Source organism: Takifugu rubripes, chromosome 12, assembly GCF_901000725.2.
Source record: "Takifugu rubripes chromosome 12, fTakRub1.2, whole genome shotgun sequence".
Classification (NCBI taxonomy): Eukaryota; Metazoa; Chordata; class Actinopteri; order Tetraodontiformes; family Tetraodontidae; genus Takifugu; species Takifugu rubripes.
In genome coordinates, this window is record NC_042296.1 from 13,512,736 (window position 1) to 13,571,579 (window position 58,844).

The following is a 58,844-nucleotide window of genomic DNA, read 5'->3' on the forward strand; positions in this document are numbered from 1 at the left end:
TGGGCGTTGTGTTCTGTCCTGTGGTGTCATGGAGAGGGATGTATTGTGTGTGTACCTGTATGTGAAGGTGGAGCCATTCTCAGGTCCATCCCTGTGTGTAGATGCTGTCCTGTGTGAATAAAACATGTGGTGGAGGGCTCTTACCTGCTGATGCTGGTGTTTGTAGCTTTCTTCCCAGGTTCGATCTTTTCGTTTTCGACGTGGGTGGGTGTCCTTGGTTTGCTTTGAGTTCCTAGGATCTTGGTTCAGTCCTAGTTGCCGTCGTAATTCTGTTTATAGTCCGCTGGAATAAAACTTCCAAAACAGTTAGTGGCGCCACTTGGAGTTTAAAAATGTTTCCAGGGGAGTCATTTAATCGATCCTGGGCTGGCAGAGCCCCCCACCATTGGATTAAAAGTATCTTTATTTCAATTTCAAAGTTTTAAAAGCCAATAAGGGTTGAAAGCTTCCGTAAAACAATCTAGAAAATTTCTGTTAAAAGCAAGTTAAAAGCTGGTCCAATTAACGTAAAAAGGACAGCAGAGCTAACACACAGAGGTGGAAAATCCCGACGTTTCGCAAATGTGTTGCTTCATCAGGGGAGAAGCCTGAGAATGGCTCCCGTGTCTGTATATAAGGTGTTGAGGGAGGGTGAGTCCCTCCCCCCGGCTGGGATAGGGTAGTAAGGGGGGTCTGTGGAGACTTTCGGAGGGAAAAAGTGTCGTGGGTTCTGGTTGGGCGTTATGATTTGAATTCTGGAGGGAGAGTGACTGATTGGATAAATGGGTGGGAGGTGTGTTGGGGAGAGTTCCTGTGTGGTAATAGGTGTTTTACAGTACAAAGCCAAGATGATTAGCTCAGCCGGATAACCGTCGGCTGCCAAGCGGGCGAAGCCGGTTCAAGACCAGACGAGCCCGCCAGGGGCCCCTCCACCCAAACAGTTTCCTCGGACGGTCTGTCTTTTAGGTCTCACCACAAGTCCCCAGTGAGTTTTAAAGTCCAAATTTGGACTGTGAACTACCGATCAGTGGCACGGGCATGGTTAGGGTTGGGTTAGGGTTAGGATTCAGGGTTTGGGATAAAACTTTTTTTGCACTGGCCTACTGATCGGGAAAGCAGGGGAGTGCGGAGGGTGAGGGCCCCCCCGGGGGGGGAGCTATTAGCCAGGGCTCGAGAAGTTCCGGACAGGATAGGGGAGAGAGTTGGATCGCCCAGTTAGAGAAGACTTTGGTGGAATGGCAAGTAGATATGTGGTAGGATTGACCTAGGGGTTGGGGCAAGAATTAGGGTTGGGGTTAGGGTTAGGGTTGGGGGGAAGGTAGGGTTAGGGTTAGGGAGAGGGTTAGGGTTAGGGTTGGGGTTAGGGTTAGGGTTAGGGTTGGGGTTAGGGGTTGGGGTTAGGGGTTGGGGTTAGGGTTAGGGTTGGGGTTAGGGTTAGGGTTAGGGTTAGGGTTGGGGGGAAGGTAGGGTTAGGGTTAGGGAGAGGGTTAGGGTTGGGGTTGGGGTTAGGGTTGGGGTTAGGGGTTGGGGTTAGGGGTTGGGGTTAGGGTTAGGGTTAGGGTTAGGGGTTGGGGTTAGGGGTTGGGGTTGGGGGTTGGGTTAGGGGTTAGGGTTGGGGTTAGGGTTAGGGTTAGGGTTGGGGTTGGGGTTGGGGTTGGGGGGAAGGTAGGGTTAGGGTTAGGGGTTGGGGTTAGGGGTTGGGGTTAGGGGTTGGGGTTGGGGTTGGGGGTTGGGGTTAGGGGTTGGGGTTAGGGGTTGGGGTTAGGGGTTAGGGTTAGGGTTGGAGATGGAGATGGAGATGGAGATGGAGATTGGGTTGGGGTTGGGTTTGAGATTAGAATCTGTGCTCAGTGCAAAATTAAATTACGGGGGTTTCAGGAAGAAGTTGTCCGCGCCAGCTAGCAAATATGAGTCTTGCTGTATAGGGGGTCCAAGTGATGTTGTCTTTTTCTGTAATGAAGAGGTGGTTTGGGATTTCCGGCAGTGTTTTGTAATGTGTTGTCATGGTTTCGTTGATAAGTTCCAAATTGTCCTGTTGTGTCTGTGTTAACTGGGATGAGTAGTTGAGGATGGGAAAGTAGGCTGCTGCATTGGGAAAAGTCCGCTTAGCAGCACGGAATAATCTCCTTAGTTGCTTGATTGTGGTTTTGCTTGGGTCCTGGTCTCTGTTGTTAATGCCTATGGCAAAGATTACGATCTCGGTATTCGGGTTGGGGGGGGAATTTTCACAGACTTTGAGGAAATGGTAAGCATTTGCTCCGGGGTAGCTGTCTATTTGTATGTCTGGGTTGGTGTGTACGGGGAAGTGGTCAACGTTGGAGTCGCCCAGGATGAGGAAACTTGAATTGCTTTTGAAGACCCAGTCCTGGATTTTGTGGTTGGGTCTAGCTAAATGGTAATTTGGCCTAAAGGTGGGAAGTGTTGAGGGTTGAGACGGGCTAGGAAATACAGATGGCCAACTGTCACTTGGCTCTGGAGAAGTAACTGGAGGGGATGAGGGGAACAGAGGGGAAGAAGGGTAAGTTAGGTTTGGGTCAATGGGTGTGCTGGTGCTCTGGGGCTGATGAGCCAACAATGCAGACTCCCCCGATGTTTGTGGGGAGGTAGGAGGCTCAGATAGGGTGGTCTGGCAGTCAGCATCGACTTTTGGCACCCTGGTCATCATTTTGGCCTGCTTCGGCCTGCATTGTGATGGGATCCCTAGCTCAGTCAGATCCACCTGGGCACCAGCGGAAGGTAGCTGTGGGGAAGAGGGGAGGATCTTGTCTGGGAGAGAGACAGAGACATTGGAGTGAAAACTATGTGTGATTAAATTGTGATCCTGTATGGTCGGCTGGGTGATGGGGTGGTGGGTATCTGCAGCTATTGTGGATATCTTGGGTGTGGTGGAAATAATTTTACCAGGTTGTTCAGTAGTGAGGGAACTTGTAGGGGGGACGGGTACAATGGCAGGAACTGGGTCTTCCTTGGGTGGAGGAGGCCCCCCGGTGACCCGCCTGGCCGTAAGGTTTAGGGTGGATGGGTCCGGAGAATCGTTCTGGGAGAGTTCTGAAGGTGATGTCAGTGTGTCGGGAGGGATCTTAGGACGTGATGTAAGTTGCGGGGTGAATAGTGGAAAGAAGGCCGGTGTTTTCCTGGGGCCTTTAATGACTGTGTGGGTGGATGACGTTGCTATTTCAACAGTGTGTGGAGGGTGATGTGAAGGAGTTGGTCGTGGTGAGAGGTTTTCTTCAACCACTTCCGGGATGGTGGCTAAGGCATGGGTTGATGAGTTGTTGGTTGTAGCTTGGGGTTGTAGAGAAGTGGTGATGATGGTTGCTTCTTGGCTGTCCTGGCAAAGTGTATGGAATGTTTCTAATGAGGTGGCCGTGAGTCTTGGGCCATAGCGTTTATGGGCCCAACCGGTGGCTATTTGGGCTGCTATTGTGTTAAAAGGTGATAGAGATATGGACCTGATTGTGTTTGCGTAATGTTGATGGAGTATAGAAATGGTGTTTTTCATCCACTGGTTAGTGTTTTCCTGGATCTTGTTGCGTGTGTCTATTGTTGGAGTGGAAGGTTTGATGAAGTCTGTGAGTCTATGTACTTGTCTATTCATACCTAACGGGAGTGTGTCAGTAGTGAGTGCAATGTCCATGATTTCTTTGTGATGTATTGCTTGTATCAGTTTGAAATATTGTTTGCTAGTGTGTCTAGTGTCTGGGTCTGGTGGGTGATTGAGTGGGATGGGGTGTGTTGGGCGTTGTGTTCTGTCCTGTGGTGTCATGGAGAGGGATGTATTGTGTGTGTACCTGTATGTGAAGGTGGAGCCATTCTCAGGTCCATCCCTGTGTGTAGATGCTGTCCTGTGTGAATAAAACATGTGGTGGAGGGCTCTTACCTGCTGATGCTGGTGTTTGTAGCTTTCTTCCCAGGTTCGATCTTTTCGTTTTCGACGTGGGTGGGTGTCCTTGGTTTGCTTTGAGTTCCTAGGATCTTGGTTCAGTCCTAGTTGCCGTCGTTAATCTGTTTATAGTCCGCTGGAATAAAACTTCCAAAACAATTAGTGGCGCCACTTGGAGTTTAAAAATGTTTCCAGGGGAGTCATTTAATCGATCCTGGGCTGGCAGAGCCCCCCACCATTGGATTAAAAGTATCTTTATTTCAATTTCAAGGTTTTAAAAGCCAATAAGGGTTAAAAGCTTCCGTAAAACAGTCTAGAAAATTTCTGTTAAAAGCAAGTTAAAAGCTGGTCCAATTAACGTAAAAAGGACAGCAGAGCTAACACACAGAGGTGGAAAATCCCGACGTTTCGCAAATGTGTTGCTTCATCAGGGGAGAAGCCTGAGAATGGCTCCCGTGTCTGTATATAAGGTGTTGAGGGAGGGTGAGTCCCTCCCCCCGGCTGGGATAGGGTAGTAAGGGGGGTCTGTGGAGACTTTCGGAGGGAAAAAGTGTCGTGGGTTCTGGTTGGGCGTTATGATTTGAATTCTGGAGGGAGAGTGACTGATTGGATAAATGGGTGGGAGGTGTGTTGGGGAGAGTTCCTGTGTGGTAATAGGTGTTTTACAGCACAAAGCCAAGATGATTAGCTCAGCCGGATAACCGTCGGCTGCCAAGCGGGCGAAGCCGGTTCAAGACCAGACGAGCCCGCCAGGGGCCCCTCCACCCAAACAGTTTCCTCGGACGGTCTGTCTTTTAGGTCTCACCACAAGTCCCCAGTGAGTTTTAAAGTCCAAATTTGGACTGTGAACTACCGATCAGTGGCACGGGCATGGTTAGGGTTGGGTTAGGGTTAGGATTCAGGGTTTGGGATAAAACTTTTTTTGCACTGGCCTACTGATCGGGAAAGTTAGAGGTCTAATGTGCATGTGTGTGTGTCTGTGTGTGAGTGAGTGTGAGAATGAGTGAGAGAGTGTGAGATTGAGTGAGTGTGTAAGTGAATGAGTTCCTAAAGTACACACGCGCACACACGCGCACTTACGCGCACACACGCGCACATTCGCGCACACTCGAACGTAATGTTTTTTAACGTAGTGTGAGTGTCTGTGTGTGAGTGAGTGTGAGATTGAGTGAGTGTGTAAGTGACTGAGTTCCTTAAACACACACGCGCACTTACGCGCACACGTGCGCACATAAGCGGACATGTGCGCACACTCGAACGTAATGTTTTTTTTAACGTAATATTTGGAAAGGTATATTGTGCATGTGTGTGTGTCTGTGTGTGAGATTGAGTGAGTGTGTAAGTGAATGATTTCCTAAAGCACACGTGCGCACTTACGCGCACATTCGCGCACACTCGAACGTAATGTTTTTTAACGTAATATTTAGAAAGGTCTAATGTGCATGTGTGTGTGTCTGTGTGTGAGTGAGTGTGAGATTGAGTGAATGTGTAAGTAACTAAGTTCTGCAAGCACACACATGCGCACTTATGCGCACATAGTTGCACGTAATGTTTTTTAACGTAATATTAAGAAAGGTCTAATGTGCATGTGTGAGTGTCTGTGTGTGAGTGAGTGTGAGAATGAGTGAGAGAGGGTTGGGTTAGGGTTAGCATTAGCATTAGGGTTAGCATTAGGGTTAGGGTTAGCATTAGGGTTTGGGTTAGGGTTAGGGTTGGAGTTAGGGTTAGGGTTAGCATTAGGGTTAGGGTTAGCATTAGGGTTGGAGTTTAGGTTAGGGTTAGGGTTAGCATTAGGGTTAGGGTTAGCATTAGGGTTACGGTTAGTGTTAGAGTTAGGGTTAGCATTAGGGTTAGGGTTAGGGTTGGAGTTATGGTTAGCATTAGGGTTAGGGTTAGGGTTGGAGTTAGGGTTAGCATTAGGGTTAGGGTTAGCATTAGGGTTAGGGTTAGAGTTAGAGTTAGGGTTAGCATTAGGGTTAGGGTTGGAGTTAGGGTTAGCATTAGGGTTAGGGTTAGCATTAGAGTTAGGGTTAGGGTTAGAGTTAGGGTTAGCATTAGGGTTAGGGTTGGAGTTAGGGTTAGCATTAGCATTCGGGTTAGCATTAGCATTCGGGTTAGCATTAGGGTTAGGGTTGGAGTTAGGGTTAGAGGTCTAATGTGCATGTGTGTGTGTCTTTGTGTGAGTGAGTGTGAGCATGAGTGAGAGAGGGTTGGGTTAGGGTTAGCATTAGGGTTAGGGTTAGCATTAGGGTTAGGGTTAGGGTTGGAGTTAGGGTTAGGGTTAGCATTAGGGTTAGCATTAGGGTTGGAGTTATGGTTAGGGTTAGGGTTAGCATTAGGGTTAGGGTTGGAGTTATGGTTAGCATTAGGGTTAGGGTTGGAGTTAGGGTTAGCATTAGGGTTAGGGTTAGCATTAGGGTTAGGGTTAGAGTTAGAGTTAGGGTTAGCATTAGGGTTAGGGTTGGAGTTAGGGTTAGCATTAGGGTTAGGGTTAGGGTTGGAGTTAGGGTTAGCATTAGGGTTAAGGTTAGCATTAGAGTTAGGGTTAGCATTAGGGTTAGGGTTGGAGTTAGGGTTAGGGTTAGGGTTAGGGTCAATTAGGGTTAGGGTCAATTAGGGTTAGGGTTAGGGTTAGAGGGTTAGGGTTAGAGCAGGGGTCGGCAACCCATGGCTCTAGAGCCGCATGCGGCTCTTTAGTGCCGCCCTAGTGGCTCCCTGGAGCTTTTTCAAAAATGTGAAAATGGAAAAACATGGTGTGAATATATTTTTTGTTTTAATAAAATTTCTGTAGGAGGAAAAACATGACAAACATTCTTAAAGATTTACAATGCTGTAAAAATATGTAAAATAAATATTTAATTTCAACATCTCATTATAATGGAAGTTAAACTTAAAGCACCATCGTACAGCAGACTAGTCACGTGGTGCGTCATTCTCTCCAGGATGCATTGCAGGGAACATAAACATTTAATCATGAATGCTCTTTATGTATTTGTAGCCTACTTATCATTTGGAAAGTAGATTAATACAGCTAATATAGACACTTACAGCATGTGTTGCCTTTATTATAAGCCATATATAAGGCTTTTAATTTTTTGCGGCTCCAGACAGATTTGTTTTTTGTTTTTTTTGGTCCAATACGGCTCTTTCAACATTTTGAGTTGCCGACCTCTGGGTTAGAGGGTTAGGGTTAGGGTTAGAGGGTTAGGGTTAGGGGTTGGGGTTAGGGTTAGGGGTTGAGGTTAGGGTTGGAGATCAATGGTTAGGGTTAGGGTTAGGGTTAGGGTTAGGATGGGTGGGGGGTTAGCCATCGGGCTCCACAAATTAGATAGGGGTGACTCCACCTGGTTCCCCCCGAGGCACTGGCTGGATAGGTTAAAGAGTTAGGCTTTCCCCTGGGGCGAAGCCCCGGGGAAAGCAATGCACTGTCCATCAAGGGGGTCCCAGGCAGAGACTCCCACCATCAAAGTTATTCACCACCCTAAGGTGGTGGGGTTTCAAAAGATTAGGCTCTCTGGCCTTAGCTGTGATCAGCTGCGCAACGTTTCGGCCTTTGTTGGCCTTCCTCAGGCTAGCTGATCAAAAAATTGTTATTATGTTGGCCTTTTTGGGCCTCAACATAAGATAGTCCCTTGCTTTATCCCTTCTTCCACCTCCTTTTCTTTCCATGTTGTTGTCTCTTCTGTAACCACTTTCCATTTGACTTGCTCCACCTCTCCTTCCCCTTTTATACTCCCCTCGCTTTTTTGCGTTAATTTTTTTACTTTCGATTTAAGTGTCCCCTCCCTTCCTTCTTATCTTGCCTTTTGTATTTCCCCTCCATTTCTTTTTGAATTTTTGCTTTCCTCTTCTTTTAGGGTTAAGCTTAGGGTTAGGCGTTAGGGTTAGGGTTAGGGGTTGGGGTTAGGGTTAGGGGTTGAGGTTAGGGTTGGAGATCAATGGTTAGCGTTAGGGTTAGGGTTAGGGTTGGAGTTAAGGTTAGAGTTTGGGTTAGGGTTAGGGTTGGGGTTAGGGTTAGCATTAGGGTTAGGGTTAGTATTAGGGTTAGGGTTAGGGTTGGAGTTAAGGTTAGAGTTTGGGTTAGGGTTAGGGTTGGAGTTAGGGTTAGGGTTAGCATTAGGTTTAGGGTTAGTATTAGGGTTAGGGTTAGGGTTGGAGTTAGGGTTAGGGTTAGGGTTAGTATTAGGGTTAGGGTTGGGGTTAGGGTTAGCATTAGGGTTAGGGTTAGTATTAGGGTTAGGGTTAGGGTTGGAGTTAAGGTTAGAGTTTGGGTTAGGGTTAGGGTTGGGGTTAGGGTTAGGGTTGGGGTTAGGGTTAGCATTAGGGTTAGGGTTAGGGTTGGAGTTAAGGTTAGAGTTTGGGTTAGGGTTAGGGTTGGAGTTAGGGTTAGGGTTAGCATTAGGGTTAGTATTAGGGTTAGGGTTAGGGTTGGAGTTAGTGTTAGGGTTAGCATCAAGGTTAGCATTAGCATTAGGGGTAGCATTAGCATTAGGGTTGGGATTCAAGTTGGAGTTAGGGTTAGGGTTGGAGTTAGGGTTAGGGTTAAGGTTAGCATTAAGTTTAGGGTTAGGGTTATCATTAGGGTTAGCATTAGCATTAGGGTTAGTATTAGCATTAGGATTAGCATTAGGGTTAGGGTTAGGGTTGGAGTTAGGGTTAGCATTAGCATTAGGGTTAAGGTTAGCATTAGGGTTATGGCTAGCATTACGATTAGGGTTAGGGTTAAGGTTAGCATTAGGGTTAGGGTTAGTATTAGGGTTAGGGTTAGGGTTGGAGTTAGGGTTAAGGTTTGGGTTACGGTAAATAAATGGACAGTGTGGAGGGACTCGCCTCCTGAAGGACTCAGTAAAGGCCACCTCAGGAGCCTTTTCTGGGCCCCCCAGTCAGGCTGGAGAACCTTCAAACAGCCCAAAATGAGCTGGATCTTTGCTGCCATCTCACCCTGCTGCACCTCAGTGCTCCACCTGAGCTGAGCGCCAGCTGGGAGAAGGTTCCCTGAGCCTCCCTGCTGAAGTAACCAGGAGGGTTAGGGTTAGGGTTAGGGTTAGAGTTAGAGTTAGAGTTAGGGTTAGGGTTAGGGTTAGAGTTAGGGTTAGGGTTAGGGTTAGGGTTAGGGTTAGAGTTAGGGTTAGGGTTAGGGTTGGAGTTAGGGTTAGGGTTAGCATTAGGGTTAGGGTTAGGGTTGGAGTTAGGGTTAGGGTTAGCATTAGGGTTAGGGTTAGGGTTGGAGTTAGGGTTAGAGTTAGGGTTAGGGTTAGGGTTGGAGTTAGGGTTAGGGTTAGGGTTGGAGTTAGGGTTAGCATTAGGGTTAGGGTTAGCATTAGGGTTAGTGTTAGGGTTGGAGTTAAGGTTAGAGTTAGGGTTAGAGTTTGAGTTAGGGTTGGAGTTAGGGTTAGCATTAGGGTTAGGGTTAGTATTAGGGTTAGGGTTAGGGTTAGGGTTAGGGTTGGAGTTAAGGTTAGAGTTTGGGTTAGGGTTAGGGTTGGAGTTAGGGTTAGGGTTGGAGTTAGGGTTAGGGTTAGCATTAGGGTTAGGGTTGGTGTTAGGGTTAGCATTAGCATTATGGTTAGGGTTAGCATTAGCATTAGGGTTAGGGTTAAGGTTAGCATTAGGGTTAGCATTAGCATTAGGGTTAGCATTAGGGTTGGAGTTATTATCAGGGTTAGCATTAGGGTTGGGGTTCGGGTTGGAGTTAGGGTTAGGGTTAGCATTAGGGTTAGGGTTGGTGTTAGGGTTAGCATTAGGGTTAGCATTAGGGTTGGAGTTATTATCAGGGTTAGCATTAGGGTTGGGGTTCGGGTTGGAGTTGGGTTAGGGTTGGGGTTCAGGGTTTGGGTTACAACTTTCTGTGCACTGGCCTACTGATCGGACTGATGGCAAGGTGTGCAGGTCATAGTTGTCTCTCAATAGGAGTCAGGGTTCGAGGCCGGGTGTGGGTGGGGAGGGGGAGAGGGGGAGGAGGAGAGCAGGTTAATCCAGTCAGATTATAAATAAAATTTAAATTAATATAAATAAAAATAAATTAGAAATAAAATAGAGAAAACGAAGTTGTGTAATAAAAGCAGGGTAGAAGATAAATAAGTCGATCAATAGGTAGATAAGAGACTGGTTCGGCTTGTAAGAATATTAAGTTGTTTAAATTGGCTGACTGGGAAAGATAAAAAAAAAAAATAAAAATCAAAATCAATCTTTATTTATATAGCGTCTTATACAATCAAAATTGTTTCAAGGCGCTTTCCAGAATCCCAGGGCCTGACCCCAGACAAGCAACAGTGGCAAGGAAAAAACTCCCCTTTAACAGGAAGAAACCTTGAGCAGGACCAGGCTCATGTAGGGGGACCCTCCTGCTGATGGCCGGCTGGGTAAAGAGAGAGGAGAGGAGGGAGGACAGGTAGAGGATAGAATAGGTAGGAGAGGAGAGGGGTAGAGGAGAGGAGAGGTAGAGTGAAGGGGAGGTAGAGGAGAGGAGAAGGAGGAGGAGGGGAGAGAGGAGAGGAAAGAAGAGGAGAGGGAGAGGAGAGGAGAGGAGAGGAGAGGAGAGGAGAGGAGAGGAGAGGAGAGGCACAGAGCACAGAAACACACACAAAAAATATACACAATCGCTTCAACGGGGCCGGCGGTCATTATGCAGCTCCGATGGCAGTGATACCTGCAAATAGATAGGGGGGGGGGGGGGGGGGGAGAAGCAGAAAAAACTACACAAGAATCAGCATAACTAGTCTGCTTGATGAGGAGAGGAAAGGAGAGGAAACCATGACCCAGTGGAGTGACAGAGGCCTGTCAGGTGATCATGTTTCCGGACCCCGGCAGCCTTGGCCTATAACAGCATAGCTAGAATGTGACCTAATGATTAGACAACCCCCTAAGTATGATAATTTGTCTGTCTATGATAGTAACTGGAACTACTGAATTAGTAACAGTAAGCTTTTTCAAAGAGGTAGGTTTTGAGTCTGATCTTAAAAGTAGCGATGGAGTCAGCCTCCCGTACCTGGACAGGGAGCTGGTTCCAAAGCAGGGGGGCCTGGTAGCTAAATGCTCGGCCCCCCATTCTACTCCTAGAAACTCTGGGAACCACAAGTAGACCAGCATTCTGAGAGCGGAGCGGTCTATTGGGCTGATAGGGTATCACTAGCTCCTCCAGGTAGGATGGAGCTAGGCCTCTGAGGACCTTGTAGGTCAGAAGAAGGGTTTTAAAAGTTATTCTAAATTTAACGGGCAGCCAATGAAGCGACGCCAGTACGGGAGTCATGTGACCTCTGTGGTCAATACCTGTCAGAACTCTGGCTGCAGCATTTTGGATCAACTGGAGGCTTCTTAAAGAGTTGTTTGGACACCCTGATAATAAAGAATTACAGTAGTCCAGCCTGGAAGTAACAAATGCATGGACTAACTTTTCAGCATCAGGCTGCATCAGTAGCTTCCTGATCTTTGAGATGTTCCTCAAATGAAAAAAAGGCACTTCTAGAGACTAATTTAATGTGTGAGTTGAAGGAGAGATTTTGATCAAAAGTTACTCCTAGATTCCTCACAGAGAGACTAGATGTTAATGAGATACCATCTAGAGTGATCATGTGATCTAATCTATCCCTGAGAGGTTCAGGACCAAACACCATGACCTCAGTTTTTCCTGGGTTAAGGAGGAGGAAATTTGAAGACATCCAGGACTTTATGTCTTTAAGACAGGTCTGGAGCTTCACTAACTTCTCTGTCTCCTCGGGTTTCATGGATAAATAGAGCTGAGTGTCATCAGCATAACAATGAAAATTTATCCCATGCTGCCGAATAATGTTCCCTAAGGGAAGCATGTACAATGTGAAGAGGATTGTTCTATGGGTGTTCATTGAGGCCATGTGGTGTCTTTGTGCCTAATTTGTTGATCCATATGCGTTCCGCTCTCCTCCTCTGTCCCACTGTCCAGCAGTTATTGGTTTCCAGCCCCGAGATAATAAGGTGGCTGACTGGATGCTCTTGGAAGTGCCGGACAAGGGTGGTGCCAAGTCGACTTCCTGCTATATTGTACAGGTGCTGTGTTAAACGGGTATGTATGGAATTTTGTGTTTCACCTATATAATGTTTGTTGCAGAGGGTGCATGTGATGATGTAGACTACGTTGGTGGAATGGATGGAAGTGAGGCCTAGCGTGGGGAACCCTGTACCAGTGTATGTGTTTTGAATGAATTTTCTGTTTCGGTAGTGTTGGCTATGTCTGGGTCGGGGTGTGATGAATTGGTCCGGGAATTTGGATGTGGTGAGTATGGAATGGAGGTTTCTGTTTTTTCTGTGTGCTAGGATGATCTTGTGGTTATGGAAGGCCGGATGTTGGTGTAGTATGGTTGAAAAGTTTTGTTTATTGGTGTACTGTAGGGTTGTGGTTCTATGTGAAAAAGTAGAAATGAATGGTATGATTTGTGATTTCTGTGGGAAGGCTGAGGTCTGTGGGTCCGGGACTCTCCCTGAATTGCCCTCTATGTTTGTGGGTGTGTTAGGGTTAGGGTTAGGGGTAGGAGGGGGGTTGGGGTGAGGGTTGGGGTTAGGGTTAGGGTTAGGGGGGTTGGGGTTAGGGTTAGGGCTGGGGGTAGGGTTAGGGTTGGGGTTAGGGTTGGGAAGAAGGTGGGGGTTGGGGTTAGGGTTAGGGTTGGGGGTAGGGTTAGGGAGAAGGTTAGGTTTAGGGTTCAGGTTAGGGTTAGGGTTAGGGAGAAGGTTGGGGTTAGGGTAAGGAGGGGTGTTGGGGTTAGGGTTAGGGAGAAGGTTGGGGTTAGGGTAAGAAGGGGTGTTGGGGTTAGGGTTAGGGAGAAGGTTGGGGTTAGGGTAAGGAGGGGTGTTGGGGTTAGGGTTAGGGAGAAGGTTGGGGTTAGGGTAAAGAGGGGTATTGGGGTAGGGGTTTGGGTTGGGGTTTGGAGGAAGGTGAAGGTTGGGGTTAGGAGTGGTTTTGGGGTTGGGCTTGGGGGTAGGGTTAGGGTTAGGGAGAGAGTTGGGGTTAGGGTTAGGAGGGGGGTTGGGGTTAGGGTTAGGGTTGTGAAGAGGGTGGGGGTTAGGGTTAGGATTGGGATTGGGGTTGGGGTCAGGAGGAGAGGTGAGGTTAGGTTTATGGGAAGTGATTGTGATGAGGTCAGTGACTGAGTGTAGTGGTAGGGAAATAGGTGTTGTAGTGAGGTGTCCAGAATGAGTGGGAGCGAGAGAGGCCAGTGTGTCGTACTTAGGGTTAGGGTTAGGGTTAGGGTTGGAGTTAGGGTTGGAGTTAGGGTTAGGGTTGGAGTTAGGGTTAGGGTTAGCATTAGGGTTAGGGTTAGGGTTGGAGTTAGGGTTAAGGTTTGGGTTAGGGTTAGGGTTGGAGTTAGGGTTAAGGTTTGGGTTAGGGTAAATCACTGGACAGTGTGGAGGGACTCGCCTCCTGAAGGACTCAGTAAAGGCCACCTCAGGAGCCTTTTCTGGGCCCCCCAGTCAGGCTGGAGAACCTTCAAACAGCCCAAAATGAGCTGGATCTTTGCTGCCATCTCACCCTGCTGCACCTCAGTGCTCCACCTGAGCTGAGCGCCAGCTGGGAGAAGGTTCCCTGAGCCTCCCTGCTGAAGTAACCAGGAGGGTTAGGGTTAGGGTTAGGGTTAGGGTTAGGGTTAGAGTTGGAGTTGGAGTTGGAGTTGGAGTTGGAGTTGGAGTTGGAGTTGGAGTTGGAGTTAGGGTTAGGGTTGGAGTTAAGGTTAGGGTTAGGCTTGGAGTTAGGGTTAGGGTTAGGGTTGGAGTTATGGTTAGGGTTAGGGATGGAGTTAAGGTTAGGGTTAGGCTTGGAGTTAGGATTAGGGTTGGAGTTATGGTTAGGGTTAAGGTTAGCATTAAGTTTAGGGTTAGGGTTAGTATTAGGGTTAGGGTTTGGGTTAGGGTTAGGGTTGGGGTTAGGGTTGGGGTTGGAGTTAGGGTTAGCATTAGGGTTAGGGTTGGAGTTAGGGTTAGGGTTAGGGTTAGGGTTAGGGATGGAGTTACGGTTATGGTTAAGGTTAGCATTAAGTTCAGCATTAGGTTTAGCATTAGGGTTAGGGTTAGCATTAGGGTTAGGGTTAGGGTTGGAGTTGGGTTAGGGTTGGGGTTCAGGGTTTGGGTTACAACTTTCTGTGCACTGGCCTACTGATCGGACTGATGGCAAGGTGTGCAGGTCAGAGTTGTCTCTCAATAGGAGTCAGGGTTCGAGGCCGGGTGTGGGGGGGGGGAAGAGGGGGAGGAGGAGAGCAGGTTAATCCAGTCAGATTAAAAATAAAATTAAAAATAAATTAGAATTAAAGTAGAGAAAACGAAGTTGTGTAATAAAAGCAGGGTAGAAGATAAATAAGTCGATCAATAGGTAGATAAGAGACTGGTTCGGCTTGTAAGAATATTAAGTTGTTTAAATTGGCTGACTGGGAAAGATGAGTTCTATGGGTGTTCATTGAGGCCATGTGGTGTCTTTGTGCCTAATTTGTTGATCCATATGCGTTCCGCTCTCCTCCTCTGTCCCACTGTCCAGCAGTTATTGGTTTCCAGCCCCGAGATAATAAGGTGGCTGACTGGATGCTCTTGGAAGTGCCGGACAAGGGTGGTGCCAAGTCGACTTCCTGCTATATTGTACAGGTGCTGTGTTAGACGGGTATGTATGGAATTTTGTGTTTCACCTATATAATGTTTATTGCAGAGGGTGCATGTGATGATGTAGACTACGTTGGTGGAATGGATGGAAGTGAGGCCTAGCGTGGGGAACCCTGTACCAGTGTATGTGTTTTGAATGAATTTTCTGTTTCGGTAGTGTTGGCTATGTCTGGGTCGGGGTGTGATGAATTGGTCCGGGAATTTGGATGTGGTGAGTATGGAATGGAGGTTTCTGTTTTTTCTGTGTGCTAGGATGATCTTGTGGTTATAGAAGGCCGGATGTTGGTGTAGTATGGTTGAAAAGTTTTGTTTATTGGTGTACTGTAGGGTTGTGGTTCTATGTGAAAAAGTAGAAATGAATGGTATGATTTGTGATTTCTGTGGGAAGGCTGAGGTCTGTGGGTCCGGGACTCTCCCTGAATTGCCCTCTATGTTTGTGGGTGTGTTAGGGTTAGGGGTAGGAGGGGGGTTGGGGTGAGGGTTGGGGTTAGGAAGGAGGTTGGGGGTGGGGTTAGGGAGGAGGTGGGGGTTAGGTTTAGGGGGGTTGGGGTTAGGGTTAGGGCTGGGGGTAGGGTTAGGGTTAGGGTTAGGGTTTGGAAAAGTGCTGGGTTTGGGGTTAGGGTTGGGCTTGGGGGTAGGGTTAGGGAAAAGGTTGGGGTTAGGGTTAGGAGGGGTATTGGGGTTAGGGTTGGGCTTGGGGGTAGGGTTAGGGAAAAGGTTGGGGTTAGGGTTAGGAGGGGTATTGGGGTTAGTGTTGGGAAGAAGGTGGGGGTTGGGGTTAGGGTTAGGGTTGGGGGTAGGGTTAGGGAGAAGGTTAGGTTTAGGGTTCAGGTTAGGGTTAGGGAGAAGGTTGGGGTTAGGGTAAAGATGGGTGTTGGGGTTGGGGTTAGGGTTAGGGAGAAGGTTGGGGTTAGGGTAAAGAGGGGTATTGGGGTAGGGGTTTGGGTTGGGGTTTGGAGGAAGGTGAAGGTTGGGGTTAGGAGTGGTGTTGGGGTTGGGCTTGGGGGTAGGGTTAGGGAGAGGGTTGGGGTTAGGGTTAGGAGGGGGGTTGGGGTTAGGGTTAGGGTTGTGAAGAGGGTGGGGGTTAGGGTTAGGATTGGGATTGGGGTTGGGGTCAGGAAGAGAGGTGAGGTTAGGTTTATGGGAAGGGATTGTGATGAGGTCAGTGACTGAGTGTAGTGGTAGGGAGATAGCTGTTGTAGTGAGGTGTCCAGAATGAGTGGGAGCGAGAGAGGCCAGTGTGTCGTACTTGATGCTACGAAGGAGGCGTTTTGAGTAACCTCTTGTGCGAAGGCTTTGAAAGAGTGTGCTGGTGGCATTATGGAAATCAGTTATGTTTGAGCAGATGCGATGAAATCGGATTATCTGAGATTTAACTATAGCTTTAAAAGTGTTTTGGGTGATAGCTAGATTTATGGAGAAGGGCGTGAGTGTCTGTTGGTTTAAAATAAACTTTTGTCTGTAATGTTTTGTGTGTTGCCTGGGTGATGTTGAAGAAAACAGTGGTGTCCAAAAAGTTAATTTCTTGCGTGTCTATTGTGTGTTTGAGTTTGATGGATGGATGATGGTTTTTGAGGGTGTTAATGAATTCCATGAATTGTGGGATGGTATATGTCCAGATGCCGAAAACATCGTCCAGGTATCGGAGGTAAAGAATTGGTCGGAGGGGGCATTTGCTGAGGGCTTCTCGCTCCCACTCACTCATGTAGAGGTTCGCGTATGAAGGGGCAAATCTTTGGCCCATGGCTGTTCCATGTGTTTGTAAATAGTATTGTTGGTTGAATAGGAAGTCATTATTCTTGAGGCAGAGTTCTATTAACTGTAGTAATTCTTTGCCCGGTCTAGTGGGGTCTGGATGTTGGTTGAATATTCTATGTAGTGCCTGTAAGCCAAGTGTAGTGTCTATGTTAGTGTATAAACTGTCTATGTCTAATGTAAAAAGGATGGAATGTGTCGGAACAGCCATGGGTTGAATGGTGCTGATGAAATGGTAGGTGTCTTTGATGTAACTGGGGTGAAGGGTGGAGAGGGGGGCCTAGAAAATGATCGATGTATTGGGAGAGATGATATGTGGCGCTATTGCAGTCTGAGACGATTGGTCGGCCGGGAGGAACCTCAAAGGGGATGGTCCAGGTATCCGGTGGCTTGTGAATTTTCGGGAGCAGGTAGAAATATCGTGGACGTGGATTGTCTGGTCCAAAGAGGTATTGTTTCTGTTTGGCAGTGATGTATCTTTTATTGTAGAGTGTCTGAATTATAGTTCTGAGTTTATGCTGTATTTGGGGTTGGATTGTATCTGGCAGAGGTGTATAATGGTTTCTATTGGCTAGTTGTCGGTTCGCTTCCGTGAGGTATTGTTGTCGGTCCATGATGACCACCTTGCTTCCTTTATCGGCTGGTTTTATGATGATGTTGGGGTTGTGAGAAAGTTGTGTCAGGGCTGTGCGTTCTAAGTTTGATATGTTATCCTTAATGTCTGTAACTAGTGTAGTGTGTTTGAGGGCTTGTGTGTTTGTATGGATGAGTTTCTTGGTGAGGTGGTGTATTGTATTTGATTCCGGCCCCCAGTGTGACGGGTAAGTGAATTTAATGGGGTTGTTTTTGGGGTGGAGGTGGAAGTAGTCAATTAATTTGATTTTTCTGTGAAAGTTGTATAGGTCCCTTTGAAGCTCCTCCCGGTCGAACTTGGTGGGGTGGGGAATGAAAGAGAGGCCTCGTTCTAAAAGTTTTCGTTGGTGGATGGATGGGGTGAAGAGGGTGGATAAGTTTAAGATGTTGGAGGAGGAGTCCCAGCCCAGGCCTATTCTGTTCACTGGTTTTGTTTTGTTTTGAGGGTTGGGATTAGGGTTGGAGTTAGGGTTAGGTTTAGCATTAGCATCAAGGTTAGCATTAGCATTAGGGTTAGCATTAGCATTAGGGTTGGGGTTAGGGTTAGGGTTGGAGTTAGGGTTGGGGTTAGGGTTAGGGTTGGAGTTAGGGTTAGGGTTAGGGTTAGCATTAGGGTTAGGGTTAGGGTTAGGGTTGGAGTTAGGGTTGGAGTTAGGGTTGGAGTTAGGGTTAGGGTTAGGGTTAGCATTAGGGTTAGGGTTAGGGTTAGGGTTAGCATTAGGGTTAGGGTTAGGGTTAGGGTTGGAGTTAGGGTTAGGGTTAGGGTTAGTAATATTAAGAAAGGTCTAATGTGCATGTGTGTGTGTCTGTGTGTGAGAGAGTGTGAGATTGGGTTAGGGTGCACTTACGCACATACACGCGCACTTACGCGCATACACGCGCACATAAGCGCACATTCGCGCACACTCGAACGTAATGTTTTTTAACGTAATATTTAGAAAGGTCTAATGTGCATGTGTGTGTGTGTGTCTGTGTGTGAGTGAGTGAGTGTGAGATTGAGTGAGTGTGTAAGTGAATGAGTTCCTAAAGCACACACGCGCACTTACGCGCATAAACGCGCACTTAAGCGCACACGCGCGCACATAAGCGCACATTCGCGCACACGCGCGCACATGAGCGCACATTCGCGCACGCGCGCGCACACTCGAACGTAATGTTTTTAACGTAATATTTAGAAAGGTCTAATGTGCATGTGTGTGTGTGTGTCTGTGTGTGAGTGAGTGAGTGTGAGAATGAGTGAGAGAGTGTGAGATTGAGGGAGTGTGTAAGTGAATGAGTTCCTAAAGCACACACGCGCGTCACTGACTCCCCCACTCGGTTGATAAATGTTAATGGGGCTGTTCTTGCTGCAGTTGGCTGCCGCCTGGCGTCAGTGGGTCGCGTTGCCCCAGCGGGAACCCTTCACGGAGTGGTGGCGCCACCAAACACAGTCGGCACGGACTATCTCGCTTACTGGACCCACGGCTGCTTTGGCTCCGCCCTTTAGTTCGGGACTCTCTCCTGTTCGCTCTCGCTCTCGCTCTCTCTCTCTCGCTTTCTCCCCTCGCTCGGAGAAACGGCGCTGACACGTCGTGGTGCCGCCGAAGCGACCACGGAGTTATTGCCTTCATTTTAGACTCTTAACAGCGTGTAAATTGTATCATCAACCTATATTTACTCTTTTTAGGTTTTGTTTCTTTTCGTTTCTTAGTTGACGTTGTGTTCTTTTAGACGATCTGGTCACAATTTATTTGCTTGTCTGTGTGAGGTGTGTGTGTGTGCGTGTGTGCTCGTCGCGTCTAATTGTTCCTTTTCTTTGTGGACAGGTGCTGTGGGCCACGGCGGGGACCCAACCCCTGGTGGAGGGCGTTTTCATCACACCCCCCGTTTGTGGTTTTGTTTGCAGTAGCACGGGTGTTTTTAGTTTGTTTATCTCCCCTAATTGAGTTTTACCTGCTGGTGGGGCCCCAGCCCTGTCCACCCCTTTTGTTAATTTAACTTTTATACAGCCGAGTTATATTTTGTTGAGTATTGGATTAAATAAAATTGTAGTGCATAACCCTCGATCCCGTCTCTGCCTCTGGAATAGAACTTATCTGCGCGTGCCTGTTCTCCGGTTAATTCCTGGGGTGAAATTCCCCAGGTGGCGTTGTCGTCACCCGTTCCACCTCTCCCCACCCCGCCACACATGGTTGCACGTAATGTTTTTTAACGTAATATTTGGAAAGGTCTAATGTGCATGTGTGTGTGTCTGTGTGTGAGTGAGTGTGAGATTGAGTGAGTGTGTAAGTGATTAAGTTCCGCAAGCGCACACATGCGCACTTACGCGCACATAAGCGCACACGCTCGCACACTCGAACATAATGTTTTTTTTAACGTAATATTTGGAAAGGTATATTGTGCATGTGTGTGTTTCTGCGTGTGAGTGAGTGTGAGAATGAGTGAGAGAGTGTGAGATTGAGTGAGTGTGTAAGTGAATGAGTTCCTAAAGCACACGCGCGCACATAAGCGCACATTCGCGCACACTCGAACGTAATGTTTTTTAACGTAATATTTTGAAAGCTCTAATGCGCATGTGTGAGTGTCTGTGTGTGAGTGAGTGTGAGATTGAGTGTGTAAGTAACTGAGTTCCTAAAGCACACACGCGCACACGTGCGCACTTACGCGCACATTCGCGCAGACTCGAACGTAATGTTTTTTAACGTAATATTTAGAAAGGTCTAATGTGCATGTGTGTGTGTCTGTGTGTGAGTGAGTGTGAGAATGAGTGAGAGAGTGTGAGATTGAGTGAGTGTGTAAGTGAATGAGTTCCTAAAGCACACACGCGCACTTACGCGCATACACGCGCACTTACGCGCACACGCGCGCACATAAGCGCACATTCGCGCGCACATAAGCGCACATTCGCGCACGCGCGCGCACACTCGAACGTAATGTTTTTAACGTAATATTTAGAAAGGTCTAATGTGCATGTGCATGTGTGTGTCTGTGTGTGAGTGAGTGTGAGAATGAGTGAGAGAGTGTGAGATTGAGCGAGTGTGTAAGTGAATGAGTTCCTAAAGCACACACGCGCGTCACTGACTCCCCCACTCGGTTGATAAATGTTAATGGGGCTGTTCTTGCTGCAGTTTGCTGCCGCCTGGCGTCAGTGGGTCGCGTTGCCCCAGCGGGAACCCTTCACGGAGTGGTGGCGCCACCAAACACAGTCGGCACGGACTATCTCGCTTACTGGACCCACGGCTGCTTTGGCTCCGCCCTTTAGTTCGGGACTCTCTCCTGTTCGCTCTCGCTCTCTCTCTCTCTCTCTCGCTTTCTCCCCTCGCTCGGAGAAACGGCGCTGACACGTCGTGGTGCCGCCGAAGCGACCACGGAGTTATTGCCTTCATTTTAGACTCTTAACAGCGTGTAAATTGTATCATCAACCTATATTTACTCTTTTTAGGTTTTGTTTCTTTTCGTTTCTTAGTTGACGTTGTGTTCTTTTAGACGATCTGGTCACAATTTATTTGCCTGTCTGTGTGAGGTGTGTGTGTGTGCGTGTGTGCTCGTCGCGTCTAATTGTTCCTTTTCTTTGTGGACAGGTGCTGTGGGCCACGGCGGGGACCCAACCCCTGGTGGAGGGCGTTTTCATCACACCCCCCGTTTGTGGTTTTGTTTGCAGTAGCACGGGTGTTTTTAGTTTGTTTATCTCCCCTAATTGAGTTTTACCTGCTGGTGGGGCCCCAGCCCTGTCCACCCCTTTTGTTAATTTAACTTTTATACAGCCGAGTTATATTTTGTTGAGTATTGGATTAAATAAAATTGTAGTGCATAACCCTCGATCCCGTCTCTGCCTCTGGAATAGAACTTATCTGCGCGTGCCTGTTCTCCGGTTAATTCCTGGGGTGAAATTCCCCAGGTGGCGTTGTCGTCACCCGTTCCACCTCTCCCCACCCCGCCACACATGGTTGCACGTAATGATTTTTAACGTAATATTAAGAAAGGTCTAATGTGCATGTGTGTGTGTCTGTGTGTGAGTGAGTGTGAGATTGAGTGAGTGTGTAAGTGATTAAGTTCCGCAAGCGCACACATGCGCACTTACGCGCACATAAGCGCACATGCTCGCACACTCGAACATAATGTTTTTTTTAACGTAATATTTGGAAAGGTCTAATGTGCATGTGTGTGTGTCTGTGTGTGAGATTGAGTGTGAGATTGAGTGAGTGTGTAAGTGATTATGTTCCGCAAGCGCACACATGCGCACTTACGCGCACACGTGCGCACTTACGCGCACATTCGCGCAGACTCGAACGTAATGTTTTTTAACGTAATATTTTGAAAGCTCTAATGCGCATGTGTGAGTGTCTGTGTGTGAGTGAGTGTGAGATTGAGTGTGTAAGTAACTGAGTTCCTAAAGCACACACGCGCACACGTGCGCACTTACGCGCACATTCGCGCAGACTCGAACGTAATGTTTTTTAACGTAATATTTAGAAAGGTCTAATGTGCATGTGTGTGTGTCTGTGTGTGAGTGAGTGTGAGAATGAGTGAGTGAGTGTGAGATTGAGTGAGCGTGTAAGTGAATGAGTTCCTAAAGTACACACGCGCACTTACGCGCATACACGCGCACTTACGCGCACGCGCGCGCACATAAGCGCACATTCACGCACACGCGCGCAAATAAGCGCACATTCGCGCACACTCGCGCACACTCGAACGTAATGTTTTTAACGTAATATTTGGAAAGGTATATTGTGCATGTGTGTGTCTGTGTGTGAGTGAGTGTGAGAATGAGTGAGAGAGTGTGAGATTGAGCGAGTGTGTAAGTGAATGAGTTCCTAAAGCACACACGCGCGTCACTGACTCCCCCACTCGGTTGATAAATGTTAATGGGGCTGTTCTTGCTGCAGTTGGCTGCCGCCTGGCGTCAGTGGGTCGCGTTGCCCCAGCGGGAACCCTTCACGGAGTGGTGGCGCCACCAAACACAGTCGGCACGGACTATCTCGCTTACTGGACCCACGGCTGCTTTGGCTCCGCCCTTTAGTTCGGGACTCTCTCCTGTTCGCTCTCGCTCTCTCTCTCTCTCTCTCGCTTTCTCCCCTCGCTCGGAGAAACGGCGCTGACACGTCGTGGTGCCGCCGAAGCGACCACGGAGTTATTGCCTTCATTTTAGACTCTTAACAGCGTGTAAATTGTATCATCAACCTATATTTACTCTTTTTAGGTTTTGTTTCTTTTCGTTTCTTAGTTGACGTTGTGTTCTTTTAGACGATCTGGTCACAATTTATTTGCCTGTCTGTGTGAGGTGTGTGTGTGTGCGTGTGTGCTCGTCGCGTCTAATTGTTCCTTTTCTTTGTGGACAGGTGCTGTGGGCCACGGCGGGGACCCAACCCCTGGTGGAGGGCGTTTTCATCACACCCCCCGTTTGTGGTTTTGTTTGCAGTAGCACGGGTGTTTTTAGTTTGTTTATCTCCCCTAATTGAGTTTTACCTGCTGGTGGGGCCCCAGCCCTGTCCACCCCTTTTGTTAATTTAACTTTTATACAGCCGAGTTATATTTTGTTGAGTATTGGATTAAATAAAATTGTAGTGCATAACCCTCGATCCCGTCTCTGCCTCTGGAATAGAACTTATCTGCGCGTGCCTGTTCTCCGGTTAATTCCTGGGGTGAAATTCCCCAGGTGGCGTTGTCGTCACCCGTTCCACCTCTCCCCACCCCGCCACACATGGTTGCACGTAATGATTTTTAACGTAATATTAAGAAAGGTCTAATGTGCATGTGTGTGTGTCTGTGTGTGAGTGAGTGTGAGATTGAGTGAGTGTGTAAGTGATTAAGTTCCGCAAGCGCACACATGCGCACTTACGCGCACATAAGCGCACATGCTCGCACACTCGCGCACACTCGAACGTAATGTTTTTAACGTAATATTTGGAAAGGTATATTGTGCATGTGTGTGTCTGTGTGTGAGTGAGTGTGAGATTGAGTGAGTGTGTAAGTGATTAAGTTCCGCAAGCGCACACATGCGCACTTACGCGCACATAAGCGCACATGCTCGCACACTCGAACATAATGTTTTTTTTAACGTAATATTTGGAAAGGTATATTGTGCATGTGTGTGTTTCTGCGTGTGAGTGAGTGTGAGAATGAGTGAGAGAGTGTGAGATTGAGTGAGTGTGTAAGTGAATGAGTTCCTAAAGCACACACGCGCGTCACTGACTCCACCACTCGGTTGATAAATGTTAATGGGGCTGTTCTTGCTGCAGTTTGCTGCCGCCTGGTGTCAGTGGGTCGCGTTGCCCCAGCGGGAACCCTTCACGGAGTGGTGGCGCCACCAAACACAGTCGGCACGGACTATCTCGCTTACTGGACCCACGGCTGCTTTGGCTCCGCCCTTTAGTTCGGGACTCTCTCCTGTTCGCTCTCGCTCTCTCTCTCTCTCTCTCGCTTTCTCCCCTCGCTCGGAGAAACGGCGCTGACACGTCGTGGTGCCGCCGAAGCGACCACGGAGTTATTGCCTTCATTTTAGACTCTTAACAGCGTGTAAATTGTATCATCAACCTATATTTACTCTTTTTAGGTTTTGTTTCTTTTCGTTTCTTAGTTGACGTTGTGTTCTTTTAGACAATCTGGTCACAATTTATTTGCCTGTCTGTGTGAGGTGTGTGTGTGTGCGTGTGTGCTCGTAACGTCTAATTGTTCCTTTTCTTTGTGGACAGGTGCTGTGGGCCACGGCGGGGACCCAACCCCTGGTGGAGGGCGTTTTCATCACACCCCCCGTTTGTGGTTTTGTTTGCAGTAGCACGGGTGTTTTTAGTTTGTTTATCTCCCCTAATTGAGTTTTACCTGCTGGTGGGGCCCCAGCCCTGTCCACCCCTTTTGTTAATTTAACTTTTATACAGCCGAGTTATATTTTGTTGAGTATTGGATTAAATAAAATTGTAGTGCATAACCCTCGATCCCGTCTCTGCCTCTGGAATAGAACTTATCTGCGCGTGCCTGTTCTCCGGTTAATTCCTGGGGTGAAATTCCCCAGGTGGCGTTGTCGTCACCCGTTCCACCTCTCCCCACCCCGCCACACATGGTTGCACGTAATGATTTTTAACGTAATATTTAGAAAGGTCTAATGTGCATGTGTGAGTGTCTGTGTGTGAGTGAGTGTGAGATTGAGTGTGTAAGTAACTGAGTTCCTAAAGCACACACGCGCACACGTGCGCACTTACGCGCACATTCGCGCAGACTCGAACGTAATGTTTTTTAACGTAATATTTAGAAAGGTCTAATGTGCATGTGTGTGTGTCTGTGTGTGAGTGAGTGTGAGAATGAGTGAGAGAGTGTGAGATTGAGTGAGCGTGTAAGTGAATGAGTTCCTAAAGTACACACGCGCACTTACGCGCATACACGCGCACGTACGCGCACGCGCGCGCACATAAGCGCACATTCGCGCACACGCGCGCACATAAGCGCACATTCGCGCACACTCGCGCACACTCGAACGTAATGTTTTTAACGTAATATTTGGAAAGGTATATTGTGCATGTGTGTGTCTGTGTGTGAGTGAGTGTGAGAATGAGTGAGAGAGTGTGAGATTGAGCGAGTGTGTAAGTGAATGAGTTCCTAAAGCACACACGCGCGTCACTGACTCCCCCACTCGGTTGATAAATGTTAATGGGGCTGTTCTTGCTGCAGTTTGCTGCCGCCTGGCGTCAGTGGGTCGCGTTGCCCCAGCGGGAACCCTTCACGGAGTGGTGGCGCCACCAAACACAGTCGGCACGGACTATCTCGCTTACTGGACCCACGGCTGCTTTGGCTCCGCCCTTTAGTTCGGGACTCTCTCCTGTTCGCTCTCGCTCTCTCTCTCTCTCTCGCTTTCTCCCCTCGCTCGGAGAAACGGCGCTGACACGTCGTGGTGCCGCCGAAGCGACCACGGAGTTATTGCCTTCATTTTAGACTCTTAACAGCGTGTAAATTGTATCATCAACCTATATTTACTCTTTTTAGGTTTTGTTTCTTTTCGTTTCTTAGTTGACGTTGTGTTCTTTTAGACGATCTGGTCACAATTTATTTGCCTGTCTGTGTGAGGTGTGTGTGTGTGCGTGTGTGCTCGTCGCGTCTAATTGTTCCTTTTCTTTGTGGACAGGTGCTGTGGGCCACGGCGGGGACCCAACCCCTGGTGGAGGGCGTTTTCATCACACCCCCCGTTTGTGGTTTTGTTTGCAGTAGCACGGGTGTTTTTAGTTTGTTTATCTCCCCTAGTTGAGTTTTACCTGCTGGTGGGGCCCCAGCCCTGTCCACCCCTTTTGTTAATTTAACTTTTATACAGCCGAGTTATATTTTGTTGAGTATTGGATTAAATAAAATTGTAGTGCATAACCCTCGATCCCGTCTCTGCCTCTGGAATAGAACTTATCTGCGCGTGCCTGTTCTCCGGTTAATTCCTGGGGTGAAATTCCCCAGGTGGCGTTGTCGTCACCCGTTCCACCTCTCCCCACCCCGCCACACATGGTTGCACGTAATGATTTTTAACGTAATATTTGGAAAGGTCTAATGTGCATGTGTGTGTGTCTGTGTGTGAGTGAGTGTGAGATTGAGTGAGTGTGTAAGTGATTAAGTTCCGCAAGCGCACACACGCGCACTTACGCGCACATAAGCGCACACGCTCGCACACTCGAACATAATGTTTTTTTAACGTAATATTTGGAAAGGTATATTGTGCATGTGTGTGTTTCTGCGTGTGAGTGAGTGTGAGAATGAGTGAGAGAGTGTGAGATTGAGTGAGTGTGTAAGTGAATGAGTTCCTAAAGCACACGCGCGCACATAAGCGCACATTCGCGCACATTCGCGCACACTCGAACGTAATGTTTTTTAACGTAATATTTTGAAAGCTCTAATGCGCATGTGTGAGTGTCTGTGTGTGAGTGAGTGTGAGATTGAGTGTGTAAGTAACTGAGTTCCTAAAGCACACACGCGCACACGTGCGCACTTACGCGCACATTCGCGCAGACTCGAACGTAATGTTTTTTAACGTAATATTTAGAAAGGTCTAATGTGCATGTGTGTGTGTCTGTGTGTGAGTGAGTGTGAGAATGAGTGAGAGAGTGTGAGATTGAGTGAGCGTGTAAGTGAATGAGTTCCTAAAGTACACACGCGCACTTACGCGCATACACGCGCGCACATAAGCGCACATTCGCGCACACGCGCGCACATAAGCGCACATTCGCGCACACTCGCGCACTCGAACATAATGTTTTTTTTAACGTAATATTTGGAAAGGTATATTGTGCATGTGTGTGTTTCTGCGTGTGAGTGAGTGTGAGAATGAGTGAGAGAGTGTGAGATTGAGTGAGTGTGTAAGTGAATGAGTTCCTAAAGCACACGCGCGCACATAAGCGCACATTCGCGCACACTCGAACGTAATGTTTTTTAACGTAATATTTTGAAAGGTCTAATGTGCATGTGTGTGTGTCTGTGTGTGAGTGAGTGTGAGAATGAGTGAGAGAGTGTGAGATTGAGTGAGCGTGTAAGTGAATGAGTTCCTAAAGCACACACGCGCACTTACGCGCATACACGCGCACTTACGCGCACACGCGCGCACATAAGCGCACATTCGCGCACACGCGCGCACATAAGCGCACATTCGCGCACACTCGCGCACACTCGCGCACACTCGAACGTAATGTTTTTAACGTAATATTTGGAAAGGTATATTGTGCATGTGTGTGTCTGTGTGTGAGTGAGTGTGAGAATGAGTGAGAGAGTGTGAGATTGAGCGAGTGTGTAAGTGAATGAGTTCCTAAAGCACACACGCGCGTCACTGACTCCCCCACTCGGTTGATAAATGTTAATGGGGCTGTTCTTGCTGCAGTTTGCTGCCGCCTGGCGTCAGTGGGTCGCGTTGCCCCAGCGGGAACCCTTCACGGAGTGGTGGCGCCACCAAACACAGTCGGCACGGACTATCTCGCTTACTGGACCCACGGCTGCTTTGGCTCCGCCCTTTAGTTCGGGACTCTCTCCTGTTCGCTCTCGCTCTCTCTCTCTCTCGCTTTCTCCCCTCGCTCGGAGAAACGGCGCTGACACGTCGTGGTGCCGCCGAAGCGACCACGGAGTTATTGCCTTCATTTTAGACTCTTAACAGCGTGTAAATTGTATCATCAACCTATATTTACTCTTTTTAGGTTTTGTTTCTTTTCGTTTCTTAGTTGACGTTGTGTTCTTTTAGACGATCTGGTCACAATTTATTTGCCTGTCTGTGTGAGGTGTGTGTGTGTGCGTATGTGCTCGTCGCGTCTAATTGTTCCTTTTCTTTGTGGACAGGTGCTGTGGGCCACGGCGGGGACCCAACCCCTGGTGGAGGGCGTTTTCATCACACCCCCCGTTTGTGGTTTTGTTTGCAGTAGCACGGGTGTTTTTAGTTTGTTTATCTCCCCTAATTGAGTTTTACCTGCTGGTGGGGCCCCAGCCCTGTCCACCCCTTTTGTTAATTTAACTTTTATACAGCCGAGTTATATTTTGTTGAGTATTGGATTAAATAAAATTGTAGTGCATAACCCTCGATCCCGTCTCTGCCTCTGGAATAGAACTTATCTGCGCGTGCCTGTTCTCCGGTTAATTCCTGGGGTGAAATTCCCCAGGTGGCGTTGTCGTCACCCGTTCCACCTCTCCCCACCCCGCCACACATGGTTGCACGTAATGATTTTTAACGTAATATTTGGAAAGGTCTAATGTGCATGTGTGTGTGTCTGTGTGTGAGTGAGTGTGAGATTGAGTGAGTGTGTAAGTGATTAAGTTCCGCAAGCGCACACACGCGCACTTACGCGCACATAAGCGCACACGCTCGCACACTCGAACATAATGTTTTTTTAACGTAATATTTGGAAAGGTATATTGTGCATGTGTGTGTTTCTGCGTGTGAGTGAGTGTGAGAATGAGTGAGAGAGTGTGAGATTGAGTGAGTGTGTAAGTGAATGAGTTCCTAAAGCACACGCGCGCACATAAGCGCACATTCGCGCACATTCGCGCACACTCGAACGTAATGTTTTTTAACGTAATATTTTGAAAGCTCTAATGCGCATGTGTGAGTGTCTGTGTGTGAGTGAGTGTGAGATTGAGTGTGTAAGTAACTGAGTTCCTAAAGCACACACGCGCACACGTGCGCACTTACGCGCACATTCGCGCAGACTCGAACGTAATGTTTTTTAACGTAATATTTAGAAAGGTCTAATGTGCATGTGTGTGTGTCTGTGTGTGAGTGAGTGTGAGAATGAGTGAGAGAGTGTGAGATTGAGTGAGCGTGTAAGTGAATGAGTTCCTAAAGTACACACGCGCACTTACGCGCATACAAGCGCGCACATAAGCGCACATTCGCGCACACGCGCGCACATAAGCGCACATTCGCGCACACTCGCGCACACTCGCGCACACTCGAACGTAATGTTTTTAACGTAATATTTGGAAAGGTATATTGTGCATGTGTGTGTCTGTGTGTGAGTGAGTGTGAGAATGAGTGAGAGAGTGTGAGATTGAGCGAGTGTGTAAGTTAATGAGTTCCTAAAGCACACACGCGCGTCACTGACTCCCCCACTCGGTTGATAAATGTTAATGGGGCTGTTCTTGCTGCAGTTGGCTGCCGCCTGGCGTCAGTGGGTCGCGTTGCCCCAGCGGGAACCCTTCACGGAGTGGTGGCGCCACCAAACACAGTCGGCACGGACTATCTCGCTTACTGGACCCACGGCTGCTTTGGCTCCGCCCTTTAGTTCGGGACTCTCTCCTGTTCGCTCTCGCTCTCTCTCTCTCTCTCTCGCTTTCTCCCCTCGCTCGGAGAAACGGCGCTGACACGTCGTGGTGCCGCCGAAGCGACCACGGAGTTATTGCCTTCATTTTAGACTCTTAACAGCGTGTAAATTGTATCATCAACCTATATTTACTCTTTTTAGGTTTTGTTTCTTTTCGTTTCTTAGTTGACGTTGTGTTCTTTTAGACGATCTGGTCACAATTTATTTGCCTGTCTGTGTGAGGTGTGTGTGTGTGCGTGTGTGCTCGTCGCGTCTAATTGTTCCTTTTCTTTGTGGACAGGTGCTGTGGGCCACGGCGGGGACCCAACCCCTGGTGGAGGGCGTTTTCATCACACCCCCCGTTTGTGGTTTTGTTTGCAGTAGCACGGGTGTTTTTAGTTTGTTTATCTCCCCTAATTGAGTTTTACCTGCTGGTGGGGCCCCAGCCCTGTCCACCCCTTTTGTTAATTTAACTTTTATACAGCCGAGTTATATTTTGTTGAGTATTGGATTAAATAAAATTGTAGTGCATAACCCTCGATCCCGTCTCTGCCTCTGGAATAGAACTTATCTGCGCGTGCCTGTTCTCCGGTTAATTCCTGGGGTGAAATTCCCCAGGTGGCGTTGTCGTCACCCGTTCCACCTCTCCCCACCCCGCCACACATGGTTGCACGTAATGATTTTTAACGTAATATTTGGAAAGGTCTAATGTGCATGTGTGTGTGTCTGTGTGTGAGTGAGTGTGAGATTGAGTGAGTGTGTAAGTGATTAAGTTCCGCAAGCGCACACACGCGCACTTACGCGCACATAAGCGCACATGCTCGCACACTCGAACATAATGTTTTTTTAACGTAATATTTGGAAAGGTATATTGTGCATGTGTGTGTTTCTGCGTGTGAGTGAGTGTGAGAATGAGTGAGAGAGTGTGAGATTGAGTGAGTGTGTAAGTGAATGAGTTCCTAAAGCACACGCGCGCACATAAGCGCACATTCGCGCACACTCGAACGTAATGTTTTTTAACGTAATATTTTGAAAGCTCTAATGCGCATGTGTGAGTGTCTGTGTGTGAGTGAGTGTGAGATTGAGTGTGTAAGTAACTGAGTTCCTAAAGCACACACGCGCACACGTGCGCACTTACGCGCACATTCGCGCAGACTCGAACGTAATGTTTTTTAACGTAATATTTAGAAAGGTCTAATGTGCATGTGTGTGTGTCTGTGTGTGAGTGAGTGTGAGAATGAGTGAGAGAGTGTGAGATTGAGTGAGCGTGTAAGTGAATGAGTTCCTAAAGCACACACGCGCACTTACGCGCATACACGCGCGCACATAAGCGCACATTCGCGCACACGCGCGCACATAAGCGCACATTCGCGCACACTCGCGCACACTCGCGCACACTCGAACGTAATGTTTTTAACGTAATATTTGGAAAGGTATATTGTGCATGTGTGTGTCTGTGTGTGAGTGAGTGTGAGAATGAGTGAGAGAGTGTGAGATTGAGCGAGTGTGTAAGTGAATGAGTTCCTAAAGCACACACGCGCGTCACTGACTCCCCCACTCGGTTGATAAATGTTAATGGGGCTGTTCTTGCTGCAGTTGGCTGCCGCCTGGCGTCAGTGGGTCGCGTTGCCCCAGCGGGAACCCTTCACGGAGTGGTGGCGCCACCAAACACAGTCGGCACGGACTATCTCGCTTACTGGACCCACGGCTGCTTTGGCTCCGCCCTTTAGTTCGGGACTCTCTCCTGTTCGCTCTCGCTCTCTCTCTCTCTCTCTCGCTTTCTCCCCTCGCTCGGAGAAACGGCGCTGACACGTCGTGGTGCCGCCGAAGCGACCACGGAGTTATTGCCTTCATTTTAGACTCTTAACAGCGTGTAAATTGTATCATCAACCTATATTTACTCTTTTTAGGTTTTGTTTCTTTTCGTTTCTTAGTTGACGTTGTGTTCTTTTAGACGATCTGGTCACAATTTATTTGCTTGTCTGTGTGAGGTGTGTGTGTGTGCGTGTGTGCTCGTCGCGTCTAATTGTTCCTTTTCTTTGTGGACAGGTGCTGTGGGCCACGGCGGGGACCCAACCCCTGGTGGAGGGCGTTTTCATCACACCCCCCGTTTGTGGTTTTGTTTGCAGTAGCACGGGTGTTTTTAGTTTGTTTATCTCCCCTAATTGAGTTTTACCTGCTGGTGGGGCCCCAGCCCTGTCCACCCCTTTTGTTAATTTAACTTTTATACAGCCGAGTTATATTTTGTTGAGTATTGGATTAAATAAAATTGTAGTGCATAACCCTCGATCCCGTCTCTGCCTCTGGAATAGAACTTATCTGCGCGTGCCTGTTCTCCGGTTAATTCCTGGGGTGAAATTCCCCAGGTGGCGTTGTCGTCACCCGTTCCACCTCTCCCCACCCCGCCACACATGGTTGCACGTAATGATTTTTAACGTAATATTTGGAAAGGTCTAATGTGCATGTGTGTGTGTCTGTGTGTGAGTGAGTGTGAGATTGAGTGAGTGTGTAAGTGATTAAGTTCCGCAAGCGCACACATGCGCACTTACGCGCACATAAGCGCACATGCTCGCACACTCGAACATAATGTTTTTTTTAACGTAATATTTGGAAAGGTATATTGTGCATGTGTGTGTTTCTGCGTGTGAGTGAGTGTGAGAATGAGTGAGAGAGTGTGAGATTGAGTGAGTGTGTAAGTGAATGAGTTCCTAAAGCACACGCGCGCACATAAGCGCACATTCGCGCACACTCGAACGTAATGTTTTTTAACGTAATATTTTGAAAGGTCTAATGTGCATGTGTGTGTGTCTGTGTGTGAGTGAGTGTGAGAATGAGTGAGAGAGTGTGAGATTGAGTGAGCGTGTAAGTGAATGAGTTCCTAAAGCACACACGCGCACTTACGCGCATACACGCGCACTTACGCGCACACGCGCGCACATAAGCGCACATTCGCGCACACGCGCGCACATAAGCGCACATTCGCGCACACTCGCGCACACTCGCGCACACTCGAACGTAATGTTTTTAACGTAATATTTGGAAAGGTATATTGTGCATGTGTGTGTCTGTGTGTGAGTGAGTGTGAGAATGAGTGAGAGAGTGTGAGATTGAGCGAGTGTGTAAGTGAATGAGTTCCTAAAGCACACACGCGCGTCACTGACTCCCCCACTCGGTTGATAAATGTTAATGGGGCTGTTCTTGCTGCAGTTTGCTGCCGCCTGGCGTCAGTGGGTCGCGTTGCCCCAGCGGGAACCCTTCACGGAGTGGTGGCGCCACCAAACACAGTCGGCACGGACTATCTCGCTTACTGGACCCACGGCTGCTTTGGCTCCGCCCTTTAGTTCGGGACTCTCTCCTGTTCGCTCTCGCTCTCTCTCTCTCTCTCTCGCTTTCTCCCCTCGCTCGGAGAAACGGCGCTGACACGTCGTGGTGCCGCCGAAGCGACCACGGAGTTATTGCCTTCATTTTAGACTCTTAACAGCGTGTAAATTGTATCATCAACCTATATTTACTCTTTTTAGGTTTTGTTTCTTTTCGTTTCTGAGTTGACGTTGTGTTCTTTTAGACGATCTGGTCACAATTTATTTGCCTGTCTGTGTGAGGTGTGTGTGTGTGCGTGTGTGCTCGTCGCGTCTAATTGTTCCTTTTCTTTGTGGACAGGTGCTGTGGGCCACGGCGGGGACCCAACCCCTGGTGGAGGGCGTTTTCATCACACCCCCCGTTTGTGGTTTTGTTTGCAGTAGCACGGGTGTTTTTAGTTTGTTTATCTCCCCTAATTGAGTTTTACCTGCTGGTGGGGCCCCAGCCCTGTCCACCCCTTTTGTTAATTTAACTTTTATACAGCCGAGTTATATTTTGTTGAGTATTGGATTAAATAAAATTGTAGTGCATAACCCTCGATCCCGTCTCTGCCTCTGGAATAGAATTTATCTGCGCGTGCCTGTTCTCCGGTTAATTCCTGGGGTGAAATTCCCCAGGTGGCGTTGTCGTCACCCGTTCCACCTCTCCCCACCCCGCCACACATGGTTGCACGTAATGATTTTTAACGTAATATTTGGAAAGGTCTAATGTGCATGTGTGTGTGTCTGTGTGTGAGTGAGTGTGAGATTGAGTGAGTGTGTAAGTGATTAAGTTCCGCAAGCGCACACACGCGCACTTACGCGCACATAAGCGCACATGCTCGCACACTCGAACATAATGTTTTTTTAACGTAATATTTGGAAAGGTATATTGTGCATGTGTGTGTTTCTGCGTGTGAGTGAGTGTGAGAATGAGTGAGAGAGTGTGAGATTGAGCGAGTGTGTAAGTGAATGAGTTCCTAAAGCACACGCGCGCACATAAGCGCACATTCGCGCACACTCGAACGTAATGTTTTTTAACGTAATATTTTGAAAGCTCTAATGCGCATGTGTGAGTGTCTGTGTGTGAGTGAGTGTGAGATTGAGTGTGTAAGTAACTGAGTTCCTAAAGCACACACACGCACACGTGCGCACTTACGCGCACATTCGCGCAGACTCGAACGTAATGTTTTTTAACGTAATATTTAGAAAGGTCTAATGTGCATGTGTGTGTGTCTGTGTGTGAGTGATTGTGAGAATGAGTGAGAGAGTGTGAGATTGAGTGAGCGTGTAAGTGAATGAGTTCCTAAAGCACACACGCGCACTTACGCGCATACACGCGCACTTACGCGCACATAAGCGCACATTCGCGCACACGCGCGCACATAAGCGCACATTCGCGCACACTCGCGCACACTCGCGCACACTCGAACGTAATGTTTTTAACGTAATATTTGGAAAGGTATATTGTGCATGTGTGTGTCTGTGTGTGAGTGAGTGTGAGAATGAGTGAGAGAGTGTGAGATTGAGCGAGTGTGTAAGTGAATGAGTTCCTAAAGCACACACGCGCGTCACTGACTCCCCCACTCGGTTGATAAATGTTAATGGGGCTGTTCTTGCTGCAGTTGGCTGCCGCCTGGCGTCAGTGGGTCGCGTTGCCCCAGCGGGAACCCTTCACGGAGTGGTGGCGCCACCAAACACAGTCGGCACGGACTATCTCGCTTACTGGACCCACGGCTGCTTTGGCTCCGCCCTTTAGTTCGGGACTCTCTCCTGTTCGCTCTCGCTCTCTCTCTCTCTCTCTCGCTTTCTCCCCTCGCTCGGAGAAACGGCGCTGACACGTCGTGGTGCCGCCGAAGCGACCACGGAGTTATTGCCTTCATTTTAGACTCTTAACAGCGTGTAAATTGTATCATCAACCTATATTTACTCTTTTTAGGTTTTGTTTCTTTTCGTTTCTTAGTTGACGTTGTGTTCTTTTAGACGATCTGGTCACAATTTATTTGCCTGTCTGTGTGAGGTGTGTGTGTGTGCGTGTGTGCTCGTCGCGTCTAATTGTTCCTTTTCTTTGTGGACAGGTGCTGTGGGCCACGGCGGGGACCCAACCCCTGGTGGAGGGCGTTTTCATCACACCCCCCGTTTGTGGTTTTGTTTGCAGTAGCACGGGTGTTTTTAGTTTGTTTATCTCCCCTAATTGAGTTTTACCTGCTGGTGGGGCCCCAGCCCTGTCCACCCCTTTTGTTAATTTAACTTTTATACAGCCGAGTTATATTTTGTTGAGTATTGGATTAAATAAAATTGTAGTGCATAACCCTCGATCCCGTCTCTGCCTCTGGAATAGAACTTATCTGCGCGTGCCTGTTCTCCGGTTAATTCCTGGGGTGAAATTCCCCAGGTGGCGTTGTCGTCACCCGTTCCACCTCTCCCCACCCCGCCACACATGGTTGCACGTAATGATTTTTAACGTAATATTTGGAAAGGTCTAATGTGCATGTGTGTGTGTCTGTGTGTGAGTGAGTGTGAGATTGAGTGAGTGTGTAAGTGATTAAGTTCCGCAAGCGCACACATGCGCACTTACGCGCACTTAAGCGCACATGCTCGCACACTCGCGCACACTCGAACGTAATGTTTTTAACGTAATATTTGGAAAGGTATATTGTGCATGTGTGTGTCTGTGTGTGAGTGAGTGTGAGATTGAGTGTGTAAGTAACTGAGTTCCTAAAGCACACACGCGCACACGTGCGCACTTACGCGCACATTCGCGCAGATGTTACCGGCGCCAGAGCTAGGGGTCTCTGGTCCGGCAGCATGAGCCACTCAGGCGGCGGGCGCTGAGCGGCTGAGCTACGGTATAACTACCTGTGGATCCAAACACACGACACGAGAGTTGTCAGCTCACGCTACTGCTGCGCAGTGTATTTTATTCTTTGCACATGTGCAGAGCAAAAGCAGAGCATAGACTGTTTGCTTGGACCCACTGGTGTTAAAGCACCCTCTACTGGTGCAAAGTGGCAATGATTTCTGCAAACCGTATAAAGGTTCAAATATTAAAATGAAAAAGAGGGGGTGTCTGTTAACATAATAAACTATATGTGGCTATTTCAGACCCACTACACTCTCCCCTGCTTCAAGAGATGTCTCCAGACATCTAGAACCAAACTAACAAAAATATTAAAAGAAAATGTCTCAAAACAGTCCAATTGTCAACGTACAGTTATGTGTGTATATGTATAAGTGTGTGCCAGTGTAGGTGTGTATGTGTAAGCATGTGTGTGTAAGTGTGTGCAGGTGTAGGTGTGTATGTGTACAGTGAAGTCTGGTCTCGTCTGTCCTTCAAGTCTTTGTGTGTCTCTAGCATGTCCACACTGCTTGTGCAGGGTAGAAACAATGTTCGGGGACAGCTGGGTAAAAGGAGGGTATGGGACATGGATTGAGGGGTAATGGGAGATGAGACATGGGGTAAGGGGCATAGGCGAACATCAGGTTTGCACCTGGTCCCCAAGACCGGTATGATGGTTGTCCAAGATTGTCATATGTGAGCATTTCTCGAGGTCTCCGTGCTCGAGCTGACCTCCTCACAGGTTGCACTTCCTCCTCAGACAGTTCCACTGCAGGCTCATCATTGTCCTCCTGCTCTCTTGAATCAGCCTCCTCCGCAGTGTCATCAGTTATGGGTTCTCCTTGCACTTCCTGAGCTGGTGGTGGAACAGCTGCCTGCTGGTCTGGTGTCTGCACTGGATCTGGGACGGTGACAGGATCACGTTGTTGTTCAGTTGACATTTCAGTATGTCTCAGTGGTTGAAACTCTGGGGCTATAGGTCGGAGCTCATCTGGTGGGTTAGACTGAGGACTTGCCGGTCTGACTCTCCTCCTGCTATATACTGGAATTGTTCGAAGGCAATATGTGTATTCCTCCTCTTCCTCAGAGTGTTCAGACTCCTGCTCCACTGTCTCTCTGTTGTTTCTGTAACAGTCTGTCTGTCTTTGTCTCTGTCTAGGTGCGGACTGACTCGGTGGGACTTCTAAAGGCAAATCATTAACAGGTAGCAGAAGGTTGCGATGCAGCACACGGAGAGTGCGTTCTCCTGTTTCTGGTTGAACTCTGTAAACAGGTCCGTCTCCCATCTTTTCAACCACTCGATGAACCTTTTTCTCCCAATAAGCTCTAAGTTTGCCCGGACCACCCCTCTCCGACAGATTCCTGACAAGCACACGATCTCCAGGCTGCAGTGTAATGCCTTTCACATGCTGATCATAATACTTCTTTCCCTTAGCTGAACGCTTCCCACTGGTTTCTGAAGCAATTTTGTATGCTTCCTGCATGCGTGAAGCCCATTTCTGTGCATACTCTTGCCTGGACCGTGGTCCCTCTTCAGGTTTCAAGTCAAAGAGCAGATCTACAGGCAAACGTGGAGCTCTACCATAAAGAAGAAAAAATGGTGAATAACCTGTTCCCTCATGTCTTGTACAGTTGTACGCGTGGACAATGTGAGGTAGGTGATCCTTCCACTCTGTTTTTTTCTCCTCCTGCAGAGTGCGGAGCATCTGTAGAAGTGTCCTGTTCAGGCGCTCGACAGGATTCCCCTGCAGATGGTAGGGAGTGGTTCGTGAGTGGGAAATTCCTGCGAGCTGCTGAAGTCTCTGGAAGAGACTGTTTTCAAACTCCCGGCCCTGATCATGATGTAGCTTTGCAGGGTACCCGAAGCGAGGGATAAAGTCATAGAAGATGTTCTCGGCTGCTGTTCTGCCAGATTTGTTTTTTGTGGCATAAGCTTGACCAAACCGAGTAAAGTGATCTACCAGGACTAAAATGTACTCATAACCACCTTTACTCTGTTCAAGATGTAAATAATCAATTGAGATGAGCTCAAATGGGGCACTGGTTGTTATAGAACCCATAGGTGCTCTCTCTGGTCTGTTTGGATGTTTTTGTTTAATACACTGACACTGGCGAATCACATAATCTTCTATGTCCTGTTGCATAAAAGGCCAATAAAACCTTTCTCGTGCTAAATGTATGACTTTATCAGCGCCCACATGTCCCATGTCATCATGCAGGTGTTTTAACACGGTGGCCTTCAGTTTACTGGGGAGAACCAACTGTTTCCTCTGTCCTGTCTGTCTGTACAAAATCCCTTTGTCAAGTCTGAGTCTGTTCCATTCGTGTACCAGTCTGCGTGTTTCTCGTCCCATTTGTCTCTTTCCTTTATCCTGAGGACTCCATCCATTTTTCTTTAGGTTTATCACCTCACAGATAGGAGCATCTTCTTTCTGTGCATCTCTGACACTCTCTGGTGTGATGACAGGGGTGCCTCCAAAGTGTGCGTCACTTACATCCGACTGCAGCTGTAATGCAGCCACCCACGGCACATCACCGTCTTTTACAGCTGTGTCTCCCTGCCAGATGGCGGAGACTACATCAGGGGACACTGTCTCCAGTGACCTCATCCCGTTTCCCGACGTCCTCCTTTGAAGACAGCCAACCGCCCGATGTCCAGCTTGGCCACATACGAAGCAGTGAGGGCAACTCATCTTGCCCTGCTGAACACAGTTGCTGCATCTGCCACGGGCTTCAGATGTTGGTGGCATTGGCTGAGCTGTGGCTGAGTGTGTGTTCACAGGGGTGGCAGTGTCAGCAGGCCTCACCACTTGAGCCAGCTGTTTGGTCAGGGAGGACACCTGTGCAGTCAGTTCTTCAATAGCGGCACGGTTAGCCTGTAACTCAGTGTCAACTCTAGTCTGCTTAGTTGAGTCACTACAGTCAAGCTGAGCTGGGCTCACAGTCACTGGTCGGTTTTTAGCTACTGTGCCAAGGCGTCTGAGTCTCTCTGTCTCCTCACTGGTAGACTTAGTTATCTGGTCCAAAAGAAAGTCATCACTAACCTGCGAGTCTGTGAGAAGAGGTTTGAGATCATAACGAACATGGTTATTTTTCTCATTCAGACCTTGATACAAAGTGTGAAGAAAGGTGCCCTGAACCAGCTTTTTGTCGTAGCTAAACTCTGCACCAGGTTGTTGTGACTCAAACAAAACACGCTGTTTTAAACCCATTATCTTGTATAGGAATTGTTGAGGACTCTCTTTGTCCTGTTGTTTAGCATTACTTAACTCTTGAAAAAGTTCAGTGCTGCTTTTGTCCCTGATATGTGCGCGGAGAAACCGTTTTAGCTCATCAACAGTTAAATCACTTTTGTTTGTCAACATTTCTCTGAATGTACCTGGTTTGATTATTTTCATCACAGTGCGAATCACCTCTGACTCAGTAAAACCTTCCTGTATACCTTCTTCGATTTGTTTACAAAGGTTACTGTATGACATATCAGACCCAACATCAGAGATTTGTCCACCATGTAACTTAAATTCTCTGCGTGGGAGCAGAGCTGCAAAATCATTCACCCTCAATACCTGGTCTCCCATGCTGGATGACAGACTTACTCTACCATGGGGAGATCCATCAACGCCTGCGGTGAAAGCCCTGGTGACTGTGGAAGTGTCAAAGTTCCTTGCTGGCAGTCCACTGTCTCTTCGTGAAGGTGCTGGATGCATGTGAATGTCTCTGTCTTGTGATGGGCTGTTAGTGTGTGCATCTTTGTCCAGTGGTGTAGGTGAAAGGGGATGAATGTCTTTGTTCATCTGCAATGGCTGTGTGGGAATGTTGTGGTTGTGTGGGGTTGTGGTGGATTGTGTGACTGTGTCGTGATGATCAGAATGAGGTGAAGTGGATAGCTGCTCCTGGTGGGGTGATGACTCCTCCACTGGCTGTCCTGTCTCCGGCGCAGCCTGGCGAGCTTCACTTCCACCGGGGTCTGTGGCCAGCAGGTCACTCAGCATGTCATTCAGGATAAGGAGTTGAGTCATACCTTCATCTTCCATAGCACTTAATTTCTCACTCCTGAGGTAGTCCACAATCAGGTCATACAGTTCTGGTTCACTCAAATCTTTAACCTTGTGAGTTTTGCTGCCATCGTCTATTGAACTCACAACTGCCAATAGCTGGTCTGTACTCAAATATGAAAGACTCTTCTGGATCTTGAAGATCAGCATCCGCCGTGGGGTGACAGTGGCCATCTTGGCGTTACTCTGGTGACTTCCGCTCTCTGGATAACGCTCTGGACTGCAGCCTTCCCTGAAGCTTTGGGCACCGTTTCACGTCGTCGCGACACTCACTTCACTAGGCAGAAACGCTAACCATCCCGGACGAGCCCCCAAATGTTACCAGCGCCAGAGCTAGGGGTCTCTGGTCCGGCAGCATGAGCCACTCAGGCGGCGGGCGCTGAGCGGCTGAGCTACGGTATAACTACCTGTGGATCCAAACACACGACACGAGAGTTGTCAGCTCACGCTACTGCTGCGCAGTGTATTTTATTCTTTGCACATGTGCAGAGCAAAAGCAGAGCATAGACTGTTTGCTTGGACCCACTGGTGTTAAAGCACCCTCTACTGGTGCAAAGTGGCAATGATTTCTGCAAACCGTATAAAGGTTCAAATATTAAAATGAAAAAGAGGGGGTGTCTGTTAACATAATAAACTATATGTGGCTATTTCAGACCCACTACACAGATTCGAACGTAATGTTTTTTAACATAATATTTAGAAAGGTCTAATGTGCATGTGTGTGTGTCTGTGTGTGAGTGAGTGTGAGAATGAGTGAGAGAGTGTGAGATTGAGTGAGTGTGTAAGTGAATGAGTTCCTAAAGCACACACGCGCACTTACGCGCATACACGCGCACTTACGCGCACGCGCGCGCACATAAGCGCACACTCGCGCACACTCGCGCACACTCGAACGTAATGTTTTTAACGTAATATTTGGAAAGGTATATTGTGCATGTGTGTGTCTGTGTGTGAGTGAGTGTGAGAATGAGTGAGAGAGTGTGAGATTGAGCGAGTGTGTAAGTGAATGAGTTCCTAAAGCACACACGCGCGTCACTGACTCCCCCACTCGGTTGATAAATGTTAATGGGGCTGTTCTTGCTGCAGTTTGCTGCCGCCTGGCGTCAGTGGGTCGCGTTGCCCCAGCGGGAACCCTTCACGGAGTGGTGGCGCCACCAAACACAGTCGGCACGGACTATCTCGCTTACTGGACCCACGGCTGCTTTGGCTCCGCCCTTTAGTTCGGGACTCTCTCCTGTTCGCTCTCGCTCTCTCTCTCGCTTTCTCCCCTCGCTCGGAGAAACGGCGCTGACACGTCGTGGTGCCGCCGAAGCGACCACGGAGTTATTGCCTTCATTTTAGACTCTTAACAGCGTGTAAATTGTATCATCAACCTATATTTACTCTTTTTAGGTTTTGTTTCTTTTCGTTTCTTAGTTGACGTTGTGTTCTTTTAGACGATCTGGTCACAATTTATTTGCCTGTCTGTGTGAGGTGTGTGTGTGTGCGTGTGTGCTCGTCGCGTCTAATTGTTCCTTTTCTTTGTGGACAGGTGCTGTGGGCCACGGCGGGGACCCAACCCCTGGTGGAGGGCGTTTTCATCACACCCCCCGTTTGTGGTTTTGTTTGCAGTAGCACGGGTGTTTTTAGTTTGTTTATCTCCCCTAATTGAGTTTTACCTGCTGGTGGGGCCCCAGCCCTGTCCACCCCTTTTGTTAATTTAACTTTTATACAGCCGAGTTATATTTTGTTGAGTATTGGATTAAATAAAATTGTAGTGCATAACCCTCGATCCCGTCTCTGCCTCTGGAATAGAACTTATCTGCGCGTGCCTGTTCTCCGGTTAATTCCTGGGGTGAAATTCCCCAGGTGGCGTTGTCGTCACCCGTTCCACCTCTCCCCACCCCGCCACACATGGTTGCACGTAATGATTTTTAACGTAATATTTGGAAAGGTCTAATGTGCATGTGTGTGTGTCTGTGTGTGAGTGAGTGTGAGATTGAGTGAGTGTGTAAGTGATTAAGTTCCGCAATCGCACACATGCGCACTTACGCGCACATAAGCGCACATGCTCGCACACTCGAACATAATGTTTTTTTTAACGTAATATTTGGAAAGGTATATTGTGCATGTGTGTGTTTCTGCGTGTGAGTGAGTGTGAGAATGAGTGAGAGAGTGTGAGATTGAGTGAGTGTGTAAGTGAATGAGTTCCTAAAGCACACGCGCGCACATTCGCGCACACTCGCGCACACTCGCGCACACTCGAACGTAATGTTTTTAACGTAATATTTGGAAAGGTATATTGTGCATGTGTGTGTCTGTGTGTGAGTGAGTGTGAGAATGAGTGAGAGAGTGTGAGATTGAGTGAGTGTGTAAGTGAATGAGTTCCTAAAGCACACACGCGCGTCACTGACTCCCCCACTCGGTTGATAAATGTTAATGGGGCTGTTCTTGCTGCAGTTGGCTGCCGCCTGGCGTCAGTGGGTCGCGTTGCCCCAGCGGGAACCCTTCACGGAGTGGTGGCGCCACCAAACACAGTCGGCACGGACTATCTCGCTTACTGGACCCACGGCTGCTTTGGCTCCGCCCTTTAGTTCGGGACTCTCTCCTGTTCGCTCTCGCTCTCTCTCTCTCTCTCGCTTTCTCCCCTCGCTCGGAGAAACGGCGCTGACACGTCGTGGTGCCGCCGAAGCGACCACGGAGTTATTGCCTTCATTTTAGACTCTTAACAGCGTGTAAATTGTATCATCAACCTATATTTACTCTTTTTAGGTTTTGTTTCTTTTCGTTTCTTAGTTGACGTTGTGTTCTTTTAGACGATCTGGTCACAATTTATTTGCCTGTCTGTGTGAGGTGTGTGTGTGTGCGTGTGTGCTCGTCGCGTCTAATTGTTCCTTTTCTTTGTGGACAGGTGCTGTGGGCCACGGCGGGGACCCAACCCCTGGTGGAGGGCGTTTTCATCACACCCCCCGTTTGTGGTTTTGTTTGCAGTAGCACGGGTGTTTTTAGTTTGTTTATCTCCCCTAATTGAGTTTTACCTGCTGGTGGGGCCCCAGCCCTGTCCACCCCTTTTGTTAATTTAACTTTTATACAGCCGAGTTATATTTTGTTGAGTATTGGATTAAATAAAATTGTAGTGCATAACCCTCGATCCCGTCTCTGCCTCTGGAATAGAACTTATCTGCGCGTGCCTGTTCTCCGGTTAATTCCTGGGGTGAAATTCCCCAGGTGGCGTTGTCGTCACCCGTTCCACCTCTCCCCACCCCGCCACACATGGTTGCACGTAATGATTTTTAACGTAATATTTGGAAAGGTCTAATGTGCATGTGTGTGTGTCTGTGTGTGAGTGAGTGTGAGATTGAGTGAGTGTGTAAGTGATTAAGTTCCGCAAGCGCACACACGCGCACTTACGCGCACATAAGCGCACACGCTCGCACACTCGAACATAATGTTTTTTTAACGTAATATTTGGAAAGGTATATTGTGCATGTGTGTGTTTCTGCGTGTGAGTGAGTGTGAGAATGAGTGAGAGAGTGTGAGATTGAGTGAGTGTGTAAGTGAATGAGTTCCTAAAGCACACGCGCGCACATTCGCGCACACTCGCGCACACTCGCGCACACTCGAACGTAATGTTTTTAACGTAATATTTGGAAAGGTATATTGTGCATGTGTGTGTCTGTGTGTGAGTGAGTGTGAGAATGAGTGAGAGAGTGTGAGATTGAGCGAGTGTGTAAGTGAATGAGTTCCTAAAGCACACACGCGCGTCACTGACTCCCCCACTCGGTTGATAAATGTTAATGGGGCTGTTCTTGCTGCAGTTGGCTGCCGCCTGGCGTCAGTGGGTCGCGTTGCCCCAGCGGGAACCCTTCACGGAGTGGTGGCGCCACCAAACACAGTCGGCACGGACTATCTCGCTTACTGGACCCACGGCTGCTTTGGCTCCGCCCTTTAGTTCGGGACTCTCTCCTGTTCGCTCTCGCTCTCTCTCTCTCGCTTTCTCCCCTCGCTCGGAGAAATGGCGCTGACACGTCGTGGTGCCGCCGAAGCGACCACGGAGTTATTGCCTTCATTTTAGACTCTTAACAGCGTGTAAATTGTATCATCAACCTATATTTACTCTTTTTAGGTTTTGTTTCTTTTCGTTTCTTAGTTGACGTTGTGTTCTTTTAGACGATCTGGTCACAATTTATTTGCCTGTCTGTGTGAGGTGTGTGTGTGTGCGTGTGTGCTCGTCGCGTCTAATTGTTCCTTTTCTTTGTGGACAGGTGCTGTGGGCCACGGCGGGGACCCAACCCCTGGTGGAGGGCGTTTTCATCACACCCCCCGTTTGTGGTTTTGTTTGCAGTAGCACGGGTGTTTTTAGTTTGTTTATCTCCCCTAATTGAGTTTTACCTGCTGGTGGGGCCCCAGCCCTGTCCACCCCTTTTGTTAATTTAACTTTTATACAGCCGAGTTATATTTTGTTGAGTATTGGATTAAATAAAATTGTAGTGCATAACCCTCGATCCCGTCTCTGCCTCTGGAATAGAACTTATCTGCGCGTGCCTGTTCTCCGGTTAATTCCTGGGTGAAATTCCCCAGGTGGCGTTGTCGTCACCCGTTCCACCTCTCCCCACCCCGCCACACATGGTTGCACGTAATGATTTTTAACGTAATATTTGGAAAGGTCTAATGTGCATGTGTGTGTGTCTGTGTGTGAGTGAGTGTGAGATTGAGTGAGTGTGTAAGTGATTAAGTTCCGCAAGCGCACACATGCGCACTTACGCGCACATAAGCGCACATGCTCGCACACTCGAACATAATGTTTTTTTTAACGTAATATTTGGAAAGGTATATTGTGCATGTGTGTGTTTCTGCGTGTGAGTGAGTGTGAGAATGAGTGAGAGAGTGTGAGATTGAGTGAGTGTATAAGTGAATGAGTTCCTAAAGCACACGCGCGCACATAAGCGCACATTCGCGCACACTCGAACGTAATGTTTTTTAACGTAATATTTTGAAAGCTCTAATGCGCATGTGTGAGTGTCTGTGTGTGAGTGAGTGTGAGATTGAGTGTGTAAGTAACTGAGTTCCTAAAGCACACACGCGCACACGTGCGCACTTACGCGCACATTCGCGCAGACTCGAACGTAATGTTTTTTAACGTAATATTTAGAAAGGTCTAATGTGCATGTGTGTGTGTCTGTGTGTGAGTGAGTGTGAGAATGAGTGCGAGAGTGTGAGATTGAGTGAGCGTGTAAGTGAATGAGTTCCTAAAGTACACACGCGCACTTACGCGCATACACGCGCACTTACGCGCACGCGCGCGCACATAAGCGCACATTCGCGCACACGCGCGCACATAAGCGCACATTCGCGCACACTCGCGCACACTCGCGCACACTCGAACGTAATGTTTTTAACGTAATATTTGGAAAGGTATATTGTGCATGTGTGTGTCTGTGTGTGAGTGAGTGTGAGAATGAGTGAGAGAGTGTGAGATTGAGCGAGTGTGTAAGTGAATGAGTTCCTAAAGCACACACGCGCGTCACTGACTCCCCCACTCGGTTGATAAATGTTAATGGGGCTGTTCTTGCTGCAGTTTGCTGCCGCCTGGCGTCAGTGGGTCGCGTTGCCCCAGCGGGAACCCTTCACGGAGTGGTGGCGCCACCAAACACAGTCGGCACGGACTATCTCGCTTACTGGACCCACGGCTGCTTTGGCTCCGCCCTTTAGTTCGGGACTCTCTCCTGTTCGCTCTCTCTCTCTCTCTCTCTCTCGCTTTCTCCCCTCGCTCGGAGAAACGGCGCTGACACGTCGTGGTGCCGCCGAAGCGACCACGGAGTTATTGCCTTCATTTTAGACTCTTAACAGCGTGTAAATTGTATCATCAACCTATATTTACTCTTTTTAGGTTTTGTTTCTTTTCGTTTCTTAGTTGACGTTGTGTTCTTTTAGACGATCTGGTCACAATTTATTTGCCTGTCTGTGTGAGGTGTGTGTGTGTGCGTGTGTGCTCGTCGCGTCTAATTGTTCCTTTTCTTTGTGGACAGGTGCTGTGGGCCACGGCGGGGACCCAACCCCTGGTGGAGGGCGTTTTCATCACACCCCCCGTTTGTGGTTTTGTTTGCAGTAGCACGGGTGTTTTTAGTTTGTTTATCTCCCCTAATTGAGTTTTACCTGCTGGTGGGGCCCCAGCCCTGTCCACCCCTTTTGTTAATTTAACTTTTATACAGCCGAGTTATATTTTGTTGAGTATTGGATTAAATAAAATTGTAGTGCATAACCCTCGATCCCGTCTCTGCCTCTGGAATAGAACTTATCTGCGCGTGCCTGTTCTCCGGTTAATTCCTGGGGTGAAATTCCCCAGGTGGCGTTGTCGTCACCCGTTCCACCTCTCCCCACCCCGCCACACATGGTTGCACGTAATGATTTTTAACGTAATATTTGGAAAGGTATATTGTGCATGTGTGTGTTTCTGCGTGTGAGTGAGTGTGAGAATGAGTGAGAGAGTGTGAGATTGAGTGAGTGTGTAAGTGAATGAGTTCCTAAAGCACACGCGCGCACATAAGCGCACATTCGCGCACACTCGAACGTAATGTTTTTTAACGTAATATTTTGAAAGCTCTAATGCGCATGTGTGAGTGTCTGTGTGTGAGTGAGTGTGAGATTGAGTGTGTAAGTAACTGAGTTCCTAAAGCACACACGCGCACACGTGCGCACTTACGCGCACATTCGCGCAGACTCGAACGTAATGTTTTTTAACGTAATATTTAGAAAGGTCTAATGTGCATGTGTGTGTGTCTGTGTGTGAGTGAGTGTGAGAATGAGTGAGAGAGTGTGAGATTGAGTGAGCGTGTAAGTGAATGAGTTCCTAAAGCACACACGCGCACTTACGCGCATACACGCGCACTTACGCGCACACGCGCGCACATAAGCGCACATTCGCGCACACGCGCGCACATAAGCGCACATACGCGCACACTCGCGCACACTCGCGCACACTCGAACGTAATGTTTTTAACATAATATTTAGAAAGGTCTAATGTGCATGTGTGTGTGTCTGTGTGTGAGTGAGTGTGAGAATGAGTGAGAGAGTGTGAGATTGAGTGAGTGTGTAAGTGAATGAGTTCCTAAAGCACACACGCGCACTTACGCGCATACACGCGCACTTACGCGCACGCGCGCGCACATAAGCGCACATTCGCGCACACTCGCGCACACTCGAACGTAATGTTTTTAACGTAATATTTGGAAAGGTATATTGTGCATGTGTGTGTCTGTGGTGTGAGTGAGTGTGAGAATGAGTGAGAGAGTGTGAGATTGAGCGAGTGTGTAAGTGAATGAGTTCCTAAAGCACACACGCGCGTCACTGACTCCCCCACTCGGTTGATAAATGTTAATGGGGCTGTTCTTGCTGCAGTTTGCTGCCGCCTGGCGTCAGTGGGTCGCGTTGCCCCAGCGGGAACCCTTCACGGAGTGGTGGCGCCACCAAACACAGTCGGCACGGACTATCTCGCTTACTGGACCCACGGCTGCTTTGGCTCCGCCCTTTAGTTCGGGACTCTCTCCTGTTCGCTCTCGCTCTCTCTCTCTCTCTCTCGCTTTCTCCCCTCGCTCGGAGAAACGGCGCTGACACGTCGTGGTGCCGCCGAAGCGACCACGGAGTTATTGCCTTCATTTTAGACTCTTAACAGCGTGTAAATTGTATCATCAACCTATATTTACTCTTTTTAGGTTTTGTTTCTTTTCGTTTCTTAGTTGACGTTGTGTTCTTTAGACGATCTGGTCACAATTTATTTGCCTGTCTGTGTGAGGTGTGTGTGTGTGTGTGTGCTCGTCGCGTCTAATTGTTCCTTTTCTTTGTGGACAGGTGCTGTGGGCCACGGCGGGGACCCAACCCCTGGTGGAGGGCGTTTTCATCACACCCCCCGTTTGTGGTTTTGTTTGCAGTAGCACGGGTGTTTTTAGTTTGTTTATCTCCCCTAATTGAGTTTTACCTGCTGGTGGGGCCCCAGCCCTGTCCACCCCTTTTGTTAATTTAACTTTTATACAGCCGAGTTATATTTTGTTGAGTATTGGATTAAATAAAATTGTAGTGCATAACCCTCGATCCCGTCTCTGCCTCTGGAATAGAACTTATCTGCGCGTGCCTGTTCTCCGGTTAATTCCTGGGGTGAAATTCCCCAGGTGGCGTTGTCGTCACCCGTTCCACCTCTCCCCACCCCGCCACACATGGTTGCACGTAATGTTTTTTAACGTAATATTTGGAAAGGTCTAATGTGCATGTGTGTGTGTCTGTGTGTGAGTGAGTGTGAGATTGAGTGAGTGTGTAAGTGATTAAGTTCCGCAAGCGCACACATGCGCACTTACGCGCACATAAGCGCACATGCTCGCACACTCGAACATAATGTTTTTTTAAAGTAATATTTGGAAAGGTATATTGTGCATGTGTGTGTTTCTGCGTGTGAGTGAGTGTGAGAATGAGTGAGAGAGTGTGAGATTGAGTGAGTGTGTAAGTGAATGAGTTCCTAAAGCACACGCGCGCACATAAGCGCACATTCGCGCACACTCGAACGTAATGTTTTTTAACGTAATATTTTGAAAGCTCTAATGCGCATGTGTGAGTGTCTGTGTGTGAGTGAGTGTGAGATTGAGTGTGTAAGTAACTGAGTTCCTAAAGCACACACGCGCACACGTGCGCACTTACGCGCACATTCGCGCAGACTCGAACGTAATGTTTTTTAACGTAATATTTAGAAAGGTCTAATGTGCATGTGTGTGTGTGAGTGAGTGTGAGAATGAGTGAGAGAGTGTGAGATTGAGTGAGCGTGTAAGTGAATGAGTTCCTAAAGCACACACGCGCACTTACGCGCATACACGCGCACTTACGCGCACACGCGCGCACATAAGCGCACATTCGCGCACACGCGCGCACATAAGCGCACATACGCGCACACTCGCGCACACTCGCGCACACTCGAACGTAATGTTTTTTAACATAATATTTAGAAAGGTCTAATGTGCATGTGTGTGTGTCTGTGTGTGAGTGAGTGTGAGAATGAGTGAGAGAGTGTGAGATTGAGTGAGTGTGTAAGTGAATGAGTTCCTAAAGCACACACGCGCACTTACGCGCATACACGCGCACTTACGCGCACGCGCGCGCACATAAGCGCACATTCGCGCACACTCGCGCACACTCGAACGTAATGTTTTTAACGTAATATTTGGAAAGGTATATTGTGCATGTGTGTGTCTGTGTGTGAGTGAGTGTGAGAATGAGTGAGAGAGTGTGAGATTGAGCGAGTGTGTAAGTGAATGAGTTCCTAAAGCACACACGCGCGTCACTGACTCCCCCACTCGGTTGATAAATGTTAATGGGGCTGTTCTTGCTGCAGTTTGCTGCCGCCTGGCGTCAGTGGGTCGCGTTGCCCCAGCGGGAACCCTTCACGGAGTGGTGGCGCCACCAAACACAGTCGGCACGGACTATCTCGCTTACTGGACCCACGGCTGCTTTGGCTCCGCCCTTTAGTTCGGGACTCTCTCCTGTTCGCTCTCGCTCTCTCTCTCTCTCTCTCTCGCTTTCTCCCCTCGCTCGGAGAAACGGCGCTGACACGTCGTGGTGCCGCCGAAGCGACCACGGAGTTATTGCCTTCATTTTAGACTCTTAACAGCGTGTAAATTGTATCATCAACCTATATTTACTCTTTTTAGGTTTTGTTTCTTTTCGTTTCTTAGTTGACGTTGTGTTCTTTTAGACGATCTGGTCACAATTTATTTGCCTGTCTGTGTGAGGTGTGTGTGTGTGCGTGTGTGCTCGTCGCGTCTAATTGTTCCTTTTCTTTGTGGACAGGTGCTGTGGGCCACGGCGGGGACCCAACCCCTGGTGGAGGGCGTTTTCATCACACCCCCCGTTTGTGGTTTTGTTTGCAGTAGCACGGGTTGTTTTAGTTTGTTTATCTCCCCTAATTGAGTTTTACCTGCTGGTGGGGCCCCAGCCCTGTCCACCCCTTTTGTTAATTTAACTTTTATACAGCCGAGTTATATTTTGTTGAGTATTGGATTAAATAAAATTGTAGTGCATAACCCTCGATCCCGTCTCTGCCTCTGGAATAGAACTTATCTGCGCGTGCCTGTTCTCCGGTTAATTCCTGGGGTGAAATTCCCCAGGTGGCGTTGTCGTCACCCGTTCCACCTCTCCCCACCCCGCCACACATGGTTGCACGTAATGATTTTTAACGTAATATTTGGAAAGGTCTAATGTGCATGTGTGTGTGTCTGTGTGTGAGTGAGTGTGAGATTGAGTGAGTGTGTAAGTGATTAAGTTCCGCAAGCGCACACACGCGCACTTACGCGCACATAAGCGCACATGCTCGCACACTCGAACATAATGTTTTTTTTAACGTAATATTTGGAAAGGTATATTGTGCATGTGTGTGTTTCTGCGTGTGAGTGAGTGTGAGAATGAGTGAGAGAGTGTGAGATTGAGTGAGTGTGTAAGTGAATGAGTTCCTAAAGCACACGCGCGCACATAAGCGCACATTCGCGCACACTCGAACATAATGTTTTTTAACGTAATATTTTGAAAGCTCTAATGCGCATGTGTGAGTGTCTGTGTGTGAGTGAGTGTGAGATTGAGTGTGTAAGTAACTGAGTTCCTAAAGCACACACGCGCACACGTGCGCACTTACGCGCACATTCGCGCAGACTCGAACGTAATGTTTTTTAACGTAATATTTAGAAAGGTCTAATGTGCATGTGTGTGTGTCTGTGTGTGAGTGAGTGTGAGAATGAGTGAGAGAGTGTGAGATTGAGTGAGCGTGTAAGTGAATGAGTTCCTAAAGCACACACGCGCACTTACGCGCATACACGCGCACTTACGCGCACACGCGCGCACATAAGCGCACATTCGCGCACACTCGCGCACACTCGCGCACACTCGAACGTAATGTTTTTAACGTAATATTTGGAAAGGTATATTGTGCATGTGTGTGTCTGTGTGTGAGTGAGTGTGAGAATGAGTGAGAGAGTGTGAGATTGAGCGAGTGTGTAAGTGAATGAGTTCCTAAAGCACACACGCGCGTCACTGACTCCCCCACTCGGTTGATAAATGTTAATGGGGCTGTTCTTGCTGCAGTTTGCTGCCGCCTGGCGTCAGTGGGTCGCGTTGCCCCAGCGGGAACCCTTCACGGAGTGGTGGCGCCACCAAACACAGTCGGCACGGACTATCTCGCTTACTGGACCCACGGCTGCTTTGGCTCCGCCCTTTAGTTCGGGACTCTCTCCTGTTCGCTCTCGCTCTCTCTCTCTCTCTCGCTTTCTCCCCTCGCTCGGAGAAACGGCGCTGACACGTCGTGGTGCCGCCGAAGCGACCACGGAGTTATTGCCTTCATTTTAGACTCTTAACAGCGTGTAAATTGTATCATCAACCTATATTACTCTTTTTAGGTTTTGTTTCTTTTCGTTTCTTAGTTGACGTTGTGTTCTTTTAGACGATCTGGTCACAATTTATTTGCCTGTCTGTGTGAGGTGTGTGTGTGTGCGTGTGTGCTCGTCGCGTCTAATTGTTCCTTTTCTTTGTGGACAGGTGCTGTGGGCCACGGCGGGGACCCAACCCCTGGTGGAGGGCGTTTTCATCACACCCCCCGTTTGTGGTTTTGTTTGCAGTAGCACGGGTGTTTTTAGTTTGTTTATCTCCCCTAATTGAGTTTTACCTGCTGGTGGGGCCCCAGCCCTGTCCACCCCTTTTGTTAATTTAACTTTTATACAGCCGAGTTATATTTTGTTGAGTATTGGATTAAATAAATTGTAGTGCATAACCCTCGATCCCGTCTCTGCCTCTGGAATAGAACTTATCTGCGCGTGCCTGTTCTCCGGTTAATTCCTGGGGTGAAATTCCCCAGGTGGCGTTGTCGTCACCCGTTCCACCTCTCCCCACCCCGCCACACATGGTTGCACGTAATGATTTTTAACGTAATATTTGGAAAGGTCTAATGTGCATGTGTGTGTGTCTGTGTGTGAGTGAGTGTGAGATTGAGTGAGTGTGTAAGTGATTAAGTTCCGCAAGCGCACACATGCGCACTTACGCGCACATAAGCGCACATGCTCGCACACTCGAACATAATGTTTTTTTTAACGTAATATTTGGAAAGGTATATTGTGCATGTGTGTGTTTCTGCGTGTGAGTGAGTGTGAGAATGAGTGAGAGAGTGTGAGATTGAGTGAGTGTGTAAGTGAATGAGTTCCTAAAGCACACGCGCGCACATAAGCGCACATTCGCGCACACTCGAACGTAATGTTTTTAACGTAATATTTTGAAAGCTCTAATGCGCATGTGTGAGTGTCTGTGTGTGAGTGAGTGTGAGATTGAGTGTGTAAGTAACTGAGTTCCTAAAGCACACACGCGCACACGTGCGCACTTACGCGCACATTCGCGCAGACTCGAACGTAATGTTTTTTAACGTAATATTTAGAAAGGTCTAATGTGCATGTGTGTGTGTCTGTGTGTGAGTGAGTGTGAGAATGAGTGAGAGAGTGTGAGATTGAGTGAGTGTGTAAGTGAATGAGTTCCTAAAGCACACACGCGCGTCACTGACTCCCCCACTCGGTTGATAAATGTTAATGGGGCTGTTCTTGCTGCAGTTGGCTGCCGCCTGGCGTCAGTGGGTCGCGTTGCCCCAGCGGGAACCCTTCACGGAGTGGTGGCGCCACCAAACACAGTCGGCACGGACTATCTCGCTTACTGGACCCACGGCTGCTTTGGCTCCGCCCTTTAGTTCGGGACTCTCTCCTGTTCGCTCTCGCTCTCTCTCTCTCTCTCGCTTTCTCCCCTCGCTCGGAGAACGGCGCTGACACGTCGTGGTGCCGCCGAAGCGACCACGGAGTTATTGCCTTCATTTTAGACTCTTAACAGCGTGTAAATTGTATCATCAACCTATATTTACTCTTTTTAGGTTTTGTTTCTTTTCGTTTCTTAGTTGACGTTGTGTTCTTTTAGACGATCTGGTCACAATTTATTTGCCTGTCTGTGTGAGGTGTGTGTGTGTGCGTGTGTGCTCGTCGCGTCTAATTGTTCCTTTTCTTTGTGGACAGGTGCTGTGGGCCACGGCGGGGACCCAACCCCTGGTGGAGGGCGTTTTCATCACACCCCCCCGTTTGTGGTTTTGTTTGCAGTAGCACGGGTGTTTTTAGTTTGTTTATCTCCCCTAATTGAGTTTTACCTGCTGGTGGGGCCCCAGCCCTGTCCACCCCTTTTGTTAATTTAACTTTTATACAGCCGAGTTATATTTTGTTGAGTATTGGATTAAATAAAATTGTAGTGCATAACCCTCGATCCCGTCTCTGCCTCTGGAATAGAACTTATCTGCGCGTGCCTGTTCTCCGGTTAATTCCTGGGGTGAAATTCCCCAGGTGGCGTTGTCGTCACCCGTTCCACCTCTCCCCACCCCGCCACACATGGTTGCACGTAATGATTTTTAACGTAATATTTGGAAAGGTCTAATGTGCATGTGTGTGTGTCTGTGTGTGAGTGAGTGTGAGATTGAGTGAGTGTGTAAGTGATTAAGTTCCGCAAGCGCACACATGCGCACTTACGCGCACATAAGCGCACATGCTCGCACACTCGAACATAATGTTTTTTTTAACGTAATATTTGGAAAGGTATATTGTGCATGTGTGTGTTTCTGCGTGTGAGTGAGTGTGAGAATGAGTGAGAGAGTGTGAGATTGAGTGAGTGTGTAAGTGAATGAGTTCCCTAAAGCACACGCGCGCACCTAAGCGCAACATTCGCGCACACTCGAACATAATGATTTTTAACGTAATATTTTTGAAAGCTCTAATGCGCATGTGTGAGTGTCTGTGTGTGAGTGAGTGTGAGATTGAGTGTGTAAGTAACTGAGTCCTAAAGCACACACGCGCACACGTGCGCACTTACGCGCACATTCGCGCAGACTCGAACGTAATGTTTTTTAACGTAATATTTAGAAAGGTCTAATGTGCATGTGTGTGTGTCTGTGTGTGAGTGAGTGTGAGAATGAGTGAGAGAGTGTGAGATTGAGTGAGCGTGTAAGTGAATGAGTTCCTAAAGCACACACGCGCACTTACGCGCATACACGCGCACTTACGCGCACACGCGCGCACATAAGCGCACATTCGCGCACATTCGCGCACACTCGCGCACACTCGCGCACACTCGAACGTAATGTTTTTAACGTAATATTTGGAAAGGTATATTGTGCATGTGTGTGTGTCTGTGTGTGAGTGAGTGAGTGTGAGAATGAGTGAGAGAGTGTGAGATTGAGCGAGTGTGTAAGTGAATGAGTTCCTAAAGCACACACGCGCGTCACTGACTCCCCCACTCGGTTGATAAATGTTAATGGGGCTGTTCTTGCTGCAGTTGCTGCCGCCTGGCGTCAGTGGGTCGCGTCTGCCCCAGCGGGAACCCTTCACGGAGTGGTGGCGCCACCAAACACAGTCGGCACGGACTATCTCGCTTACTGGACCCACGGCTGCTTTGGCTCCGCCCTTTAGTTCGGGACTCTCTCCTGTTCGCTCTCGCTCTCTCTCTCTCTCGCTTTTCTCCCCTCGCTCGGAGAAAACGGCGCTGACACGTCGTGGTGCCGCCGAAGCGACCACGGAGTTATTGCCTTCATTTTAGACTCTTAACAGCGTGTAAATTGTATCATCAACCTATATTTACTCTTTTTAGGTTTTGTTTCTTTTCGTTTCTTAGTTGACGTTGTGTTCTTTTAGACGATCTGGTCACAATTTATTTGCCTGTCTGTGTGAGGTGTGTGTGTGTGCGTGTGTGCTCGTCGCGTCTAATTGTTCCTTTTCTTTGTGGACAGGTGCTGTGGGCCACGGCGGGGGACCCAACCCCTGGTGGAGGGCGTTTTCATCCACACCCCCCGTTGTGGTTTTGTTTGCAGTAGCACGGGTGTTTTTAGTTTGTTTATCTCCCCTAATTGAGTTTTACCTGCTGGTGGGGCCCCAGCCCTAGTCCACCCCTTTTTGTTAATTTAACTTTTATACAGCCGAGTTATATTTTGTTGAGTATTGGATTAATAAAATTGTTAGTGCATAACCCTCGATCCCGTCTCTGCCTCTGGAATAGAACTTATCTGCGCGTGCCTGTTCTCCGGTTAATTCCTGGGGTGAAATTCCCAGGTGGCGTTGTCGTCACCCGTTCCACCTCTCCCCCACCCCGCCACACATGGTTGCACGTAATGATTTTTAACGTAATATTTGGAAAGGTCTAATGTGCATGTGTGTGTGTCTGTGTGTGAGTGAGTGTGAGATTGAGTGAGTGTGTAAGTGATTAAGTTCCGCAAGCGCACACACGCGCACTTACGCGCACATAAGCGCACATGCTCGCACACTCGAACATAATGTTTTTTTTTAACGTAATATTTGGAAAGGTATATTGTGCATGTGTGTGTTTCTGCGTGTGAGTGAGTGTGAGAATGAGTGAGAGAGTGTGAGATTGAGTGAGTGTGTAAGTGAATGAGTTCCTAAAGCACACGCGCGCACATAAGCGCACATTCGCGCACACTCGAACGTAATGTTTTTTAACGTAATATTTTGAAAGCTCTAATGCGCATGTGTGAGTGTCTGTGTGTGAGTGAGTGTGAGATTGAGTGTGTAAGTAACTGAGTTTCCTAAAGCACACACGCGCACACGTGCGCACTTACGCGCACATTCGCGCAGACTCGAATGTATGTTTTTTAACGTAATATTTAGAAAGGTCTAATGTGCATGTGTGTGTGTCTGTGTGTGAGTGAGTGTGAGAATGAGTGAGAGAGTGTGAGATTGAGTGAGTGTGTAAGTGAATGAGTTCCTAAAGCACACACGCGCGTCACTGACTCCCCCACTCGGTTGATAAATGTTAATGGGGCTGTTCTTGCTGCAGTTTGCTGCCGCCTGGCGTCAGTGGGTCGCGTTGCCCCAGCGGGAACCCTTCACGGAGTGGTGGCGCCACCAAACACAGTCGGCACGGACTATCTCGCTTACTGGACCCACGGCTGCTTTGGCTCCGCCCTTTAGTTCGGGACTCTCTCCTGTTCGCTCTCGCTCTCTCTCTCTCTCGCTTTCTCCCCTCGCTCGGAGAAACGGCGCTGACACGTCGTGGTGCCGCCGAAGCGACCACGGAGTTATTGCCTTCATTTTAGACTCTTAACAGCGTGTAAATTGTATCATCAACCTATATTTACTCTTTTTAGGTTTTGTTTCTTTTCGTTTCTTAGTTGACGTTGTGTTCTTTTAGACGATCTGGTCACAATTTATTTGCCTGTCTGTGTGAGGTGTGTGTGTGTGCGTGTGTGCTCGTCGCGTCTAATTGTTCCTTTTCTTTGTGGACAGGTGCTGTGGGCCACGGCGGGGACCCAACCCCTGGTGGAGGGCGTTTTCATCACACCCCCCGTTTGTGGTTTTGTTTGCAGTAGCACGGGTGTTTTTAGTTTGTTTATCTCCCCTAATTGAGTTTTACCTGCTGGTGGGGCCCCAGCCCTGTCCACCCCTTTTGTTAATTTAACTTTTATACAGCCGAGTTATATTTTGTTGAGTATTGGATTAAATAAAATTGTAGTGCATAACCCTCGATCCCGTCTCTGCCTCTGGAATAGAACTTATCTGCGCGTGCCTGTTCTCCGGTTAATTCCTGGGGTGAAATTCCCCAGGTGGCGTTGTCGTCACCCGTTCCACCTCTCCCCACCCCGCCACACATGGTTGCACGTAATGATTTTTTAACGTAATATTTGGAAAGGTCTAATGTGCATGTGTGTGTGTCTGTGTGTGAGTGAGTGTGAGATTGAGTGAGTGTGTAAGTGATTAAGTTTCCGCAAGCGCACACACTGCGCACTTACGCGCACATAAGCGCACATGCTCGCACACTCGAACATAATGTTTTTTTAACGTAATATTTGGAAAGGTATATTGTGCATGTGTGTGTTTCTGCGTGTGAGTGAGTGTGAGAATGAGTGAGAGAGTGTGAGATTGAGTGAGTGTGTAAGTGAATGAGTTCCTAAAGCACACGCGCGCACATTCGCGCACACTCGAACGTAATGTTTTTAACGTAATATTTTGAAGCTCTAATGCGCATGTGTGAGTGTCTGTGTGTGAGTGAGTGTGAGATTGAGTGTGTAAGTAACTGAGTTCCTAAAGCACACACGCGCACACGTGCGCACTTACGCGCAATTCGCGCAGACTCGAACGTAATGTTTTTTAACGTAATATTTAGAAAGGTCTAATGTGCATGTGTGTGTGTCTGTGTGTGAGTGAGTGTGAGAATGAGTGAGAGAGTGTGAGATTGAGTGAGTGTGTAAGTGAATGAGTTCCTAAAGCACACACGCGCACTTACGCGCATACACGCGCACTTACGCGCACACGCGCGCACACGCGCGCACATTCGCGCACACGCGCGCACATAAGCGCACATTCGCGCACACTCGCGCACACTCGAACGTAATGTTTTTAACGTAATATTTAGAAAGGTCTAATGTGCATGTGTGTGTGTCTGTGTGTGAGTGAGTGTGAGAATGAGTGAGAGAGTGTGAGATTGAGCGAGTGTGTAAGTGAATGAGTTCCTAAAGCACACACGCGCGTCACTGACTCCCCCACTCGGTTGATAAATGTTAATGGGGCTGTTCTTGCTGCAGTTTGCTGCCGCCTGGCGTCAGTGGGTCGCGTTGCCCCAGCGGGAACCCTTCACGGAGTGGTGGCGCCACCAAACACAGTCGGCACGGACTATCTCGCTTACTGGACCCACGGCTGCTTTGGCTCCGCCCTTTAGTTCGGGACTCTCTCCTGTTCGCTCTCGCTCTCTCTCTCTCTCGCTTTCTCCCCTCGCTCGGAGAAACGGCGCTGACACGTCGTGGTGCCGCCGAAGCGACCACGGAGTTATTGCCTTCATTTTAGACTCTTAACAGCGTTTGTAAATTGTATCATCAACCTATATTTACTCTTTTTAGGTTTTGTTTCTTTTCGTTTCTTAGTTGACGTTGTGTTCTTTTAGACGATCTGGTCACAATTTATTTGCCGTCTGTGTGAGGTGTGTGTTGTGTGCGTGTGTGCATCGTCGCGTCTAATTGTTCCTTTTCTTTGTGGACAGGTGCTGTGGGCCACGGCGGGGACCCAACCCCTGGTGGAGGGCGTCGTTTTCATCACACCCCCCGTTTGTGGTTTTGTTGCAGTAGCACGGGTGTTTTTAGTTTGTTTATCTCCCCTAATTGAGTTTTACCTGCTGGTGGGGCCCCAGCCCTGTCCACCCCTTTTGTTAATTTAACTTTTATACAGCCGAGTTATATTTTGTTGAGTATTGGATTAAATAAAATTGTAGTGCATAACCCTCGATCCCGTCTCTGCCTCTGGAATAAAAACTTATCTGCGCGTGCCTGTTCTCCGGTTAATTCCTGGGGTGAAATTCCCCAGGTGGCGTTGTCGTCACCCGTTCCACCTCTCCCCACCCCGCCACACATGGTTGCACGTAATGATTTTTAACGTAATATTGGAAAGGTCTAATGTGCATGTGTGTGTGTCTGTGTGTGAGTGAGTGTGAGATTGAGTGAGTGTGTAAGTGATTAAGTTCCGCAAGCGCACACATGCGCACTTACGCGCACATAAGCGCACATGCTCGCACACTCGAACATAATGTTTTTTTTAACGTAATATTGGAAAGGTATATTGTGCATGTGTGTGTTTCTGCGTGTGAGTGAGTGTGAGAATGAGTGAGAGAGTGTGAGATTGAGTGAGTGTGTAAGTGAATGATTCCTAAAGCACACGCCGCACATAAGCGCACATTCGCGCACACTCGAACGTAATGTTTTTTAACGTAATATTTTGAAAGCTCTAATGCGCATGTGTGAGTGTCTGTGTGTGAGTGAGTGTGAGATTGAGTGTGTAAGTAACTGAGTTCCTAAAGCACACACGCGCACACGTGCGCACTTACGCGCACATTCGCGCAGACTCGACACGTAATGTTTTTTAACGTAATATTTAGAAAGGTCTAATGTGCATGTGTGTGTGTCTGTGTGTGAGTGAGTGTGAGAATGAGTGAGAGAGTGTGAGATTGAGTGAGTGTGTAAGTGAATGAGTTCCTAAAGCACACACGCGCACTTACGCGCATACAGCGCACATTCGCGCACACGCGCGCGCAAAGCGCACATTCGCGCACACTGCGCACACTCGCGCACACTCGAACGTAATGTTTTTAACGTAATATTTAGAAAGGTAAATTGTGCATGTGTGTGTGTCTGTGTGTGAGTGAGTGAGTGTGAGAATGAGTGAGAGAGTGTGAGATTGAGTGAGTGTGTAAGTGAATGAGTTCCTAAAGCACACACGCGCGTCACTGACTCCCCCACTCGGTTGATAAATGTTAATGGGGCTGTTCTTGCTGCAGTTTGCTGCCGCCTGGCGTCAGTGGGTCGCGTTGCCCCAGCGGGAACCCTTCACGGAGTGGTGGCGCCACCAAACACAGTCGGCACGGACTATCTCGCTTACTGGACCCACGGCTGCTTTGGCTCCGCCCTTTAGTTCGGGACTCTCTCCTGTTCGCTCTCGCTCTCTCTCTCTCCTTTCTCCCCTCGCTCGGAGAAACGGCGCTGACACGTCGTGGTGCCGCCGAAGCGACCACGGAGTTATTGCCTTCATTTTAGACTCTTAACAGCGTGTAAATTGTATCATCAACCCTGTATTTACTCTTTTTAGGTTTTGTTTCTTTTTTCTTTCTTAGTTGACGTTGTGTCTTTTAGAGACGGTCACAATTTATTTGCCTGTCTGTGGGGGGGGTGTGTGTGCGTGTGTGCTGTCGCGTCTAATTGTTCTTTTCTTTGTGGACAGGTGCTGTGGGCCACGGCGGGGACCCAACCCCTGGTGGAGGGCGTTTTCATCACACCCCCCGTTTGTGGTTTTGTTTGCAGTAGCACGGGTGTTTTTAGTTTGTTTATCTCCCCTAATTGAGTTTTACCTGCTGGTGGGGCCCCAGCCCTGTCCACCCCTTTTGTTAATTTAACTTTTATACAGCCGAGTTATATTTTGTTGAGTATTGGATTAAATAAAATTGTAGTGCATAACCCT

At 48.3% G+C, this 58,844-nt stretch overlaps 1 long non-coding RNA gene across 2 annotated transcripts; it reads left to right on the top strand.

Moving 5' to 3' along the window:
• The first annotated feature begins 9,659 nt into the window (after window positions 1-9,659).
• On the top strand, window positions 9,660-18,729 carry LOC115251862 (uncharacterized). Of its 2 annotated transcripts, XR_003890380.1 has the most exons (5): window positions 9,660-9,751; window positions 11,781-11,900; window positions 12,057-12,110; window positions 14,358-14,477; window positions 18,670-18,729. It is a non-coding gene; the product is annotated as an uncharacterized lncRNA (long non-coding RNA). The 2 variants fall into 2 exon arrangements; XR_003890379.1 differs by lacking the exon at window positions 9,660-9,751 and having other exon boundaries at window positions 11,698-11,900.
• The last annotated feature ends 40,115 nt before the right edge of the window (window positions 18,730-58,844 follow it).